Source organism: Protopterus annectens, chromosome 12.part0, assembly GCF_019279795.1.
Source record: "Protopterus annectens isolate FY-2018-M chromosome 12.part0, PAN1.0, whole genome shotgun sequence".
In the NCBI taxonomy this organism is placed as follows: Eukaryota; Metazoa; Chordata; order Ceratodontiformes; family Protopteridae; genus Protopterus; species Protopterus annectens.
The window spans coordinates 756288634-756360722 of NC_056746.1; positions in this window are offsets into that span (position 1 = coordinate 756288634).

Genomic DNA, 72089 nt, shown 5'->3' on the forward strand with positions numbered 1-72089 from the left:
CTCAGTGGAGGGTACACAACATCGATTGGACATACTAACATCCCAGGCTGCATCCTACATGGGATCTGACAAGGATTAGTAACACCATTGGGAACACCTTTCAATCATACTGAAACCACTGGCTGCACCCCAGTTGAGTGGACAACGGCAACTGGTATACCCTTGCATAGAGGTGGTTCATCTACTGACCAAGAGAATGATAGATCTCTTTGTCTGAGTATCCATATCTGTATGCCCATAGTGGCAATAATCATGGAGCTGATCTGCGCACATATATGTGATATATACACACTGTACATAGTTTGGATGTGTTACAGGGGGAGCATGACTGCTACACACAGTGGACATTTCCGAGGCAGTCACTAAAGACCTGGGTGAGGGGAAATCAGGGCATATGACAACCCTGGACTTAGAAAAGCTGTCTGACTATATCCTCCACTCAGGTATCATTTACAAAGCACTCCCTCAGGCATCCATGGTACTGACATTGCAGGGGTCACTAAGTGGTCCATTGATGGCACACATATGCAACATAGGGACATCTGACTCTAATAGCTGATCTGTAAGCAGCAGTGTTCAACAGGGCTCAGTCCTGGGTCCTGTACTGCTTGGAATCCATTGCCTCACAGCAAGACGTTGTCCCGTTCGATTCTCAGCTAGAGCGTCTACTGTGGAGACATGCATGAATGGGGTACCTTCGTTGAAGGTTGTGCGTTAGGGCCAGCAACTCAGCATGTAAAAATCAACTGCCAATCATTAGCGAACCGGAGTTCCGCTGTGGCAACCCCTAACTGGGAAAAGCCAAAAGACACAACAACAAGCGAGTACTGAATGTCTGTGGCTAAGAATGTTGGCTGATGCCTGCAAATTGTGAGCACCCATAGGGTCTGTGAGTTGTGTCAATATCCTGCAAGAGGGCATTGATGAAGAAATGCCTGTTGACATACTAATGCCCATAAACCCCATGCAAATATATATGTACCTATGTACCTGGTAAGTAGCACATCAATCGCAACATGTGATGCACATACTCAGGGGTGAAAGAAATGGGCACACAGACTTGGCCACACAGGATTACACCTAATGTGCCTGAAATCACCATGTTTCCACAGTGATATGGCAGGAATCGTATGTCATAGCTGAGGGCACAGTCACCCGTAAGTGACATGCTCATAACCTTCATGTACTCTTTCCTCAGCAAGCCAATACCTGAGTGCAATAGCCATTTGGTAATGTACCTTTTCCTGCAGTACTGGCAAATGCACACAACAGTATGGTCCCTCACAAGGGAACTTCACATCTTCAGTATTTGTTCAATGGGGTTCATTTGAAATGAGTGTCATTGCAGTGTTGGCATATAAAGTACTCACAGGTGAACTCTGCCTTGCATATGGGGCTATGTGTGACCCTGCTTGATTGTAAATGCTGCATATCTTTAGGTAGCACAGTAGATGGATTAATCACTCTAAGAACATTACCCTACTATTTCACATTAGTAATACATGCTGGTGGGAGAAATTTGTCTAGCAGACTTTAATACATCTTTGAAGCAGAACCCTGGCTAATGGTACACCAAGCTCCTCAGTGCACCTCAGCACATGCCATCTGTATGTAACCGTCATTTCACCACAGGGCTTCTGCCTGTGTCCCTCTTGGATTGGGGCAATATCTGCTGATCATGCAAATAAGGGTAGAAAGTAGTCTAGGATTGTGAAGGCTGTATGGCCATTATGCTAGTGAAGTTCAAATGTGCTATGGTTCCATAAGTTGATGTAAAATGCTCTAACAGCCACACACCACACACAAACATGGCTACATTGAGGATAGCACCACTTCCAATTATTGCTTGCAGGACATGGTATGGCACACACATAGTGCAAGCTGGCTGAAAATATTGTTTTCCTAGGGAAAAAATTTAGTTGTCCGTTTCTGTTGCTTCGGTATTTTAAGTGCTGTGGTGGAAAGTTAAGGGTCAGGTTCAGGTAAATGTGCGATTGTGTGGATGTGAGGGTTAGGGCGGGTTAGGTGTGTTAGGGTTAGGGCACAGGTTAAGTATGTGTGCAATTGTGTTATCATGAGGATTAGGGCGGGTTAGGTGAGTTAGGATTAGGACACGGGTTAGGTATGTGTGCGACTGTGTGGATGTGAGGGTTAGGGTGGGGTAGGTGAGTTAGGGTTAGGGCGCGAGTGAGGTGACTGTGCGATAGTGACGGACCTTAGGGTTAAGGTGGGGTTAAGGTAAGTGGATAGTTAGTGGTGTATGTATAGTTTAGTGTAGGGTTAGGTGTTAGAGTTTAGGTGTATGTGTGTGGATTGCTGTTTGTTTGGTATGCTTGTGTTGTGCGTATGTATTTTGGAACAGCAAATTTTTTACCTGGGAAAAAATTCACTGTTCTGAATGTTCGATGTTTTAAAATTTCAATTCATAGGGTTCGATATTAGAACACTTGACATTTTGAATGTTCGGTGTTCTAATATAGACCCACAGTACGTATCACATTTGCCACAGTTGATGTCTGTTTTGTATGTGATTGCAGGCAAACTACTTGTGGATTACACAAACTAGGCTTGTGTTGAAAAGCATCTGTGCCCTGCAGAGAAATATTGCTTTGTACTGTTATCTGCATCTAGTATCCTAGCAGTCATATAACTGTTATATCCTAAAACAAGTGCTAACATGGGTCCTGCAAGGGGGAAGTAAAGGATATGGTATTGCGGAGTTTAGTATGGGTACAGTATCATATCATATCCTTTACTTCCCTTTTAGACCCATGTTAGCACTTGTCTTTGTGTACACACGGGTAGGGTGTTACGTGACTATTTACAAATTACCTTAAAAGCGTTGTCATTTACTGGTGGGGCATTGTATTGTATTGTCGGGGACGTAAACATCGCATAGATGTCATGTCGATGTTTTGAACGGTCGATCCTTTCGTTTCGGAGAAGTGACTTTCGTTCTTTTGAAATGTCGATGGAATGATATGAATCCATATATATATATATATATATATATATATATATATATATATATATATATATATATATATATATATATATATATATATATATATATATATCTATATATATATATATATATATATATATATATATATATATATATATATATATATATATATATATATATATATATATATATATATATATATATATATATATATAGACACACACACACACACACACACACACACATATACATATATCTATCTATATATCTATATATATATTTATTTATTTATTTATGGGAATATTTTTAAATTTCAAAATCCCAAAAACTCGAACCTCAAAATCCCGATGTTCACAATGTCGAAGTTTTAGAATCTCAAAATGAAAAATAAAAAACACCTAAAAGAAGAAAACCTCAGAAATCATGTTTTTGCAGGGGGCAAGCCCTCCTGCACACCCCATGTGGGGGGCTTTGCCCCCACACCCCATGCTACTTAAATATACCAACTCTGAGATTGCACTATAGTGAAGAGAATGTAAAGTTCCCATTCCACACTATACTGCGATCTCCATTGATACAGTTAGAGATTCCAAAACTTCGAACTTCTGAACATCGGGATTTAGAGGTTCACATTTTTAGGATTTCAAAATTTAAAAGTAGACCTATATATATGTGCGTGTGTGTGTGTGTGTGTGTGTGTGTGTGTGTGTGTGTGTGTGTGTGTGTGTGTGTAGATATATATATATATATATATATATATATATATATATATATATATGTGTAAGTTCCCGTTCCACACTATACTGCGATCTCCATTGATACAGTTAGAGATTCCAAAACTTTGAACTTCTGAACATCGGGATTTAGAGGTTCGCATTTTTAGGATTTCAAAATTTAAAAGTAGACCTATATATATGTGTGTGTGTGTGTGTGTGTGTGTGTGTGTGTGTGTGTGTGTGTGTGTGTGTAGATATATATATATATATATATATATATATATATATATATATATATATATATATATATATATATATATATATATATATATATATATATATATATATATATATATATAGATACATATATGTATTTGAAAATACATAGATAGATATGCTATGTACATGACAGAGAAATAGTGACAGGCGGATATGTATACAGCTATGTATTTATGCATGTATAGACATATGTATCTATACATAATAGGTCATTCTGATGACAGGGCAACAGAATTGCGCTCATTTTAACTGTGTATGGGCATGCTCAGTGGGACTGTCAGTACTTATAAACTGACTCCAGCCCACACCTACCTGTACTCCAGTCTGGGATTTTCTCTGTTACAGACAATGACATCTGTCCCTGTTTTGCAGTACTGCACTTCATTCAAAATGTCCGTGGCATTCTCCAGCTGTCTGATGTAATTAATATGTGACAGAGGTTCATAATGTTACACCACACACACAGACTGACAGTCTGAGAAAACACCAACATAATAATTATACTTCCAAATTTGAATCATCAACACCATCTCCCATGCTAACTTCCCTTGTCCACTGAGCCACACAAGCTGCCAGGCAGAGAGGAGACATTCATCACATAATCAACAGCATACCTATGTACATTGTTATTCTTGCATTACGTGAGACATACAATGTGAGATCAGTTTCTTTGTTACTACCCTGAGATTGCCTGGGCTGCTAATATACCATTGATGACTTACTGCTAAAGCAGTTATATGGGAAAACTGCTGTGTTGGGTGTGAGGGAGCAACATCACATGTTCTGCTGGGATGGACAGTAGTCAGAATATCACAGGACCCCATTGTTTAATATCTCCCTTGACTGATATAGTGAATATTCCAACCATGTGGCCTAGTAAATATTAAGGAACACATACAAGTGGACTTGGTATCTGCATTCCCATGTGGATGTTACTTTTCCCCAAATAACCCACTATATTTACTGGCATAAATGCAGAAGATCCATGCATGCAATACAGTATTATAGTAATCCTTACAAGTAGTGTGTAGGTTAGAGATTACCTTGTGAATGTAGCAGTTGACACAACTCTAGTTCAGGGCTGACTCTGTGTGATGCAACCAGTACAGGTTGTGTCAGTTGCTTGGCATCATTTCTAATATATGCATGTCAGTAGGAGTAAGATGTCAGTTCCTAGGGCACTAGGTTGTCAGTGAATGTGCTAAGCTTTATCTCTTAGCCCAAGCCAGGGTGTACTGGGCACATCTACATCTGTCTACAGGGACATCATCAGGGTGTTCCTCTTCCGAGTCCTCCTGTGAGTGTGGATGTGGTAACCTAGGCACTGGGGGGGGGGTCTGTGTATCCCTTCCCTTTGCTGTTCCTGCTGCAGCTGTTTCCAGAGGATCGTATCATGTAGCATAGCACATACTGTGAACATATGTGCACATGTGGCTGGAGAGTACTGCAGGGCTCCACCAGATATATCAAGATACCGAAACTGTGACTTCAGAAGCCTAAACACATGCTCTATGATGTTTCTAGTTTGTGTGTGTGTGTGTGTGTGTGTGTGTGTGTGTGTGTGTGTGTGTGTGTGTGTGTGTGTGTGTGTGCTTCATTATGGCATTCTTCTGTGGGTGTGTGTGCATTTCTGATGGGTGTCGTGCATAGCCAGCATCCCCCAGTAAATGTCCATTTGGGATGTCCCTCCTAGCAAACATCTGGTACATCTGTGATGCATGCCAGATATGAGAGTCGAGATAACTGCCAGGGCTACTACCAGCACTCACATTCATGATAATCCCTGGACATTGCACATGACTTGGCAGTGGATGGTGTGCTACCCCCTGCAGTTGACGTAGATTCTACCCTCCTCACAAGGTGGTGCCTTGATGTGTGCATAAGTGCAGTCTATGGCACTGAGTACTTCAGGGTAGTATGCTACATGGTAGAAGTGTTGCATATTGACGGCCCTCACCTTAGCGGTGAGGGGAAAAGAAATTTGCTCACTGTCATGTGGTAGCACGGCAAACAGGAACTGGTGGAGTACCCTCTATGGTGATGCCTCTGAGACCCCCCATCATGCCCCCAGTTGGTCTTTGGAAAGTACTTGTAGCTAGTATCCTAAGGGATATACATACCTTTGTTTCTGTTTGGATGGGTTCCCCTCTGTTGCCTCTGGGTCTGAGTTGAAGGCAGCAGAGCTCAGTAAGTTCCTGAAATATGTCCCTGTCCACCCTGTAATGCTCAACAATCTCCAGCTCATGTAGCTCCTGGAATGTTACCCAGGGCCTGAACACTCTTATCCTTCTCTGTCTAGGCTTATTGTCAGCAGCACCAGCAACATTGACGTCAGCATCTAGCACATACAGATGTAGCAGACCTGTAGCAGCCCCAGCATTATCTCAGTTAAAATTTCCAAGTTTCTACTCCAATGGTCCAGAGTATTGGGGGAAAATCAGAATGTAGAGTGTATGCATAGTTTATAAAGCCCTGCTGTTGGTGCAGAATGTGTGATTGACTAACTATGATGCATTCCACCTGCTTAGAATATGATTAGCATCATTTAATGGCCTTGTTTTAGCTTAAGCAAGGGTCAAAAGTAATTGAATACATTTTTGTTTTCTGTGAGGCTCAGCACTGCGGTGCACTGTGCAAACGCACACCAAAGGTAAATAGAGCTTAGAAGTTAGTGGACACACCCTCCTGAAAGGACACACTCAGCCAGGAAGCACACCACACAAACATGTGCAGCTAAGCTGAACAGTGCTTAGAAGTCAGTGGACACCCCCCCGATGTCAGCTATATCCTGTATAAACAGCAATATGGGTCTAAGCCTACATGAAGGGATATGCGGACATGATTACTCCTTTCTGCTATTCAGTAACTCCACCTCATATGCATAGGTATTCATGATCACAGCCTGGAAACTGCACACTTCATAGCCCTGCCACATTAGCAAAAGCACCACTCCACCATTGTAGAGACTCCATGCAAGGTCCTGTAATACATCTGTCACATAATATTGTTTTTTTTTCCAATTTTTTTTTTCTATAAAGCATGTTTACATACTGCAGCATGCCATGCAAACATGCCCAGATTATTAAAAAAATAAATAAATAATTTAACTTATTTCCTTTAATTTTTCCAACATACAGGATGATAGTTTGGCTCATAAGTATATGTGGTATGACATTTCTGTCCATATATCTACATTTTTACAACCCCGTTTGTCTGTCTACACTCCTGTACATGGAATTTTGCCATGTACATTATGGCACTGACACTGGGTCTGAAGAGATGCCTATCTGCTTGCTGGATCATTCTATCTGCCTCATTTGTATGATATTCACTTGCTTATGAGGTGATCTGCATGCCACAGAAGTTTCCATGTTGGCACATGTATGCCCAGCAGTGCTTACTGAATCTAAAAATGTTCACTCCCATGTAAGCAGTGTGGGAAAAAAATGTATAGGCTTTATTAAATTAACCCCAGTATTTTTAGCAAATGAAGAAAGATAGCAAACAGAGGATCTATGGGGAGAAAAGATAATCTGGAATATGGTAAATGATAGATGTTCTGGAATAGCCATATTCTGTAGAAATACAGTAATGATATTAGCTGTTCCTTTAGCAAACATGGGAAGATTAACCATTATAGATTTAAAATGGAAAGAACAGGTATATATAATTAATAAATAAGTCTCCCAGAGACTTCCCCTACTCTGTAACAAACTACCTATCTATATCAAACAAAGCTCCTCATTAGCACTCTTCAAGAAAAATCTTGATGATTGGATGGGAAATAGGAAATTCACCCCAGGGATCACTTCTGTGGCTCTGCTCAACAGGGCCACAGGAAAATAATTTTCTTGGGTGGCGAAAGCCAGGGTACCTTTTTGGCTAGGCTTATATAGGTCCTAGGGCCAACAGCCTAGTACCAACCTATGAACCTATAACACTGTATGCTTATACTAATTGTAAAGAAAGGGAAGGCTTATTTAGACTATATAGTGATTAATATGAATATAATACCAAGAGATTTTAATTGTGATTTAAGAGGCAAGCATAAAAAGAAAGGAAATGATATAAGAAAAATATTAATAGTTTTAAGCTGTGGTAAGTTAAAATTCTGGGACAAAAATTCATGGACCTAAAAAGGGGATAAGTATAGAACTGAAATAGATTATTTTATAGTATCAGAAGATTTAGTTATAGGAAAAGGGGGGGTAGTTGAAACAGGATTTTCTGAGCATTGTGTAATATGGCTAGATATAAAGGAAAACAAAGAATATATAAAATAGGCAAATGAATAAAAAGGATAAATGAGAAACATGGAATGAAGAAGGAAAGAGATTAGCAGTACGACTGTGGAAAAATCATATTACAGTGAGAACATTTGCCTGAATGGCAGATGATATTTAAGTAAAAAGTATAAAAATGTTTTTTTTACACTGGCAATACGATGTGAGAAAAGTAGAGAAATTAAAATATAAAAGAATGTATGATGCATTGAAAGATTTAGAACATTAATAGAAAGTCAATCACCAGAGCTGTGGATGAAGGTAAGGTGGTTCATACAGTCTACTTTGATCTGGCTAAGGCCTTTGATACCATTCCCCACTCAGGAATCATAGAAAAACTTACTAAGCTAGGCATCAACTCCTATATCACTAGGTGGGTTGCAAATTGGCTCACAGATAGAACCCACAGTGTGAAAGTAACTGACTCCAAAGTCAGGCTGCTAACCAGTCATGAGTGGAGTCCCACAGGGTTTGGTCCTGAGTCCTCTCCTGTTTGGTATCTACCTCTCTGAAGTCCAAGTAAACACAAAGGAACTCTGGCTGACAAAGTTCACAGATGATTGCAAGTTGGGAGCTATTATTAACTCCCCAAGTGATGTTGACATCCTACAGAAAGGCCTCAATGAGACCAACAACTGGGGTCAGAACCACAGCCTTAAGCTCAATGCCAAAAAATGTGTCTTCATCCCCTTTGGGAAAAACCCAGTTCCCTTGAATTACCACATTGATGGTAGTCCACTGAACACAGAAGGTGTTAAAAGAGATCTGGGAACACAGGTTGACAGCAACTTCTCTTCTGACCACCACGTTGCCACTGTGGTCAGAAAGTCCTTCTATGTGGCACATCTCATTACTAAGGGTTTTACATCCAGGAAGAAAGAGGTCATTGTCTCCCTCTACTCTTCCCTCATTAGGCCAATCATCGAGTACATTGCCTCATTTGGCATGTACCTCATTAGACACCTGCAACAACTGGAGAGGCTGCAAAAGTACCTCACGAAGAGGATCCTAGGCTTTAAACATTTGTCCTATATGGACAGATTAAAAAAAACTCCAACTATTCTTTGTCTCATATCGCCTACTTAGAGGCAATCTTTGCTTGACTTACAAAGCCATGTCTGACTGAGCTCTGTTAGAAATGCTACATCTAAAGAAATCCCAATTTCTCCACACCACACGCTCCAGAGACCTCAACCATATTACCACAATCAACAGAACATGCTGGAGGGACAGGTTCATAACCCAGAGCCTGCCTATGCTATGGAATAGACTTCCCATACATGTCAAGCAGAGCAACTCACTGACCGCCTTCAAGAGAAATGTTGATGAGTGGATGGGAAATAGAAAATTCACCCCGGGGGATCACTCCAGTGGCTCTACTCGACAGAGGCACTAGGAACTAAGGTTGGGTGGCACGATGCCAGGGTAATCCTATGGGCTAGGCTTGTAAAGGCTCCAGGGCCATTAACCTAGTACACACCTATGAACCTATGAACCTATGAAAGTACTTTGACAAAGAAAAAGAATTATATGAAAGAAATCAAGAAAAATACAGGAATTGTTATATAAGCAAATATATTTTTTACAAGGAAGAAGAGAAGAAGTATTGAGTTACTTTAGAAAATTAATAAATGGAGATGGTAGAGTAATGACAGAAATAAAAAAAATATAGGAGAAATAGAAAGAACTCAGGAAAATATTATGAATAGTGAAGTACAACATGTACAAGAAATCTTTAAAGAAAAAAGAGGGTAGTGAAAAACGTGGAAAGTAAAAAGTTAACAGAATAAAGAGTTGTAAAAGCAGATTTCTTTTAATGAGCTAGATAAAGTATTAGGACAAGTAAATATAGATGTGGCTGCAGGATCAGATGGAATAGGGATGGAAATATATAAAACTTTAAGGGACTGGCAAAAATATATATAAATTGTGTTAATATAAGTATAATAAATTTTGTGGCATGGTAATAATGTTACCAGGAAAAAATATTTTTGTAGAAAATAAAAATTGATGATATAGAAAAAAATAGAAAACTATGGCATACAAATATAATGATAAAACAGTACTATGTAAACCATGGGAAAATCTAACAGGTGAAAAAATTAAAGATATAAAATAAGAAGCAAATGGTGTAATCAGAAAGTAAAATGTGGATTCAAAGATGGCCGCCGTTCTTTAAACACTGCAAAACTACAGCTCTCCAGATATCAGAAACAAAAATCAACCCTGTGGATATATCACAAGATTTTATATGCTAATTGGCAGCAATAACTAAAGTACTAACATCTATCTTCGCTTCTGAGAAGGAAAAATAGAGAAAAAATATTTTCTAACACCAGGATTGGAATTGATGGTCAGCCTGACTCTGAACAGAGCAACAAACAAAGGAAATACATATCTCTCAGCTGAAACCTTACATCTGGTATAAATACGTTTACAGTGTATCAAAATGTCAAAAGAAGACAAAACTATGGAAATCACAACTTCTAAAACTAAACTATCTGCCTTGCAATCTCTGGAAAAAGAAGCTTTTTTTTAAAAGACAGAAAACAGTTACACAGGAATAACAAGCAAACCAGACCAACCGGTCAGCATGGAGGAAATTAAATCAGCACTGCTACCTATTCAAGAAGCCTTAAAAGATTTATCAACACAAATGCTTACGTTTAGTGCCACATGTAATCAGATTTTGGAAAGGATGGATAAATCAGAAACGAGAATAGCTGAAAGTAAGGATAAAATAATTATGCTTACGAAAAAAACAGACTCTCATGATGCAGATATCCAAACCATGCAAAATAAAATTTTAGACCTGGAGGCAAGATCCAGACGTAATAATATAATAATCAGAGGAATTCCAGAAACAATTCAGTACAATGATCTGAATGCTACCATAATGCAAATACTCGAAACACTGTTCAAGGACTCTGATAGTGTTAAACAGATTGTTATAGAAAGAGCACATAGAGCTATCAGAGAATCATTTGCTTCAAATGCATCTAGACCAGTCTACATCAAAATTCTGAATTATCAAGATGCTAGCAAAATACTGCTAACTATTAAAAAGAATGGTGGATCTATCATCTGGCAAAATAACAAAATTTCCATGACACAGGACTTATCAATACAAATAAGACAATCCAGACAAATGCTAGCTCCTTACTGCAAGTTTTTGATTGAAAAAACATCAGATTTCAAATGAAGTATCCAAATACTTTAATTTTCACAGTGGATGGTATTAAATATTCAATAAACACTAAAAAAGAAGCAAAACCTACCTTTTTGAAGCTTTTCAAAGCACTGCCACCTTCAGAAGTTTGATCAAAGCATCCAGGTCTTCTTTCAACACCAGACAGAATGGGACTCCATAACTACGATGATCTGAGGCTTTATAACTCTTTGTTTGTTCTTTTTTTTTCTACCAGGCCCTGGGAAACTTGTGATTACATCCTTATCTTGAAATTCCAGCATATCCACAATGTTTTTCCGAAGATTTATGGCTCCTACGAATGTAAACAAGCCACGAGGTAACAGGAAGTCTATTGGAGGATGCAGGGGGACTGATTTCAACGTAGCGCAGCCAGGAGTTCCATCCACGAAATGGTTCCCGCATCGCGAATTCGAAATGAAGAAAACAAGCTCAGCAAGCAGGAAGGACTATAGAGAAGCTCTAGAAACTGTTTGGAATTAAAAATGAAGCTTTCTGGACTTATTTGGAGGGTAAATGGCTTTTGTATGGTATAAGGAAATGTACAGCTGCACAGGTAGGAAATGCTATTGTAATGGGTTGGTTAAAATAGAAGGGTATTGCATTGTATAGTGTTAAAATCTGGTAAATATGTTTTTATTTCTCTTTTTTTTCTTTTCATTAGATAGGGTTTTTTTTCTTTTGTTCTTCCACTTTTAATTAGGAAAGTGTACGTGTATGCTCTGTTCATTAAAATAACAGGATGATGTTAGTATAATAAATGTTATGAAAGACTGTGAACTTGAAATGTTTAAAATGTTACAGTTAGGTTGTCCTTCTCTTTAGTATTTTTAAATATATTTTATAGGGATACAATTATTTAGTCAAATGCTTTGTGTAGTACAGTTGTTATTGTTACTTAGAGTATGTTACAAGCTTTAGCAGACTGTTACCTTTGGAGAAGGACAACTACCTAAAATAGTTAGAACATTTAAACAAAAATAACTTTAGGACTGTATTGTTATGTTTAACAACTGTTTTCTTTCTCTGGAATTAATATTAATAGGATATATGACAAGAAGTTAAAATGTATTATTCTCATTGCTGATTATGAATATTGTGAGCTATTAGTTAAACTGGATTTTCACACAACAATTAGTAAATGTGTTTGACTATATTAAGTATGTCCAGAACTGTAGTTAGGTAATTAGTAGTGTTTATTAGGGAATGCTTGGATTAAGCTTTGTAGATTTAGAGATAGTGGTTGTAGGTTTTTTGCATAAGGTTTTTGGGTTAATTTGTAGAGTTAGAAATTTAGATAAACAGAGATATTCAAAGGATGTGAAAAACATATGTACATCCTGGTCCAGAGGAATAGTGGATAAGCACTGGGTAGGGATGGGATGTCAGATTTGCTTCCAAATAATCTATGGTATGTTAATACACTGTAATCTAAGGTTGTCTCTCAATAGTAGGAATAGGACTACATTTTTGAAGAGCTACAGATGTGGATAATAGAATCTTGGAATGTTAAAGGACTCCAGAACATGAAAAAAAGGAAGCTATTTTTACATTTGTTTTTCCAGTCAAAAGCAGACTTTATTTCATTGCAGGAAACTCATTTGGCTAATGATCAGTGGGATATACTGAAGAATAAGAAATGGATTAGGGAGATAGTGGTGGCGGAAGGGACAACGAACAGTGCAGGAGTGGCAATTATAATTAAAAACAGATGCCAAGAAAAAATATTAGATGTCAAAATAGACAAAGAGGGAAGGTGGTGTTTAGTGGTTCTGATATCTAAGTTCTATGATAAACCTATATTACTCATGAATATATATGCCCCCTCTACTAATCAGCACCATTTTATAACTTCACTTTACTCCATTTTACAACAATATAATAACTGTTATATATTAATGGGAGGTGACTGGAATTTGTATCAAGATCCCAAGTTGGACAAATTTGGTTCATCCAAAGCTTTTAATAAACAGGCAATGATAGCATTGAAGGAATTTAAAACTGATTTTAAACTATACGACCCATTTATACATACACACACACAAAAGAAAGCAGAGAATTTTACTTTTTACTCAAGCTGCCATAAAATGTGGTCGAGAATTGATTTTTTTTTTATTTTGGAAGTACTGATATCTGTTGACCCATGTGTTTCTACTCAAGCCAGACAATTATCGGACCACTCAAAGATCACATTAACACTCAACAATAATAATATGACTAATAGGAGACTTCGAGGATACAATTGGTCTTTAAATCCATATTTACTAAGGAAAGAGGACATATTGAAAGTAGTTAAAGAGACACTTGAACAGTTACTTCATAACTTTCTTAACAACAGACATCCAGTTGATATAGAATGGGCTACAACCAAAGCCCAAATAAGAGGGATTTTTCTTCAGAAAGCTACTCACTATAAAAAAATGCAAAATAAGGAACTATTAGACTTGGAAAACAAAATTAAGTCACTAGACCAGGAGTTAATGAGGAACTATAATAAACAAACAGAAATAGACTTATTAAAGTGTCAAAAAGAACTGTTTTTACTACACAATAGTAAACTGTCATTTTATGAACAGAGAAATTTAGTGAAATACGCGAATCATATTCAGACTCCCTCAAAAGCATTAGCACGTATTATTAACCAAGCGAAATCAACATTATTAATATCAGAAATAAACTATAATAATAGAATATATACTAATAAGGCAAATATCATGAATACTTTTGAAAAAATATTTAATCAGGTATATGGTGATCAACAGACAATTTTGCCAGCTAAAGTTAGGAAAGATTTCTTGCAGAAGATCATATTCCCGAATATTGATAATGAGTCCCATAGGGATTTAATTAAACCAATTTCAGCAGAGGAGGTAGCAGAGATAATTAAAAAGCTGAGACCACATAAAGCCCCAGGCCCGGATGGATTGACCGCTGAATTTTATAAAACTTTTAATGAGATTCTGAGTAAAATACTTTCACAGACATTTAATTATATAATTCAAAATAAAATCAATGATCCTCACTTTAATGCTTCTAAGACTATTTTGATACCGAAAGAAAAAAGTGACGCTAAAAACCCAGATAATTACAGACCCATTTCACTATTGAACATAGACATGAAAATTATGACATCCATCCTGGCAAATAGACTGAAAAAGGTCACAAACTTATTAATATCAGAGCAACAGGCGGGATTTATGGATGGGAGACAGACCACTGATAATACATTAACGCTTCACACATTAATTTCATACACCAAGTATAAAAATCTCAATATTTATGCACTCATAATTGACGCACAGAAAGCATTTGACAGAGTTAACTTGGTATACCTATTTGATATGTTATCATACTTTAATTTACCTTCGGATTTCATTCTAACATTAAGGAAAATATATAATAACGCATACACAAATATATTTATCAATCAAGAATGCTCTAAAAGAATACAAATTAAAAATGGTACCTGACAAGGGTGCCCATTATCTCCTATTTTGTTTAATCTTTATCTGGAACCATTATTTTTACACATTAAACAAAATGTTTTTTACAATCCTCCAACACTATATGGTATGAAAATAAATATGGCTGCTTTTGAGCGATTTAAATATATATTGTACCACACCAGTGTCAGACACCGAGAAAATATTAAAAGCAATAGAAGACTTTGAGAAAATCTCTAATTATAAACTGAATTTTAAGAACTCCAAAATATTCCCATTAAAGACTCTTACACCTTTTTCATTGCTACCATTGATAGGACAAGTAGTGATGGAAGAAAAAACAAAATATCTGGGTATTGTATTTTCAACTGATATTAAAGATTTTTTTATAAACAATGTTAAGTCAACTTGGGATCAGATAACATTGGATTTGAAAAGATGGAGTAAACTGAAACTACCAATGATGGCAAGAACTGCAATTATCAAAATGAATGTTCTTCCCAGAATATTATATATACTTAGAGCTACACAACTTAAAATCACGAGGAAATTGTTTAAACAGCTTCATATAGGACTAGGGAGATTTCTTTGGGAACCTAGGAAAACGAGGATAACATATGAGAAACTGATGGCTCCAAAGAATAGAGGAGGTTTAGATTTACCAGATTTTGAAACTTATTACTTGATAATTAATGCCAACAGAATCTTAAGGGTGATTCACTTTGATAGAGACAGTCTGAAATGGGCGCCAAAATGGCTGGCCTTAACCTACAGACATGTAACTAAAGTGGGAATTAACTGTAAAGCTCTACCTTTTTGAATAGAGGAACAATCAGTAAATATGACTTAATGGAACATATTAAAAGTTATGTAACTTCAATTCAAAATCTTTTTACCTCATTAAACCTATTAAAATATATGATGGTGTTTCAACCATTTCACAAGAACCCAAATTTAGTAATTGGGAATAAGTTGATAGACTTACAAAAATTCCCCCTAATAAAGGATTTAATTGTATTGGATCTCTACCCCTTTCTTGGGGTATCAGTTCACAATATTTTGAAAGAGAAAAGTCTTCCTAATTCCTATTTAATTATCATGAGACAACTTAAAGATCTGGCTATAAATTATTTTAATAATCTTGATTTTAATGAAGAGAAATTAAGTATATGTCGTAATCTGTGGGAAGCTCTGATACAAGATAAAAAATATATAACTACTTCATATAAACTGATAAAAGAGATGAAATACAATAAACATATTCTCTTATCAAATTATTGGAGGTAAAAATTAATATTAGTTGACGACAGCAAGATCTTGGAAGCATTTAATCTAACATTAAAGTCTGTGTCCCTTCAGAAATTACTATTCACACAATTGATGATATTTAACAATGCCTACTATACCCGTCTTATTCTTCATAAATTTGACACAAAGAACTCGCCTAAATGTCCATATTGCACAGACCAGACAGCTGACTTGTTTCACATGTTTTGGAGTTGCAAATGCATTTTTAAACTTTGGAATTCATTAAAACTTCAATTACAGAAAATGGGATACCAACATTCAACACTCTCTTGGGAATTTATGATCCTACATATTCCTCCAGATAATTTAGATAAATCAAAAACGATCATAATCACGAATATTTGTTTATTAATGAAACTATATATAGCTTCAAACTGGTTGAACCCGACTCAGACATCTTGGGAAAATTTTAGAATATTAGCAATTAGACACATATTAGCACATAAATTGTTAATCAATGACCATAAGAAAAGCATAAATAATATAAAAATATGGGAGCAAATCTTCAATATTGTGTTGGCCTAGGGGTTCTTATCCACTATTACTCAGGACACATATTTATAAGACTGATTCAATTTTGGATTTGACATAGATCGTAATAATAATACAGACTGTTGACTTTTTCATGTTGTATTTCTTTTTTAATAATTTGTATTAATATATAATGCTTATGTAACTTTTGGAAGCAATCATGTATATATTGTATATATTTATAATGTGTAGTTATGTAATTGATAAACAATAAAAAACGGATTATTGAAAAAAAAAAGAAAGTAAACTGTCAAGATTTTTGAGGAGACTAGCAATAGATAAATTACCAGAAAATGGAACTATGCCATATAAAATTAAAAGTGATAGAATGTGTTTACATTATCAAGAAAAAGAAACAGTGGAACATGTGATTTTAAAATGTAAAAGAGTAATAGAGTTATGGGGAAAACTATGTAAAGAAGATTTTTTGAAGATGTAAACAAAATGGATAAAAGAAATATGGATATGATTGAATATGGATATGATAACAATATAGGTAAAGAATATGTTAAAAGAATAGATAAAAACTTCTATGTAATATGAGTTATATGGAATGAAGGAATAAATGAAATGATGCTTAATGATAAATGGATTTTACCAACAATGTTAAGTAACATCAGAAGTTGGTTACAGAAAAAGGAGTGTGAGTCTAACAGGGATGAAAATTTAGTATGATTGTAAAGGAGATTATGAATATGTGTAAATATATAAGTATATATGTATATTTGTACATTTTTATATTTGTAAACATGTTGTAAATAAGTGATTTGTTGTATATATAAATAAAGAACCCAACTCTTTTTAATAGGTGCTGTGGGATCTTTTACTTCTTTTATATCTGCCACCAACTCAAGTAGGTGGGGCTTTGATTTAAGACCACAAAACATAGCACTGAATTCATTAATGTGTGGCAAATGTAAAATACAAAGTGTTACAGTGGGAAAACCTTCTGTTTGTCAGTGGCTACTTGACTGACACTCAGACAATGAATATCTTGTAATGACAAGTAGACAAACAAAAGAATCAAAGAGTTGAGTGCTGTGTTTTTGACATTCTGCCCCACTTTTCTCAGTGTGAGCTCAGAGTTGTTTTATATAGAGAGATTATGGGACTTGTCCCCATGTTAGGGTGCAAGGGGAATTGCTCACCTGCAAAAATAAAATGTTGTGTTTTACAATCTTAGTGTTGCTGTTTAAGTACTGACCTCCCAAGGTTTTACATGTTTTAGGGTGGAATAATCGCATATCATTTAAATTAAACATGAGTATTCATTGTAAACCCATTGCAGTGATCTCCATACTGGAAGATCCGAAGGTTGTTTGTTTTGCACCCCCCACCCCATGAATAGATTGATTTCCAATACTGACATTGTAATGCAGAAGAAAGGGGTGCTACAGTCCAGAGAATGCCATCTTTCAGATAAGATGTTAACTCATTCCCTCCAGTACAGCTCTTTTGATTATGTACCTTTAACTCCTTGTGGGTGTGGCTTGAGTCTTTAAAAAATAAAGTTATCACCTTACAATTCTAACAAATACTCATTGACATAGGTCAAATATCAATACAATTATGTTTGCCATCATGTATGCTTCAAGATAAAATATTCTAATACCTCGTATAGGGCATGGTTTTGGAATTATTAATGCAAATATGAACAAGCAATATTTGACACCTAGAGGAGCAGTAGGAGGTAACTGCAGATGCACCTTGAGGTGTCACTCGGATGTAACAAACCGTATGAAAATTCTGAACATTTACATTGATTCTTTACTAGAAAAATCATACCAAGGTATTCAGAAAGAACCCCAGCACTTGCATTAAGGGCTGCAGTAAAAAGGTCCTGCTTCTGAGATGTGCTATTTTTCGACTGAAGAAAGATCTCATTATTAGTTAATTTCATGTTTCTGAACCCCTTTTAAATAGAGATAGTCATTTCCTGTGGTAGTTAACACTGCTGGCTGATGCAGCAAGGTGTCAGAAGCATCCCCTATTCACTTTCCCACATACATTTACACACACACACACACACACACACACACACACACACACACACACACACACACACATATATACACACAGACCACATGTCCCATACTTGTCCCGATGTATCCTTTCATGTCGGCCCTGTTCTTGTAAATTACAAATGTTTGAACTCAGTCAGTAATGTTAGACATTGGAGTTTCATACTATTTACTGTGCACCGCATTGCTTGACCTATTGCACTTTGCACATTATGATGAACAACATTTAATAAATTGTCCCTGGTGTCCTTTTGTGTTCTTCTTGACCCATATCATGTTTAAGAACCATTCAAGCATGGGAATGCAGAATCATCTCTGGTGGGGAATGTGACCATTCCCCAACCACATCAAGTATTATTGCCATTAATTCATGAGCATGCAGAGATTATCCCTAGTGGTTAGTGTCCCTCAACCAACCCAGTCAAGTATTAGCATAATTAAGGCATCAGCATGTAGAGTAATCCCTGGTGGTTAGTACCCTCAACCAACCCAGTCAAGCATTAGTGTAATTAAGGCATAAGCATATAGACTAATCCCTTGTGGTTAGTGTCCCCCACCCAACCCAGTCAAGCATTAGTGTAATTAGGGCATAAGCATATAGGCTAATCTCTTGTGGTTAGTGTCCCCCACCCAACCCAGTCAAGCATTAGTGTAATTAAGGCATAAGCAAATAGACTAATCCCTTGTGGTTAGTGTCCCTCACCCAAGCCAGGCAAGTATTAGTGTGATTAAGGCATGAGCATGCAGAGTAATCCCTGGTGGTCAGTGTCCCCTGCCCAGCTATGTCAAGTATTACTGCATTTAATTAAGCCATGAACGTGTAGAGTAATCCATGGTGGTTAGCCTCCCCTGCCTGGCCAGATCAAGTATTAGTCTAATTAATGCATGAGCATGTAGCATAATCCCTGATGACTTGTGTTTCCCCTGACACAATGCTACTGGTTTTGCACATTAGTCCAGGGTAGTGTGGAAGTATGACAATCCCCCCCAACCAAGACTAAGCAATGCACTAACTAAGAAAAACACACACACACACACACACACACACACACACACACACACACACACACGCACACACACACACACACGCACGCACGCACGCACACACACACACACACACACACACACACACACACACACACACACACACACACACACACACACACAGAGCCCTCTCACCCAATCACACTCACATACATACCCACCCATTCACCCACACACACTTAAACCTACCCCATACTTTAACTAACGCCCACCTACTGAGACCCTGTAACTTCACAGGGAGACACACAATCACACCATACATTCACACATACAGCCATAAACATAGACACAATGCAGACACTTCTTAATGTTTCCTGACTGCTAAACTCTCCATCACTTACTATTACCACAACTGGTGAATTCAAGCTTTTTAACTAGGTTTATTAACAGGAGAGGGCTGGGCAGGCCATGCTAATTTGTGCAGCTGAGTGATTCTTTGAAGCACTCTGCAATGTAAATGCCTTACAGCAGGTAGTTCCGGGGGAGAGGACATGGTTAATTAGCATATGTCTCTTCCCTGGAATGCCTCATTATCATTCAGCATGACTAATGAGACAGCCCATCAGGGTGCTGAATATTTTTGTGCTAAAGGACCATGGTAGGGGGGTCTCTGTATGCATAAAGCACATTGAGAAATATATACACTGTGTACGCCTCGCAGCAATCTTTCTGAAATCAGCCTATAGTGTGTCTTACCATCACAGATGTCCTCTGCCTTGTCTACCTGTCAATGTCTGATCAAATTTTAATTGAAATATTATACTTAAAAAGCACCACTGTTGGAGCTAGCTCAAAACTACAAAAAATAATTCTAAAAATCCATAATCAATAATATTTAACCTTAACAAGCATTTTACAAACTTTTGCAAGCTTATGGTATGAACTTTCTTACACTTCGAAAGTCAGTCATTAGCTTCCTTCAAATATAGTCATGAGACCTACATATGAAATAAAAACATGTCAGTATTAGATTACAACAGTCAAAGCCAGCTGGTCATGCATTTGACAGCTGATTCTATGAATAACAGATGACAAAGTGAAAATGCTCTTCTTAATGGAAATTTATGCATTTATAGAACTGTGCTTCCACTTGTAATTAAAGGATAATTCAGTTTATAAAGTGTTGGTGACAAATCAAATGGCAGTAGCCAGCAAATTATTTATTTATTTATTTATTTATTTACTTTAGTTTGATAACCAGGGAAGTGCACCGGGCCACAGTTTTCAGTGGAGGCCTACGGAGAAAAGCTCCAATGAAGTTACAGAGAAACAATATATACAGTCAAATTTTAAGAGACTGTACAGTGTACAATAAAATAAATTCACAGAGAAATACAGCATACAATATAATAAAATTATATTTTTCATACAGACAGGTGATAATACATGTGATTTTTTATTTTTTTTTGCAAGTCAGGAAATTAGGAAAGCACAACAGTGGTCATTGGATTAGAAAGGGTCAGTTAATATTCCAATCCCACTAAAAAGGGGTAGTGTTAAAGACTGCTGAAATTATTGAACAGCTGAACTTTTTGTTTCACGTGTTAGCTATCAATATATGGATTGAAAACTACCAGATATGCAAGCTGTGTCTAAAAGTTCAGAGGCACCAGAAATCACACTGCTAACATCCACTGGATAATAGAGAACACAAGGGATTTCAGACAAATATTCACTTCTGCTTCAGCAACTCTAAAACCATTGACTGTATGGTTGATAAAAAACAAAACAACAACAAAAAAAAATGTGTTGTGTTGTTAGATACAGGGTTGCATTATTTGCTTTCTGGGGAATCTGTATGCAGAACAAAAAACAGCAGTTGTCACTAAATATGAAATAACCTCAAAACTAGGAAAGATCGGGAGTGCAACAAGCCTGTATATTGTCACCATGTGAATTTAATTTGTGTGTTGAATATGTGGTACAAAATACTGGGTTAGGCAAATTAGATGCTGGAATCAAAGTAGTCGAGAGAAATGTTAATGGCCTCAGATACGCAAATTATATAACTTTTAACAGCTGAAGGTGAAGAATAATCCTGTTAATGAAAGTGACAATAGAAAGCACAAAAGCTGATTTGCTGTTCAACAAACGACTAAACTTATGTCATCATCTTGTATCACTTATTTCATAGGTATAGAAGTTTATACAATGACAAATTCTATTTCCTAGCCTCAAAAATCTCTGCAGATAGTAACTACAGTCAGAAAATTAAAAGGTACTTCTAGGAAGAAAAGCTATCGTAAATCTGGAAGAGATTGAAGAGCAAAAAGCAAAGGCATCACTTTTTCAATAAAACCTCTATAATATTTTCACAGTAATAACATATTGCTGTGAGAGTTGCACTGCAAGAAAGGCTTCATACCAAAAACTGATGCTTGTGAATTGCAGTATTGGGAAAAACTTTTGAGAATCCAGATTGTTCACAGATTCCTTTGGATGGAGGTATTTTACTGGGAGAGTTAAGTGGTAGGAAGAAGCCCAAATGTGAGACATCACTGCCAGAAGATACCAGATTACCTTTAGAGGGGAAGCTAGGGACGGTCTCAAAGAGTTAAGACAGATTCAACTGTCAGACCTTAGTTTACAAAACATTATGAAATTAGTCAAGGTAGCTTCTCAGCCTCAAAGCTGGGGAGGACTCTATGTAATGGGCAAAGTCTTACTATAATAAGAACAGACTCCTGAAGGAGTGGGAGAACTGATACATCAGCTTGTAGTACCAAATAAGTTTCACAGCCCTCACGCTAAAGGATAACACTGCTCAAGATGCAGAATCCTTTACAATTGTACTCTATGAGCACCTACAAGGATGCATGGATCTTGCCATCCCAAGCAAAACCAAGACTCCCTCCCCTAAGAGAAGGAAACCAGTTTGATGGACCCCTGCCATAAACAGGTTATACAACAGAAGGAGGAAACCAGTTCAGAAAAAAAAAGCAAATCCCAAGAAGGAAAGACATCCCTGATCAGTATCAGTAAGAAACTAAGGTCCCTCATAAAATCATCCAAGGCTAACTTCGAAAGAAAAATAGCCAAGGATTTGAAAGATAACCACAAAGCCTTCTTTAGCTATGTCAAGAATCTAAGTGGCAACTCACAGATATGCTCTGAGCTAGTGCAAAATAGCACAAAATATACTGAACCTACTGATATTGCCAATATCCTGGCAGATATATTCAGTGCAAACTTCACCCCCCTCTCACCCCCAAAAGGGCCCACAACAATACCGAAAAAGTGCAGTGTCCTGCAAATCACAGACACACAGGTGAAAACAGCCCTTTCAAAATCCAAAAACACAGCATCAATGGGGCCAGATGGTGTCCAAGGCTGTGTCTTGCACGAACTACAGAACTAACTAACCCCCCCACCTAAAAACGCTGCTCAACCTCAGCCTGTCCACAGGCTACGTGCCCATAGAATGGCACACAGCAATGGTTATTCCTCTCCACAAAGGAGGGGCCACAACTGACCCTGGTAACTATCGCCCCATAAGCCTGACTAGCCTGGTCTGCAAGGCTATGGAGTGCATTATCATGGAACTCATTAACAAAGCCATTGGGAACCTCCAAACACTTAACCTGACCCAGTTCAGCTTTGTTAAGGGCAGATCATGACTACTAAACCTGGCTGACTTCTTCAAGACAGTTACCAATGCCATAGATGAGGGAAAGGTGGTTCACACAGCCTTCCTTGATGTCGCCAAGGCGTTCCACACCATTCCTCACTCCGGTATTATAGAAAAACTCAACAGCCTGAACATAAACCCCTATGTCACAAGATGGGTTGCCAACTGGCTTACAGACAGAACTCACACGGTAAGAATAGCGGGCTCTAGGTCTGACTCTAAACCAGTCACAAGTGGTGTCCCACAAGGCTTGGTTCTGGGACACCTACTGTTCGGCATATATTTCTCAGAAGTGCAGGCAAACACAGGAGGACTATAGCTAACCAAGTTCGCCGATGACTGCAAACTGGGAGCCATAACTGACTCTCTGGCTGACATGGACATAAAAAGGCCGTACTGAGACAGACACCTGGTGTCAAAGTCATGGCCTCAAGCTAAACGCCAAAAAATGCATAGTCATCCCATTTGGGAAAAACAAAACACCCACAAATTACCACATAGGCAGCAGCCCCCTTAATACAGAAGAGGTAATAAGAGATCTGGAGACCCAGGTAGATAATAATCTCTCCTTTGACCATCATATTGCCAAAGTAGTTACGAAATCCTTCTATGTGGCCCATCTAATTACTAAAAGGTTTGCATCTAGAAATAAAGAGGTTATAGTGCCCCTCTACTCGTCACCCATTTGGTATGTACCTCACCCAGCACCTGCAGCTGCTGGAGAGACCCCAAAAGTACTTTACCAAGGGGATCAAGGGTCTCCAGCATATGTCATATGCAGCCAGACTGAAAAAGCTCCAGTTCTATTCAGTAGCATACCGCCTGCTCAGAGGTGATCTGTGCCTTACGTACAAGGCCATGTCCAATTCAGAATTAATGGACATGCTCCACCTCAAAAAATCCAAATCCATCAGAGCCATGAGAGCTAAAGATCTAAACCTTAGCACAAATATGAATAGGACATGCTGGAGGGACAGATTCATAACCCAGAGGCTTCCCGCACTCTGGAACAGGATACCTGTCCATGTTAGGCAGAGCCCCTCACTGACTCTCTTCAAGAGAAATCTGGATGAATGGATGGGTGATTGTAGATTTACCCCGAGGGTCATCTCTGTGTCATTGCTAGATAGAGGCACAGTAAACTAAATTTAATTTAAATTGTACACTTTTGTATCATTACATGGGGTGGCGAAAGCCACATACACTTTGGCTAGGCTTATAAATGCCCTAGGGCAGATAGCCTAGTACTATACTATGAACTATGAACTATGAACTCATCAGATCTATCATAGAGTACAATGCCCCATTTGGGATGTACCTCACAAGACACTTCCAACAGCTTGAAAGACCACAAAAGCACATCACCAAGAGGATTACTAACCTCAAACATATGTCCTAAGCAGCCCGACTGAAAAAACTCCGGCTGTACCCAGTGGCATATCGCTTACTCAGAGGTGATCTCTGCCTGACTTACAAAGCCATGTCTAACTCAGAATTGATGGACATTGATGGACATGCTACACCTAAAGAAATCCAAGTCACTGCGAGCCACAAGCTCTAGTGAGCTAAACCTCACCACAACAATAAATAGAACATGCTGGAGGGATAGATTCCTGTCACAGAGACTCCCCATGCTTTGGAACAAAATTCCTAACTACATTACGCAGAGCCCCTCACTAACACTCTTCAAGAGAAGCCTTGACGAGTGGATGGGTAACAGAAAATACACCCCTGGGATCACTTCATTGGTTCTGCTTGACAGAGGCTCAGTTAATTAATCAATGGGGCAGCGAAAGCTGACACACTCTGGCTAGGCTTATAAATGCCCTCAGGTAGATAGCCTAGCACCTACCTATGGACCTATGAACCTATAAGTGCCCAATTCTGGTTATAAACCATGATATTCCATTTTCAGGCCATATGGGCATAAAGTGTACAAGAAGAAGAAAACTTATGCAGAATATTTCTATTGGACAACTATCACAAGAGATGGGCAAGATACTGCAAGATATGTAAGCAGTGTCAGAACGTCTAAAGGTGCTTTGATGTATTTGCCTATTAATGAGGAATCATTTCAGATGTTGCTATGGACACTGTGGGGTCTCCTTGTACCTCAAGTTCCACAGAAAAGAGGCATGTCCTGGTGGTGGTGTACTAGGCCACTAGATATCCTGAGTTGGTAGTTCTGTCATTTGCTGAGCAGAGATGGGGAAATGATCTGTCAGATATTTTCAGCAGCATAGGTTTCCCATGAAAAAACTGATAGGTAAAGGTGGCAATTTTATCAGACCAACTGGCCTGTTTGTGGAAGTGTTGTGTAAATCTGTTAAAAACTATCCTCCACCATCCACAGACCAATGGTCTGGTGGAACAGGTTACACTAAAGACCATGATGAAGGAATTCACAGATCAATTAAGACAGAAATGAGAGCAGTACCTGCCCCATCTCATTTTTGCTTATACAGAGCTGCCCCACAGTTTCATAGAATTTTCACCCTTTGAGTTGCTGCATAGTTACAGAAGGACAGAAGGAGGGGGGACCTTGAGTTCAATTTCTGATGAGTGAGAGGGTAAATGTCATTTCCACAAGGAAGCTGTGGTTTGAATATGCCCTAAATATCAGAGCCAAGCTTTTGAATCTGAATATAATAGCACAGGTGCTACAGCTGCAAAATGTCTGCCAGGAATGGACAACCAAGGTCAGAGAGGATTCCGTTGGGTAGAAAGTGATGGTGCCTATACCTGACACAACAAACTGCAGACAGTGTGGGATGGTCCTATCACTTTTGGAAGAAAGGCAAGTGATGTTAATTACATGGTAGAGATGTCAGGCAGGAGGCAGAAGCACAAAATGTACCATGTTATCATGATGAAACCCTATCATGGTAGAGAAGCACTGCTACTCAGTATCTGCAGACAGTTACATAGGAATCAGAGGGAGAATCTTGTGGTGAACCTCTGTGAAGCTCAGTCTGACATCTCAGTGGATAGGATAACCTTTTTTACTGCAGCTATTTCTTATCCATGCTCAGGAGATCTGGTCAGTACAGTATAGAAGTTTGGGGACATATTTACCTTAGAGCCACACTGTACACAATCTGTTGGAACACATGTAGTTCTACAGTCCCAGTGGCCCATCAAGTAGGCCCTTTTTATTGTAACTGTATGAGTTAAATTGGCCCTCAGAGAGGAAATTCAAGAGATGTTGGCTGTAAGAGGGATCTTTTCTGAAATAAGAATTAATGCAGGCTATGTACAAGGCCCCAGTGACACAGGTACAAATAGTTTTCAGACCCATAAAGGGATTTGTAGTAGGAATGGGTGTGCATCAGGGTTCAGCTCGGTGCCCACTGCTGCTCATACTGATGATGGACTACATTAGCAGATAGGTCAGAGGGAACAGATCAACAAAGCTGCCATATGCAGATGATATGGCATTACAAACAGACTTTAAACAAGAAATTCAACAAATGATTGGTGAACGGAATGAAAAACTGAAGGCGCAGTGGATGACACTAACTATAGACAAGCAAGTTGCCATGGCAGCAAAAATTGATATAGGATGGAAAAGAGTAGAACAGGCTAAAAGTTTCAATTATCTCATATGGGTGGTTGAGGAGAAGGGAAGCCTGAATGAGGAGGACAAAGCTAGAATCAGAAGAATTGCAGCCAACTGACAAGAATTTCAGATGTAGTGTGTGACAGAAGAATGACAAAAGAAGATGTAATGTAAGGTGTAAAAAGTTGGTGCAACCAGGATTACTGCATCATATAAAAACCTGGGCAGTGAAGGCAGAGCAGTTGAGTAAGTTTAGGTGATGGAGAAGAACCGCTTGAGACAGTTGGTAAGATGCACACTGTGGCACAGATGAAGAAATGAGAAACAAATAGAAGTAAAATACCTCCAGTTGCACAGGTCAAACAAAAGAGATTACCATGGTTTGGGCACATGTACAGGAAAGAAGAAGATAATCTGATGAAGAATACTTGGGACAGACAGGAAAAAGTAGGAGGAAATAAGGGCATCCATCAGTGAGATGGATGGATCGTAAGACAGAAGATCTCCGACAGTCAGGCATGAGTGTCAAAGAAGGTAGGAGAGTGCCAATCAAGAAAGATGGCAACAGTTGGTGCAATACCCTGACCCCACATAGAAAATGGGGAAAAGTGGGTTGATGATGAATCAAGAAAATGTAATTTTTTGTGTACTTTTATATTATACTGTAAGATTAAAGAGCACATCACCTGCCAGTTGTAATTGGACAGCACTTTAATGTAACCATGGATTAGATAATAGAATTCCTGCTGTCTGGCCATGGCTTCTAAAAGCATAGCAATGCGATCAGATAATAGATGGAAGAATTTCACTTACCTGAAATGTTGTGTTCTGGTGTTTCCAACACCCTTCCAAGTTGGCTTTTATATATTATGTGCCAGAGCATGGATCTGCTGGTAGACTAGACTATATTTTAGCCATCATCTATTAAACAATATTAAAGCATTCAAGATCATGTCTAGAATGGTTTCAGATCATTGTTTGGTAGTTCTAGAATATGAGAGGTACATTTGCACCTCCCCCACCAACATAGTAAGGCTAGAGTAGACCTATCATTGTTGAACAATCCAAATAGACAAACAAAATCAAAGAAATTGGTTAAATTGTAAGGATCAAGGCAGAAAATTATGGGAAAACTTGGGCACTTTTTAGATTGTGTTGTGGCTTATGTACAGCATGTAAAATGTGTGCTAGAGATGCCTTAGTTTGTAAAATAAAGGACATGAAGAGAAAGCTAGTTCAACTCACTAATATGTGTAAACAAACACAATGTAAGGATCAGATCTTTACAAAGAAATCTGCAGACTGAAAGAAGAAGCAAGGAATGCACACTACACTGAATGATACTACTGTGGGAACAGGATAAATCATTGTACTGGGCAAAACCAGTTCATTACCTAAAGCTCTTGACATATAGCTTATGGGAGAGGAGCTATTGTAAGTTTTTCTGGGACAGAGGAATAGGCAGGGGATATAGACATGCTTGGCAAAGGTATAAATGTGGCCTTGCAGGATTTTAATAAAGAATTATATTAACCAGGTTGTGTGTTTGAAGCAAGTAGATGGCAGAATTTGCCAGTTACAGACATGATCAGTTTGGTAGGTTTAAATGTCCCATTTACTGTCACCATGATAAAGGAGGAAATAGACTCAATAAAATCTGGGAAAGTGATGCGACAGGATGGCCTCACAGTGGATATCTAAAGACAATAGATACCACCCTACCCAAGGATTGTTTAATGTGAGCTTAGAAAAAGTTAAGCTCCCAGATTGTGCTGGGGTTGTGGCTGTTATCACACTCCTGGAAGAAGGGACAGACCCTCCATACCCTGAAAGCTACCAACCAATATGAGTGATGCCAGTTGAGATTGAGATTCTAGCAAAGGTATTAGCCTCTTGGCTAAGAAAAATCCTTCATTTGTTAGTAGTCAACACACTGAGATCCAGCGGAAACAACGGGGTTTACATTTAGTTCGATTAGCTTATCAATAATGCCAGAATGTGGGATGGTATTAAAAGATTCAGGCAGGTGCAGATCTGGAGTAAGAACCAATATGTCTAAATCTAATACATCAGTGACTAGCTCAACGAGGCTCCACTAGGTTTTTAACAAACTCAAACTGCCTTGGATCCTGGGCTTGTAAAATTCCTCTGTTATTGTTAATAAGTTCCATAATCATGAGTTCCATTGCTTAGTTGATAAGGCTAGTCAGTCTTATACATCAATAGTTTCCTAGATCAGTAGTCTACTCCCCCTTGTATAGTGGATGACTACTAGTGTTTTCCATTTCTCCTGCATGAATCCAATGGAGAAGCTGAAACTGAATAGGCGTAGTAGTGAGTCTATCAAACCGTGTCTGTTGCTGACAAGAAGACAGTCTGATACACTATTAGAAGCCATGGAGCTAGTGATTTTGGTCTCAGAGAGAGCATTTGGGACTTGCTCAGAGATGATCACAGTGGGTGGGGGTATGTGTCCTAATAAAGCGGGAAACATTAGGAGGAAATAGGGGAGATAAGTTAGAGCTGAATTTTTCCACTGATATGTTGGTTATGTCATCAGGAGATGAGTAAATATTAGTTATTTGTTAGCTCAGAGCATTAGCGGACATTAAGCCTTTTGTTTCTCACATAACTGAAGAAAGCTTTGTTGCTGTTCATATAAGCCTAGCCAAAAAGGTTCCCTGGCTTTCGCTACCCAAGAAAATTATTTTCCTGTGCCCATGTCAAGCAGTGCCACAGAAGTGATCCACGGGGTGAATTTTCTATTTCCCATCCAGTTGTCAAGATTTTTCTTAAAGAGGGCCAATGGGGAGATTTGCTTGACATGAATGGGTAGTTTGTTCCAGAGTATGGGAAGTCTCTGAGACAGGAATCTATCCCTCCAGCATGTTTTGTTTATTGTGGTGGCAAGGTTTAGGTCCCTGGAGCATGCAGTTCAGAGAGATTGGGATTTCTTTAAGTGTAACATGCCCACCAATTCTGGAGTTGACATAGCTTTGTATATTAGGCAGCTATCACCTCTGAGTAGGCGATATGTGACAGAGTAGAGCTGGAGGTTTTTGAGATGGTCTGTGTATGGCATCTGTTTGAAGCCATAATCCTCTTTGTGAGGTATTTCTGTGGCCTTTCCAATTGCTGTAGGTGTCTTGTGAGATACACGCCAAAAAGGGCATTGTACTCTATAATGGGTCTGATGAGGGATGGGTAGAGAGGAACAATGACCTCCTTTTTTCTAGAGGAGAACCCTTTGTGATGAGGTGTGCCACATAGAAGGATTTCCTGACTAGTGTGGCGATGTGGTTATCAAAGGAGAGACTACTGTCCACCTGTGTCCCAAGATGTTTTATCACACTTTTAGTGTTTAGTGAGCTACCACCTATGTGGTAGTTCATCGGTACTGAGTTTTTCCCAAAGGGGATGACAATGCATTTCTTGACATTGCGCTTGAGGCCATGACTTTGACATCAAGCATCTGTCTCTGTGAGGCCCTTTTGTAGAATGTCTACATCATTAGGTGATTCTATTATGGCTCCCAGTTTGCAGTCATCTGCGGAATTTGTTAGCCAAAGATCTTCTGTGTTGGCCTGAACTTCAGAGAAGTAGATGCCAAACAGGAGAGGATCCAGGACCGAACCCCGTGGTACTCCACTCGTCACTGGTCTGAAGTCAGACTTGGAGTTGGCTATTTTTACTGTGTAGGTTCTGTCAGTGAACCAGTTGGCCACCCATCTTGTGACATAGGGATTTATGCCCAGTTTAGTGAGTTTATCTATAATTTCAGAGTAGGGGATGGTATCAAAAGCCTTGGCGAGGTCAAGATAGGCTGTGTGCACTACCTTGCCCTCATCTACGGCTCTAGTGACTGCTTCAAAGAAGTCAATCAGGTTTAGTAGACATGATCTACCTTTTACAATTACAAACTGAGTGGGCTCCAGGGTTTGGAGGTTACCTATGCCTTTATTTATAAGCTTCAAGATGATATGTTCTATGGCCTTGCAGACCAGGCTCATCAGGCAAATGGGGCGGTAGTTTATGGGGTCCATGGTGGCACCCCATTTGTGGAGTGGGATAACTGTCACTGTGCCCCATTCAGTAGGTACATAGCCTGAGGTGAGGCTATGATTGAACATGGTACTTAGGTGGGGTGCCAGTTAGTTCTGTAGTTCATGCAGTATGCAGCCTGGGATGTTGTCTGGTCCCATGGATGCTGAGTTCTTGGCTTTGGAGAGTGTGGTCTTTACTTGTTCATCCGTGACTACAGGGCTTTGCATACTTCAGGTTCTAAGATGGGCCCTTTGGAAGGTGAGAGGTGGGTAAAGTTAGCACTGAACCTATCTTTACCCCCCTCTCACCCTCCAAAGTAAAGGTGGCAATCATCAATTCATAATTACTTTTGAAGGATTTGATTTTGTTTTTGATTTTTTTGTTGATCTTTTTGAGTTCATCTCTAGATAATAGGGCATTAAGTTTGATTTTCTAGGTTATGAGTTTCTTGCGCTTATTGTATAGTGAATTTATACTAGGGTTCTATCATAGGGATTTATTCTTGAATTTGGAATTGGGTTTATGTCTTATAGGGGCTGAGGCCTCAATGCAGGCTTTGAAATGGGCATTGAAGTTATCTGCAATATGTAAGAAGGGGTCACTGAGGAGAAAAGGATGCTTATTTTTCAGGAAGTCATTAGCTAAGTGGACTAGGTTTGCCTTAGAGTTGGTAAAGACAGAAGGATTTTAGTGATTATCATCGAAAGGTGGTAATATTTGACCAGTGAAGTGGTAACTGTAGGTGTTAAACATAAGGTTGCTGTATTGGTGAGAACCAGGTCCAATATTTTTGAACCCCTTGTTGAGATGTGAACCATAAAGTATTTAAATGCTGAAACATACTCATAAAATATTATAAACAATAACATCAAAATAAATGTATGAAAAACATACAAAGAATGCCCAGCTTTAATGTTATTTTGATCTTAAACATCACTGACTTCATTTTGATACACAAGTCAAAGAAGAAATTTCATTTAACTCTTATCAAGTTTCAGCATTAGTTTTTAGTTGCAAAAACAGTTGTCTGATTTCTAGCCACTCACACCATGTTGTCCCATGTTGTCTCTCAGGGAATTAAGGATACTTTTTCTAAGATCTGAAGTAAGAAGTTGTAATCAAAACACTGGTAAATATGCTTAGATAATGTATTATTTAGATTTTGCCTTTTAATATCATAGGTATGTTCATGTTTAACCACAGTTGCCCGAGGGATTCTTTATATTCAGTAATCTGCTGCCACGGTCGCCCAAGACTCTTTGCATGTCTTCCAGAGCTAAAAATATATATATTTTTAATTCTTGCAGGAAACAGAATATTTGCAGTGAGCATTATTTTCATTTTTCCTCAGAATGTCATAACTGTGTTCATAAATCTGTTAGGAACCTCACAGTCTTCCCTACATAAAATAATTTTTCAGGTTGTGCACTTTGCAAGATAAGCCACTCCTGCCGACCAAGAGTTATAGTATTTAGTAGTTGTAAAGGTAAAAATAAATATTATTTAAAGTGACAGCGTCAATATTAAAAAAATAGTCACATTGATTATAACACCTACATTTATGTGTTCCTTTTTGGTGATGCTCCTTGATGCATCCACTTTGGTGGCTTTACAGGGTTGGTTCAAGCTTATTATCAATGTTGAAACAACATGGGAAGTTCCGTGGCAAGCAAATTACTTCATAAGCAGGTGAATCTCATGCAAATGAGGTAGGTAGAGTGATGCAGCAAGCAGATAGGCAACTCTACAGACCTCGTGTCAGTGTTTGTAGTGTACACGGAAAAATTCCATGTACAGGCATGTAGAGAGATGAAAGGGGCTGTAAAAATGTAGATAGGGGGACAGAAATGGCATACCACATACAGATATGAGTGAAACTATCCTCTGTGTGTCTGAAAATTAAAGGAAATAATTCAAACTACATTTATTTTTTTTAATAATCTGGGCATGTTTGCGTAGTGCTTTATAAAAAAAAAAATGGAAAAAACAAAATCAATATTATGTGACAGAAATGTATTACAGGACCCTGCATCCCCACCCCCTATCTCCAACGGTGCATTGGTGCTGTTGCAAATGTGGGAGGGCTTTGAAGTATGTAGTTTCCAGGCTGTGAGCATGGATCCCTATGCAAATAAAGTGTAGTTAGTGAATAGCATAAAGGGGTAATCGTGTCTGCATATCCTCTCCATGTAAGCAGAGTTGGTGTTTGCAAGGGAAGGTAGTTGACATCAGGGGAGAGTGTGCCCAATAACCTCTAAGCTTATTTCAGCTTAGTTTTGCCTGTTTGTGTGGTGAGCTGTCGTATAGAGCATGTCCTTTCAGAGGGTGTGTGCACTGACTGATAAGCTTTGTTTACTTACGGGGCACATGTTTCCATGGCACACTGCAGTGCTGAGTGTATCTAAACCCAATGACATATTAATTAGTTTTGATCCCTGTTTAACTTAAACTAGGGCCATTAAATGATGTTAGTGATATACTAGGCAGGTCCAAAGCATCATAGGTAGCCAATCACAGAGTCAGCACCTACAGCAGATCACTATAAAGTAAATTTTAACTGAAAGAATGCTAGGTGTTGCTGCAGGTCTGCTACATATGTATGTGCTGCATGCTGAAGTCAATGCTGCTGGTGCTGCTGACAGTAGGCCTAGACAGAGAAGAATAGTGTTCAGCCCCAGGGTAACATTCCAGGAGCTACATGAGCTGGAGATTGTAGAGCGCTATAGGGTGGACAGGGACATACTACAAGAACTCACTGAGCTCTGCCGCCCTCAAATCTGACCCAGAGCCAACAAAGGGGAACCCATCCCAGTGGAAACAAAGGTATGTGTAGCCTTTAGGATGCTAGCTACATGTACCTTCCAAAGACCAACTGGGGACATGATGGGAGTCTCACAGGCATCAGCATACAGGGTACTTCACCAGTGACTGTATGCCAAGCTACCACATGCCATTGAGCACATTTCTTTTCCCCTCACCACTGAGGCGAGGACCAGCAATATGCAACATTTCTACTGTGTAGCACACTACCCTGAGGTAGTGGGTGCCATAGATTGCACTCATGTACACATCAAGTCACCACCCAGTGAGGAGGGTAAAATCTATGTCAACCACAAGGGGTACCACTCCATCAGCTGCCAGGACATATGCAATGTCCAGGAGATTATCATGAATGTGTGTGCTGGCAGCCCTGGCAGTTATCACGACTCCATCACAGCTGTACCAGATGTTTGCTACGGGGACATCCCACAAGGCCATTTACTAGGGGGATACTGGTGCTGCACTTGAACCATGGATGATGACACCCATCAGAAATGCACACACACCCATGGAACAATGCCATAATGAGACACACATACAAACTAGGAACATCATAGAGCATGTGTTTGGGCTTCTGAAGTCACAGTTCCGGAGCATTGATGTATCTGGTGAAGCTTTGCAGTACATTTCAGCCACATGTGCACAGATATTCACAGTATGTGCCATGCTACACAATATGATCCTGCAGAAACTGCTGCAACAAGATCAGCAAAAGGAAGGGATACATAGCCCCCTACCACTGCCTAGGTTATCACAGCCACAGTCACAGGAGGACTTGGAGGAGGAACCTCCTGATGATGTCCCTGTAGGCAGTTGTAGGCATGCCTTGTTTTTTTCTAAGACACAATGCAACCTGTACCTATCCATGTATTGGCTGTGTACTGCTTGCATCACACAGAGTCAGCCCTGAACTACAGTGCTGTCAACTGCTGCACTTGGAAGGTAAGTCTCTAACCTACACACTACTTGTCAGGATTAATATACTACAGTATCATATGTATGGATTTGCTGCATTTATGCAAGGAAATATAGTAGACTATTTTAACAGCTGTAACATCCACATGGGACTACATGGGACTACAGATACTCAGTCCTATAGTATGTGTCCCCTAATAATCACTAGGCCTCATGGTTGGAATATTCACTACATCAGTTAAGGGAGATGTTAAACAGTGGGGTTATATGATATTTGGACTGCTATCTATCCAGGAGATCAAGTGCTGTTGTTCCCTCACCCCAACACAGCAGTGTTCTCATATAACTGCCTTAACAGTAATTCAGCAATGATATATCAGCAGACTAGGCAATCTCAAGGTGGTAACATAGTCCTCTAACACACATTGTATGTCCAACATAAAGCAGAAATAACAATGTACATATTTATGCTATTGAATGTGTGATGAATGACTCCTCTCTGTCTGGCAGCCTGTGTGCCTCAGTGGATTAGGGAAGTTGGCTTGGGTGATGGTGTTGATGGTTCTAATCTGGAAGTATTTACATATTTTGTCCATGAGGTATTATTATGTTGGTGTTTTCACATATTGTCATTCTCTATGTAGTGTAACATTATGAACCTCAATCAGTGGACATTTTGAGTGAAGTGTAGTACTGCAGAAGCAGGGACAGATGTCAGTGTCTGTAACATACCTCTCAGCCTCGTAGTGCAAGAAATCTGGACAAAGGCTGACAAAATGGGGAGAAAAAGGCCCACAAATAGGGGCATATTTTAAATACCGTTCTCATAAACTTAAAAAGTTGCTAGATTAACAGGGTTTGTTTCAACAGACATTTTTCTGAAGGATTTGAAGTCAGAAACTCAAATGTTTGTCATTGTTTAGTGACTTCAGTCCTCAGTTCATCCAAATGATTTGCAAGAAAACCACACATTTTATGAGGAACAGACCAAAAATATGAGGTAGAACTCTGGACATTCTGCAAAACTCAGGACAGTTGAAAGGTATGGTCTGTAACACACAAACACCTGGACTGGAGTGCAGGTTGGTGTGGTCTAGAGTCACTTTATAATTACTGACAGTCGCACAGGACATGCCCAAAAACTTAGTTAAAATGAATGCAATTCTGTTGCCCTGTCACCAGAATGACCTGTTATGTATATACAGACATATACGTATACATATCCGTCTGTCACTATCTCTCTCTCTCTCTCACATACATAATATATCTATCACTATGTAGTGTCAAATATATATATATACCGATAAATATATATATATATATATATATATATATATATATATATATATATATAAATATATATATATATATATATATATATATATATATATATCACAATGATACATAGACTCTTCCCATTTATCTAAACGACACATATACATATCAAACACACACATAGCTATGTTTATATATATATCACTGTTAATTACATAAATATGTGTGTGGATGTCTGTATAGTCTTACATACCTCGATAATGGTGAGTAAATCTGCACTATCACACATCTGTACTGTTGCTCAAAGGATGCAAACTAAGGGTGCAGCAGTACTTAAGCCACTTATCTACAGAGCCCTGTGCCTGGTGGATGTCACCGCATAGAGAGACACAGGTGAGGATGTGGTGTAATGTATAATGTTGTCAACACACGCATGGGCAGGGCACATTGTTCCTACCCACATGTATGCCTATCTAACTGCAAGTAGCCACATATGGCCATACTCAAACAAAAACAGGCAAACAAACTGAATAAATGAAAAGTGCTGGCAGGCAGTTTATCACAGGCACAAATCACTCCAGTGATGATAAAACCACAAATATTTTAATGGTAAATTCCACAAATGAACAAGTCTAAATGTGAGCCCTTTCGTTAAACAAGTGTTAACTTCATCAGACACCATTAAAATGCAAGACAACCATTATATACATGTAACAACACTTTAACTGGGTATGAAAAAGGGAGGGAAGCTATCTAAGCAACACTAAGAAAAAACATTAATTAACCTTAGTGACTGAATCACAGTTAAAACTAATACAACTTAAATACAACTGAGGCTTTGTGATTAAAAGTTACTAGTCACATACTTATATCATAAGAAGTTATAAATAGACATAAATAGGAAAAAGGAAGCAAAAAGTTAAAACCAAGTCATTTTAAATTCACATATTAAATATTCACATGATATAAAAACATTTCCAAAAGCTCAAAGCATACAAAAGTGCTTGTACTTAAAAAATTGTTTTAGGATAATTTATTCATTTCTAGGGCTTTTAATTTCAACATAGGTGAGATAGACATCCTGTCATTTATTCTAAGTCATCTGTCAGCCTGTATTAAAATTTGCCACCTTAACTCTTTTAACTCTAACTGGAGTCCCCAGGGCTTTTTTCACTTATGCCTACGTGGTCAATTGCCATAAATGTAAAATTGTGGCCAGTATTGTCTTGGGTATGCCTCGCTAACGCATTATTAATATTATTCTTTCTTATGCATAGTTGTGTTCATAGATTCTGATATTAAATTTCCTTTCTGTTTTGCCTACATAAAACGATATGCATTGGTCACATGTGGCTATGTAGACCACAGCCTTGGAGTGGCAATTGTATTTACCTTTTACACAGTGGTCTATACCATTAACTATAAATTTGATACCCGATTTCACCTTGTGGCACCAATTACAAGACTCACATTTATACATCCCTACACGTCCTGTTATAGTGTTGTTAAAACCTTTCAAGTTTGAGCCCCTTCTGTATGTAACTTTTAATCACAATGTCTCAGTTGTATTTAAGTTGTATTAGTTTTAACTGTGATTCAGTCACTGAGGCTAATTAACGTTCTTTCTCAGTGTTGCTTAGCTAGCTCCCCTCCCTTTTTCTTACCCAGTTAAAGTGTTTTTACATGTATATAATGGTTGTCTTGCATTTTAATGGTGTCTGATGAAGTTAACACTTGTTTAACGAAAGCGCTCACCTTTATACATGTTAATTTGTGGATTTTACCATTAAAATATTTGTGGTTTTATCATCACTGGAGTGATTTGTGCCTGTGATATTTTGCCTGCCAGCACTTTTCATTTATTCAGTTTGTTTGCCTGTTTTTTTTTTTTTTTTTGAGTTTCTTTATGGCTTCTGGCAGCATGAAGTTATCTGGCACACCAACAACTAATAAGGAGCATGAGGGAAACTACTCAGAGATTGGGCAGCTTATGGCTCTCATTTTACAACTAACCCAGAGGATGGATTGCTTTATGAACATGGGGAACTGAACAGTTCCACTTCTGCTCTTACATGCTCTAATCAGCATGGGGAGGCTAGCGAGCATGCTACCAACTTTCAAACTACACCTTTATGCCTCATTTCCGGTTCACAGGAAGGGGAACTAAGACAGGAAGGCGCAAAGCATTTGTGCATGTCGGACATGAGATTTTCTGATAGCAGCAACTCTCAGAATGTTGCAGGAAGAAATGGGCTAACAGACACTTTTAACAAAGACATTCCTCAGTTAGAAGAGTGGCTGTGGAATGGGATTTCGTTCATCAGAAGCATTGAGCAAAATAGCCCTTCCTTGGAAGGTAAGCTGACAGATTTTGATGTCAAGTTATCATGATGTAAGAAGCTTCAACTAGAAAATGCCTCCCTAAGGGAATGCACAAGATTAAAAGTGGGTCCCAAAGGTTTAAGGGTCTGACATTTTCCTTCTGGTTTACAGCATGACTCTGCTTTGTATAATGAACTAGTAAACTTATTTGATAAATGTGAGCTCGATCTTCTAGAGCTTTTAATCAAACACAATAACAGTGAACTTGAATTATTTAAAGACCTAGCAACTTTAGACTCTGCCATCTGTTAAGACCATGAATACAGTAATATGATGTTTGAGCACTTCAGGATTTATACTACAATAGACCAGCACATTACAAAACGTAAAACTGGCAAACTGAACAAGCTGCATAGGGATGTTCAGGACTATGTTAATGGTATGGCTTACCCTAAACCTCCTGGTTCATATAAGAAGTTTAAAGCCCCACAAGGAGAAAGTAACAAACAATTACCACATCCTTCCGAAGTAACTAGGAATGATGAATGCAGGTTTGAAGAGACTGATGATGTGATTTTAAATTATGATGCTGATTTCCCAGAATGCAGCAGGAGTGAAAGAATCAGGAACAAAAGCCATTACAACAAAAGGCAACAACCACAGGGGGGCTACCAACCACAGTTTTTTCAGGGGGCCAGGCCAAAGAACAGGAACTGGAGAGTTTAGCTCCTATATCAGGCCCTAGTGGTCACCATGTTTATGTCACTGATTTTTTTACTAATGAAAGTCCCTGAACATCAGTGGACTGTGTTCAGGAAGCAGGCACCTTTCAGTGGTCTTTAACCACCAGAAAGACTTTTCAGTATATAATTATTCTACTTTATGTATTAATGAAACCACAGCTGATTTACTGTCAAAAGGAATGAGTTTTGTACCAGCCAGAAGATTCAATGTTTTAGATACGATGTTAGATCTGAAACTTTATTTAAGAAAGTTGAATTTGAATTTACTATATGGTACTACCTCTCAAACCAATGTAAATGAAGGCAATATTTTTAAGATTAGTTCTACTTACAACCCCCCTTTGCACCCGGAACTGGCAATGTATGAAAAAGTTTGTGAACGAGATCTGTATAACTTAAACAAGAATAAGTACAGGCCAGTCCAAACACTTCACAATATGAATTAAAGTGAACATGCTTGTTTATTAGTACTACAAGAACATGATGTATTGCTCAGGCTGTGTATTGTATTTCATTACTGAAACTAAGTGGAAATTCCTTAAGATTCCAAGAGCAGGATAAGTTATTTCTTATACTTATTTCACTGAACTGCACTTCTGAAACACTTATAATTGTGCTATACAGTTGATCTACTACATTTTTCAATGTTATAAAGCTTTTTTATTGTTTCACTGCATTTATGTACTGTTTTATACTGTTTTAAATATATTTTTCATTGTTAGATACTGTTTCATTACTCTAATTGCATGTTTACTGAATTACTTAACTGTAAACTGCTTTTTCATACTGAGAGTTGTATTTTCTGTGTGTGAGTGCTCTATCTGAGCTTTTCTGTGCATTTTTGATTTTTTGAGGTTTCTGTGTTCTACAGCTAGGAACTGTAATAGTGTGCATTACTATAATTGTCTGTTTACAGTTAAAAGTATTCTCTAGAGTCTGCTTGCTCCTTGATATGTTTAAAACTTTCATTTATTGGCTACAGATAGGAAATGTAATTTTTCCCACTCACCCTCCTTAGTGTTGTGGTGTTCTTATACTTGGTGGCTTTGCAATTGCCCACCCATACTGTATATTTGATCTGTGACACTCCTCCCAGTCTAGTGTCATTAGTTCATTCAATCTAATAGAGAACATTTGTGAAGGCCAACCCACTCAGATTCTTAACATTGAATTAACTTCTGTTCCAGCTTTCTCCATTTCCACTTTTATTGAAAAAAAAATTCTAAGCTTGCTTTCCCCCTTTCCTGTGGCAGGTCTTGTTCAGATACGGATTTGCTGTGCCCAGGACTGTTTGTGAGCTCCTGAGCACCCCCCCCCACTTAACTAGGGTTAAACTATTCCTGGCTCCATAAAGTCTGCTCTTCAAATTTTCCCTTCCAACTAGCCAGCTTTTTAGTTTTAGCACTCAGATTTGTTTCTTTGAGCTCAGCACTTGTTCAGAACTCATTCTAAGCACTAAATAAGTTACAAATTACTACATCATTCAACCTTCCTCACTTGTCTAGAGGAAAACAGTTTTTAGTACTTAATAAATAAGCACCTATTCAGGCGTGTCTAAAGGTCAGCTTCCGGTGTTTTCCCCTGTCTACCTGATGAATCTGGGCATCTTGGGACAATGCAGCAATAGCCTCATGTACACAGACAACCCTCTCCTCCTACCACCCAACGCTACGACCTGTGAGAGATGCACTTATATAGCCAAACTGGAAGCAAATCTCTCTTCACCGAAGACTGGACTAGACAGTCAAGAGGAGAAGATAAACACCTGCACTGCACAACACTCATCACATAGTCCCTCAATACCTACATCACCAAAACAGACACACAGAAGCACAAAACACACACCTACATTCGCGGAGGCTTTCAGTAAAAATCTGCCCAAACAACCAAGACCTCCAAAGCAGAAATGCAAGCAACCTCCACCCCCCAAACACAACCCAAATGACACATAGCCCACATACTCAGTGTGCCACTCAACTACAGCCCATAAGGCATAACCTACCCAACACTCTAGTCATAGGTGACTCTATAGTCAGGCACACTGATGTTCCACTCACCAGGCTAAACAAGGAAAAAGTTACTGTCAGCTGCCTGTCGGGTGCCAGGATCCACCATATAATGCACGCACTCAGGTCACTCCACAACAAGTACAAATATGATTCTGTCATTGCCCATGTTGGTGTGAATGACCTGAGACGTACCTCCCTGGACTACATGAAAAGAGACATGGAGTAGCTCTGTGATCTTGTAGCCCAGGCAGGTATGACCCTAGCCCTGAGTAGCATCTTGCCATCACCCAGAATGATACCACAGTACAAGGACAAATTATTGACTTTAACAATTGGCTAAGCTTCTGGTGTCATTCTAAGGGAATCCAGTCTCTGTCTGCCTGGGATGACATGATTGACAGACCATGCTGCTTTGTCAAAGATGGCCTGCACCTGTCGCCCTTGGGATTCTGGATACTGGCAAAGGCTCTTGCCACCCCTATAGTGCCTTTTTTAGGCAAGGTTCAAATGACAAATTCACCACCATAACAGGTACAAGCAAGCAAAGTCTGAGGGTAATGCTAATCAATGCTAGAAGTCTAAACCTGAAAATGCACTCACTCGAGAGACTCTTCCTTAAAATGGAGAACACTGACATCTGTGCAGTGACAGAGACCTGGTTCAAAGCTCCAGAGAGCACCCCTGCATTACCAGGCTATAATTCATACCACTCCTTTCAGCCACCAAACCTGGACTGAAACATTAAAGGTGGGGGCGTGTCCATATTCATTAAGGATATCCACACCTCCAAGCTAGTCGCTCAGCATAATGCATCTGAGATTATCCAAGTTCTGGGCAAAACCGCAATCCAGATTGTAGCTTGCTACAGATCCCCCACCATGCCCCAGGATTCCCACTCCTTTTTTCTTGATACACTGGAAAATATTAAGGTAACCCCCGACACTCTAATAATGGGTGATTGCAACTACCCTACCATTAACTGAGAAAACTACTCATGTACCAACTCTTTTGCTCAACATTTTCTGGAAATCATCAATTCCAATGCTTGGATCAACTTATCCACACCCCCACCAGGGGCAGCAGTATCCTAGACCTGGTCATCACCAACATGGGTGACCGGTGTTCCACACCAGAGGTCAGCTCCTCGTTGGTCAGATCTGACCACAAGCTAATCACCCTAGACATCCACATCCTGCTCCCACCCCTGATTAGGAAAACAACCATAAAAAATTTCTCCAAAGCCAACTTCACGCTTCTTAAGACAGAAGTGGCAAACTTCACAACACCCATGCAGATGGACAATAGAGGTACGACTGCTGAATCCTACACAAATGCACTTTATAAACACTTACATGAGTGCATGGATCGTGCTATCTCTAACAGAACCAAGATGCTATCCTCCAAAAAAAGGAAGCCAATATGGTAGTCTTCTGCCATAAACAAACTCTACAACAGAAGAAAGAAACTGTTGCAAAAAAGAGTAAAATCTCAAGATTGGAGGAACTCCCTTGTCAGCCTCAGTAAGAAGCTGAGATCCCTCATAAAATCCTCCAAAGCTAGTTATGAAAACAAAATCACCACTGATTCTAAAGACAACCAAAAAGCATTCTATAGCTATGTCAAGAATCTCAATGTCAAGAATCTCAATGGCAACACTCAGATCTGCTCTGTGTTGCAGCACAATGACACTAAATATACAGAACCAACTGATATTGCCAACATCCTGGCAGATAGGTTCAGTGCTAACTTTACCCCCCTCTCACTCCCTAAAGGGCCCATCTTTATACCAGAAGAATGCAAAGTTCCTGTAATCATGGCTGCACAGGTAAAAACCTCACTCTCCAAAGCCAAAAACACAGCATCCATGGGACCTGACAACATCCCAGGCTGCCTTCTACATGAACTACAGAATGAACTGGCACCCCACCTAAGTACCATGTTCAGTCATAGCCTCACCTCAGGCTTTGTGCCCTTTGAATGGCACACTGTGATGGTTATCCTAGTCCACAAAGGGGGGGGCCACAACAGACCCCAGGAACTATCACCCCATTAGCCTGACGAGCCTGGTCTGCAAGGCCATGGAACGTATCATCATGGAACTCATAAACAAAGACATCGGAGATCTCTAAACTCTGGATCCCACACAGTTCAGGTTTGTAAAATGCAGATTATGTCTCCTAGACCTGATAGACTTCCTTGAAGTAGTCACCAAAGCCATAGATGGGGGTAAGGTGGTTCACACAGCCTCTCTAGATCTCGCCAAGGCGTTCGATACCATATCCCATTCTGGAATTATAGATAAACTCACTAAACTAGGTATAAATCCCTATGTCACAAATTGGGTTGTCAACTGGCTTACTGACAGAACCCACACTGTGAAAGTAGCAGACTCCAAATCAAATTTCAGACCAGTGACAAGTGGAGTACCACAGGGTTCAGTCCTGGGTCCTCTCCTGTTTGGTATCTACGTTTCTGAAGTACAGGCTAACACAGAAGGTCTTTGGCTAACTAAATTCACAGATGACTGCAAACTAGGAACCATAATTGAAACTCCTAATGATGTGGACATCCTGCCAAAGGACCTCACTGAGACAGATACCTGGTGTCAAAGCCATGGTCTCAAGCTCAATGCCAAAAAGTGCATTGTCATCCAATTTGGTAAAAACTCTGTACCCATGAACTACCACATAGGTGGTAGTCTACTTAACACCGAAAATGTGATGAGACCTTGGGACACAGGTGGACAGTAGTCTCTCCTTTGATAATCACATCACCACAGTGGTCAGGAAATCCTTCTACATGGCACACCTCATCACAAAAGGTTTCTCATCCAGAAAAAAATAGGTCATTGTTCCCCTCTACTCATCACTCATTAGACCCATTATAGAGTACAACGGCCCTTTTGGTATGTACCTCACAAGACATCTACAGCAACTGGAAAGGCCACAAAAATACCTCACAAAGAGGATTACTGGCCTCAGATGCCTTACGCTAACCGTTTCCTTACATAATTACCTTAACATAATTAGCCCAAGGATCCCAGTATTTTTTCATTTTCCCAAAATCCACAAGAGCCTCTCAGATCCACCTATGAGGCCCTTAGTGGACAGAAGACACTCCATTACCGCTGCCTGTGCCCAATTTTTAGACCATGAGCTGAAGAAAATATTGTGTAATGAAAGTCAAATTTGCAAAGACTCCTGGGCTTTTTTAGAACAGGTAAATAAAATTGGTTATGACACAGGAGACATCATGGTAACAACAAATGTAAAAGACTTGTATACGGTCATCCCACAAGAAACTGGTCTTGAGTGGGTAGGTGACTTATTGTTGTCATATAAAGTCAATCAGAAGAAGATTAATCTAATTTTGTAATTATTAGAAATTGTTTTAAGAAACAACTACTTCTCCTTCAATGGCAGGTATAGGTTAATTAATGTTCTTTCTCAGTGTTGCTTAGCTAGCTCCCATCTATTTTTTACCCAGTTAGAGTTTTTTACATGCATATAATGGTTGTCTTGCATTTTAGTGGTGTCTGATGAAGTTAACACTTGTTTAACGAAAACGCTTACATTTATACTAGTTAATTTGTGGATTTTACCATTAAAATATGGCCATACTGGTAACTGTAGGTTCATAGGTTCATAGGTATGTACTAGGCTAATGGCCCTGGAGCCTATATAAGCCTAGCCCAAGAAGATTCCCTGGCATCATGCCACCCATAGTTAGTTCCCAGTGCCCCTGTCAAGCAAGACCACTGAAGTGATCCCCGGGGTATTGCCCATCCACTTGTCAAGATTTCTCTTAAAGAAGGCCAATGAAGTGCTCTGCTTGATGTGAATGGGAAGTTTGTTCCAGAGTATGGGAAGTCTTTGGGTTAGGAACCTGTCCCTCTAGCATGTTCTGTTTATTGTGGTAATGAGGTTTAGGTCCCTGAAGCATGTGACACGGAAGGATTAGGATTTCTTTAGGTGTAGCATATCTAGCAGCTCTGGGTCAGACGTGGCTTTGTAGGTCAATTAGAGATTGCCTCTATATAGGTGATAAGAAACAGAGTATAGCTAGAATTTTTTGAGTCTGTCAATGTAGGGCATGTGTCTAAGGCCTAAGATCCTCTTACTGAGGTATTTTTGTGGCCTTTACAGTTGTTGTAGGTGTCTAGTGAGGTACATACCAAATGAGGTGTTGTATTCTATAATAGGTCTAATGAGGGACGAGTAGAGAGGGATCATGACCACTTTCTTCCTGGATGAGAAACCGTGTGTAATGAGATGTGCCACATAGAAGGTCTTTCTGACTACAGTGGCAATGTGGTTATCAAAGGAAAGGTTGCTGTCAACCTGTGTCCCCAGGTCTCTTATCACACCTTGGGTGTTTAGTGGACTACCGCCTATGTGGTAGTTCATGGGCACCAAATTTTTCATAAAGGGAATGACACTGCACTTTTTGGCATTGAGCTTAAGGCCATGGTTCTGGCACCAGTCATCGGTATCAGTGAGGTCTTATTCTAAAATGTTTACATCAGTTGGAGAATCAGTAATGGCTCCCAGTTTGCAATCATCTGCAAACTTGGTCAGCCAGAGTCCCTTTGTGTTGGCTTGAACTTCAGAGAAGTAGATGCCAAACAGGAGAGGATCTAGGACCGATCCCTGTGGGACACCACTTGTAACTGGTTGGTAGTCAGATTTGGAGTCCATTACTTTCACAGTGTGGGTTCTACCAGTAAGCTAGTTGGCAAACCATCTTATGACATAGGGGCTTATGCCTAGTTTAGTGAGTCTATCTATGATTCCTGAGTGAGGGATGGTGTCAAAGGCCTTGGCAAGATCTAGGTAGGCTGTGTGAACTACCTTGCCCTCATAGACAGCTCTAGTGATAGACTCAAAGAAGTCCATCAGGTTGAACAGGCATGGTCTAACTTTCACAAACCCAAACTGCATGGGGTCCAGGTTTGGAAACTCCCTATGTCCTTATTTATAAGGTCCATGATGATGCGCTCCATAGCCTTACATATCAGACTCAACAGGCTAATGGGGGGGTATTTCCCAGGGTCTGTAGTCAATCCTCCTTTGTGGAGTGGGATGACCATAGCAGTGCACCATTCAGTAAAAACAAAGCCTGAAATGAGGCTGTGATTGAACAGAGTACTCAGGTGTGGTGCCAGTTCACTTTGTAATTCATCTAGAACACAGCCAGGGATATTATCAGATCCTATGGAAGCTGTATTCTTGGCTTTGGACAGTACGGTTTTTACCTATGTAGCCATGATAATAGGGACTTGGCATTCCTCAGGAATTGTAATAGGCTCTTTAGGGGGTGAAAGGGGGGTAAAGTTAGCACTGAACCTGTCAGACAATATATTGGCAATATCAGTTGGTTCTGTATATGTTCATAAGTTCATAGGTTCATAGGTTTATACTAGGCTGTCTGCCCTAAGGCATTTATAAGCCTAGCCCAGAGTTTTGTGGCATACGCCACCCCTTATGTTAAAAATATAGTGCCCATTAGTTTGTTTTGCCTCTGTCCAGCAGTGACACATGGATGATTCCTGGGGTAAACCTACGATCTCCCATCCACCAGTCAAGATTTCTCTTGAACAGAGCCAGCGAGGTGCTCTGCCTCACATGGACCGGGATTTTATTCCACAGCATAGGGAGTCTCTGGGTGATAAATCTATCCCTCCAGCACATCCTATTTATATCCGTGCTAAGGTTTAAGTCACTTGCTCTAGTGGTTCTGGTGGATTTGGATTTTCTGAGGTGGAGCATGTCCATTAATTTCGGGTTGGTCATGGCCTTGTATGTCAGGCACAGGTCACCTCTGAGCAGGCGGTATGCAACTGAATAGAGCTGGAGTTTCTTCAATCTGGCAGCATATGACAGATTTTGGAGTCCCTTTATTCTTTTGGTGAGGAACTTTTGGGGTCTCTCCAATTGCTGCAGGTGTCGGATGAGATACATCCCGAAAGGGGCATTGTACTCGATCATTGGTCTGATAAGTGAAGGGTACAGGGGAACAATGACCTCACTTGATCTGGATGTGAAACCCTTCATGATCAGGTGGGCAATGTAGAATGTCTTTATAACCACTTTAGCAACGTGAATGTCAAAAGAAAGGCCACAGTCAACCTGGGTCCCCAGGTCCCTGATGACCTCTTCTGTGCTTAGTGGATTGCCACCTATATGGTAGCTTGGAGTTACCTTGTTTTTCCCGAAGGGTATGACTATACATTTTTTGGCGTTTAACTTCAGGCCATGGCTCTGGCACCAGCCATCAGTTTCCGTGAGACCCCTCTGGAGGATATCTGTGTCGGATGTACTTTCCACTATGGCACCCAGTTTGCAGTCATCTGCAAACTTTGTCAGCCATAGTCCTCCTATGTTTGCCTGTACTTCTGAGAAGTAGATGCCGAACAACAGGGGGCCAAGGACTGAGCCCTGTGGGACACCACTTGTGACCGGCTTGGAATCCGACATGGCGCCAGCAACTCTAACCCTGTGGGTTCTGTCCTTTAGCCAGTTTGCAACCCATCTTGTGACATATGGGTTTACATTTAAGCTGGTAAGTTTCTCTATAATACCCAAGTGGGGTATTGTGTCGAAGCTTTTGCAAGGTCAAGGTAGGCTGTATGGACTGCCTTTCCCTCGTCAATGGCCTTGGTGACTGTTTCAAAGAAGTTGACCAAGTTCAAGAGGCATGATCTGCCCTTGACAAAGCCAAACTGGGTTGGGTCCAATGTCTGCAAGTCCCCTATGTCCTTGTTTATGAGATCCATTATGATCCTCTCCATAGCTTTGCAGACCAGGCTTGTTAAACTTATGGGGCGGTAATTACCAGGGTCTGTAGAGGCACCGCCTTTGTAGAGTGGGACCACAGTTGCCGTACGCCACTCCATGGGCACGTATCCTGTGGTAAGGCTAAGATTAAACAGAAGCCTTATGTGCGGGTTTAGTTCCTCATTGAGTTCATGTAGCACACAGCCTGGGACACCATCCGGTCCCATTGATGCTGTGTTTTTAGCTTTAGAGAGGGCAGCTTTCACCTGCGCATTTGAGATGTCTGGGAGGCTACACTCCGCTGGGATAGTTATCTCTCCTTTTGGGGGGGAGAGGGGGGTGAAGTTTGCACTGAACCTGTCTGCCAGTATGTTGGCAATGTCTGTGGGTTCAGTGATTTTTGTATCATTTTGGACTAATTCTGAGCAAATCTGGGAGTTTCCACCCAGGTTTCTAACATAGCTGAAGAAGGCCTTATGATTGTCTTTTGAATCTATGGCAATTTTTCTCTCAAAGTTGGCCTTGGATGATTTTATGAGTGCCCGTATTTTTTTACTAATAATGATCAAGGGTGTCTTCCCTTTTATGGATTTTGTTCTATCATGTAATAGATTTCTCCTCTTATTGTAAAGTTTGTTTATGGCTGGGGTCCACCAGACTGGACGCTTGCCCTTGGTGGAAAGAGTCTTGGTTTTATTAGGGATTGCCTGATCCATGCAGTCCTGGAGGTGTTCGTAGAAGGCATTTGTAAGGGCTTCCGCAGCTTGGGTTGTGGTTTCCACTGGCTTGGGGGCCTTGAAGGATACCACACCAGTCTTGAGTAGTGTGAAGTTTGCTTTAGAGAAGTTCTTCACTGTGGTCTTTTTTGTTTGGGGTGGGGGCGGGATGTGGATTTCCAGTGAGATTAGTTTATGGTCTGATTTCACCAATGAGGGATATACTTCCGGTGTGGAGCATTTTGTCCCCATGTTTGTGATGATGAGATCTAATATATTTTCTCCTCTTGTGGGAACAGTGACTAGTTGTTCCATGGCATTTGAATTTATGAACTCCAGGAACCTTTGGGCTAGAAAGTTTGGGCTTGAGTAGTGTTCCCAGTCAATATTTGGGTAGTTGAAGTCTCCCAATATAATGGTGTTTGGAGATACATTTATACCCTCCAATGTTTTCAGGAAGGCTGTGTGGGGTTCCTGAGTTTGAGAGGGTGGCCTGTAGCATGCTACAAATTGTAGAGCAGTTTTGCCTATGGTTAATTGCACCTGGATGGTTTCCGATGCTTCGTGTGTTGCCACCAACCTGGAGGTGTGGGTGTCCTTGATGAATATGGATATACCCCCTCCTTTTGTGGTGTGGTCCGGGTTTTGGGGCCGGAATGCATGATATGAGGTAAAACCTGCTAGTGCCAGGGTGCTCTCAGGAGCCTTGAACCAGGTTTCAGTCACAGCGCAGACATCAATGTTCTCCATACTGAGAAGGGCCTCGAGTGCGTGCATTTTGAGATTTAGACTTCTGGCATTGAGCAGCATTACCCTTAGTTTCTTCCCGTTTTTGTTTTCTAGGGTGGTAGGTTTAGAATTTGAGCCTTGCCTAAAAAAGGCACTATGGGGGTGGCAAGAGCCTTGGCCAATATCCGGAATCCCAGGGGTGACAGGTGCAAGCCATCCCTTGCAAAGCAGCGTGGCTTGTCAAGCATGTCATCCCAGGCAGACAGACACTGGATCCCATTTGAATGACACCAGAAATTAAGCCAATTGTTAAAGCTGATCATCTTGTCTCTATATTGTGGCATCATTCTTGGTGAAGGAAGGATACTGCTCAGGGTCAGGGTCATACCTGCCTGGGCTACATAATCAGACAGCTCCTCTATGTCTCTTTTCATGTAGTCCAGGGAGGTACGTCTCAGGTCGTTCACACCAGCATGGACAATGACTTGTCTCTATATTGTGGCATCATTCTTGGTGAAGGGAGGATACTGCTCAGGGTCAGGGTCATACCTGCCTGGGCTACATAATCAGAGAGCTCCTCTATGTCTCTTTTCATGTAGTCCAGGGAGGTACGTCTCAGGTCGTTCACACCAGCATGGACAATGACTGTGTCATACTTGTACTTGCCGTGGAGTGACCTGAGTGCTTGTGTTATGTGGCGGATTCTAGCACCCGATAGGCAGCTTACTGTGACCCTCTCCTTGTTCAGCCTGGTGAGTGGGACGTCAGTGTGTCTGACTATGGAGTCACCAATGACAAGTATGTTTGGTGTTGTATTTGGCCTTAAGGGCTGTGACTGCTTTGCACACTGATTTTGTTGTTTATGTTTTGTTTGTGGGGTGTCTTGACTTTGTAGTTGTTTGGGTGTCTGCTTTGGAGGCGTCTGCTGTTTAGGTAAATTTTTACTCAGTGCCTCCGAGTATGTCTTAGTGTGTTTATGTGTTTGATTCAGTGGTGTGGTTGCATTATGTGAGACTGGTTTTGTGGTGTGTGTAGTTGCCTTCTCCTCCTGCCTGGTCTTGCCAGTCCTGAGTTGAGAGAGCTCAGCCTCCAGTTTGGCTAAATAGCTGCATCTCTCGCAAGTGTTTGTGTTATGTGGGAGGAGGAGAGGGTTGTCTGTGTACATGAGGCAATTGTAACATTGCCTCAAAATTCCCAGATTCACCAACTGGGCAGGAGAGGACGCCAGCATCTGACCCTTCGACATGCTAGAAATAATTATGAGTTTGGTATGAGACAGAAAAATAGAGGGCTTTAGCAAGTAAGTGGGTACTCCTGGGGGGTTTTGCAAGTGAGGGATTTGTATGATATAGGAGTGCTTGACCTGCAAAGAAAAATGCTTATAAGACAAGGGATATGCTTTTAAGACAAGTGCTGAGCTTCTTTTTCTTTTTTTTGAGAAGAAAAAGCTATTAGGAACAAGTGCTGCACTTTTTAGTGACTCTGTAAACTGTTTAGGTTACTAATAGGGCAGTTATAAGGGAAAAAATGAAGAACAGACTTTATGGAGCCAGAAAAAGTTTAACCTTGTTAAACCAGCGCTGCCCGATGCTGCTCTAGTGGCAACTCCGCGCTAAATCGCGCTAAAGCGTGCTTTATAGCAGGGGGCTGGAAAAGGCAGGAAATGACCAAAAATGGCCAATGAATTACAAGTTACTGTCTTAAACCACTCCTCTGAGGACAAACAGGCAGCTCAGTACTCCCCACTCCCACTGGTGAGTAAAGAAACTTCCCTCTGACCAAACAAGAAAATGGAGGAACACAGAAAATACAAATACAAAGCCCAGGGATCAGCAAAATCTGATCACTGGAACAACTAGCTAGGAAAGTTAGGAAAGCAGAAGTATTTTTTTGTTTTTTTTTTCAAGTTTTTTTACACAGACAGACAGAAAATACAGTAAATGCTTGGTTTTTCGACTAAATGCTATCAAAGGCTAGTACACTTGAGTGTATTAGCCTGTAGGTTAACTTATAAGCAAAACTTAAGCTAAGAAGTGCAGTCAACAAATTAAGCTTATAAAAACAGAGAAAACAGGTAATATCACAATAATATAGGCAGAAACAGTGGTCAAAATGCACAAAAGGTCGAAAAAAGCAATAAAAATGTTTAAAAAATACTTAGAATCAGGAAAGTCGCTTTTTCTGCTCTCTGCTGCTCTAGGAACTCTGCAGGGGACCACGAGGAGCTATGCTGATATTCCCATTGTGCTGTAACTCTGAGCAGATCTGAGTATTGCCATGTAGATTCTTGAAATAACTATAGAATGCCTTGTGGTTGTCTTTGGAATCTGCAGCAATTTTGTTTTTGTAGTTAGCTTTAGAAGATTTGATGATGGATTTCATTTTTTTGCTGAGGCTGACGAGGGAGTTTTTCCAGTATTGGGATTTTACACTTTTCTGCAACAGATTTTTCCTTCTGTTGTAGAGCTTGTTTATGGTGTGCGATCACCAAATTGGCTTCCAATTTTTGGAGGAGAGCATCTTGGTTCTGTTTTGTATGGCCCATTCCATGCACTTGTGTATGTGCTCATACAGTGCATTGGTGTATAATTCAGTCAGGCACCTATTTTCCATTTGCATGGGTGTCATGAAGCTAGCCACCTCTGTTTTTAGAAAACCAAAACTGGCTTTGGAGCAGTTTTTTACATTGGTTTCCTTTAGGGAGGGTGAGAGTGGGATGTGGATATCCATGGTGATTAGCTTGTGGTCAGATCTGACCAGGGAGGAGTTGATTACTGGTGTAGAGCAACAATCACCCATGCTAGTAATGACCAGGTAAATGATGTTTCTACCCCTGCTGAGGGTAAGAATGAGCTGGTCCAGGGCATTGGAATTAATGAATTCCAGAAAACATTGAGCAAGTGTGTTGGTACATGAGTAATTTTCCCAGTTAATAGAGGGGTAGTTAAAGTCTCCCAGTATAAGGGTATTGGGTTGCACTCTAATATTTCCAGTGTGTTTAGGAATGTGGAGTGGGAGTCTTGGGACATGGTGGGAGATCTATAGCAGGCTACAACCTGGATTGCAGTTTTAACCAGTGTGAGTTGTACTTGAAGTATCTCATATGTGTTATGTTAGGCTACTAGTCTGGAGGTGTGCATATCCTTTATGAATATGAGAGCACTGATAAACCAGTGAAAGAAAAACAAGTAATCTGAACTGGCTGAGATAAATTTATTGCTTCCAAGTTCAAAAAGTAAAAGGTAATACCCAAAATAAAAATAAAAACGAATGCAAAACACAATACAGGTAAGCGCTTTTGTTTGGCTATGCCAAACTTTTTCAAACCAAAAAAAAAAAAAGTTTGGCACAGCCAAATGAAAGCGCTTACCTGGATTGTGTTTTGCATTTGTTTGTATTTTTATTTTAGGTATTACCTTTTACGTTTTGAACTTGGAAGCAATAAATGTATCTCAGCCAGTTTGGATTACTTGTTTTTCGGTCCTTTATGAATATGTAGACACCACTGCCTTTAATGCTTCGGTCCAGGTTTAGGAGCTGAAAGGTGTGGTAATAAGCTCTCCAGAGCCTTGAACCAGGTATTGGTCACTGCACAGATGCCGATGTTCTCCATTTTAAGGAGTGCTTCGAGCAAGTGCATTTTGAGATTTAGACTTCGAGCGTTGAGCAGCACTACCCTCAAATTTTGTTTGTTTGTAACTGTTATGGTGGCAATTCTGTCTTCAGGACATTGCCTAAAAAACGGCACTATAGGGTTGTCAAGATCCTTGGCCAGTATCCAGAATCCCTGGGTGACAGGTGCAGGCCATCTCTGGTGAAGCATCGAGGTCTGTCGATCATGTCATCCCAGGCAGATAGATACTGGATCCCCTTAGAGTGACACCAGAAACTTAACCAATTGTTGAAGTCAATCATTTTCTGCTTTTACTGTGGTATCATTCTGGGTGACGGTAGGATGCTACTCAGAGCTAGGGTCATACCTGCCTGGGCTACAAGATCCAAGAACTCCTCTATTTCTCTTTTCATGTAGTCCAGGGAGGTACGTCTCAGGTCATTCACAACAACATGGACAATGACAGAGTCATATTTGTACCTGTTGCAGAGTGACCTAAGTGCATGCGTTATGTGGCAGATCCCTGCACCTGACAGGCAGCTGACCGTAACTTTCTCCTTATTCATCCTATCCAACAAATCACTGAAGCCTCCACGATAAATTGGTAGCAACAAATTTTATTGTAAGAACGAAACAAGCGCTTTCACGCACCTAACAAGTGCGCTTCATCAGGTTACAATGTTTAGAAATAAATATTACTCTTATATAGTTGTGGCATACGCCCTAATTAGCAGCATTTTTGGCGGCTAAAAACAATCTATCAATTTGAAAAATCACTCAATTTCATTAGTACATAAAGCCGCAGTTCATAAAAAATGTTTCATATAAAATCTAGATGCAATTTATAACGTCTTTCCACTGCTCTAAAAATATTAAAATGTAATAAAAGTATATACAATAAGGTTTCCTTCCAATCATCAATGTCTATACATGAATGAAAATTAATATATCCATATTATGTACATATAATTCCTATCATTTCTAATTAAGAAATTATATATACATATCTTTAATAAGACATAATATGTTACATTTATAATATCATATATTCTAAATGGCATTTCATACTATAATTGTTTAAGAACTGCCAGTATATAAAACAAGTGATGACAAAAAAGTGTATAAAGGATAAAAGCGAGTCAGAAGTAAGGAAGAAAAAAGGATGAAATACATAAAAGAGAAGGAAAAAAGTGGTATGGGAAAAGGCAACAAAACAGTGACAAGGAAAGAAAGAAAAGGTAATGGAAAATAAGGGAAGGGAGAAGGGAAATGGGAAGAAGGGAAAGGGGGGGGGAGGAGGGAGGGGGGATCTTATTCATCCTAGTGAATGGGACATCAGTATGCCTTACTATTGAGTCACCTATAACTAGTGTATTGGGTAAGTTATTTTTCCTTATGGGCTTTGGCTGAGTGACACACTGTTTATGTGAGTTATGTGTCTCATGGTTTGTGCTGGGATGTGGTGGTTATTTGTGTTTCTGACTCAGAGGTCTCTGTTGTCTGGGCAGATTTTATTGAAACCCTCTGCAAAAGTAGGTGTGTATTTTGTGTTCCTATGTTAGGGCTGTGGGGGTGTATGTTCTGGAGGGCTATGTGTTGAATGTGGTGTGGTGCAGGTGTTAACCTTCTCCTTTTGACTGGCTAATTCAGTCTTGGCTGTAGAGTGCTTGGCTTCCAGTTTGGCTATATATGTACATCTCTCACAAGTCATAGTGTTGGGAGGTAAGAAGAGAGGGTTGTCTGTGTACATGATGCAGTTGCTATATTGCCACAGGATGCCCAAGTTCACCAGGTTGACAGGAGAAAGCACAGAGAACTGACCTTTAGACATGCCTGGATATGAGCTCAATATATTAATGATTGAAGCCTTTTACAGGAAAAATGTCACTCAAAATGTCTGAGTCTGTACAGAGCACTGCCAAACACTTGAGGGGAAACTAATACATAGACCTTGAAAAATTAAAGATGGAGTATTTAGGCAGATATTCTGAAGTAAAGAAGAAATCAAGCAGAACTTACTGAAAATAAATAATTAGCTTGTCAAGAATGATAAAAAGAGGGGAGTCACATGAATGGCTACTCCCTGGCTACTACTAATGCTGGTCTCAGCACAGCTTCACACTGTTGGGATACAATACTCCTTTGCTTCTTCTCTCACCATAAGCAAAATGTTAGCACCAATCCCAAGAAGAGAAGCAGGCCACAGCCTGTTTGGTGAACCATAGTCTTGTCCTAGATGATGCAAGGGTCTGCAGCCTTGTAGCCTTTTTCCTGGTAGATGCCTCGAATAGCAACCAGACCAGTCAGGTACATTAAGCACAGGCACTCACTGTACACATATAGTTAGGATAATAACAGTTATCCCACTGCTAGGCTGCTAGAAGCAGATAACAGTATGAAGCAATATCACTTTGTAGGTCACATATGCTGTTCAGCACAAGCCTAGTTTGTGCAATGCACAAGTACAGTGCCTGCAGTCCTGTACAACAGACTCAACCTGTGGTGCAGAGTACTGTGATCTATAGTGAATAATACTAGATAAGTAGGGGTTGTAATCTCACTGCAGGCTACTTGGTGTGTGTGTGTGTGTGTGTGTGTGTGTGTGTGTGTGTGTGTGTGTGTGTGTGTGTGTGTGTGTATCCCCTGCAGAACAAGAGACATGCACTCATGGGCTATCTGCCTGCAATGGTTATGAATTTTACTTTTAACTTGCTGTTGGCCTCCAAACTGCCTTCTTCTACAAGGCCTGATTATATCATCCATCTTAAGACTACCAACTGACAAAGTAGTATCAGACTTAACTAGTGGTTCCTGTGATAAGTACTGTGATCTATAGGGAATAAAACTACATAGGTAGGGGTTCTAATTTCACTGCAGGCTACTTGGTACATGTGTGTGTGTGTGTGTGTGTGTGTGTGTGTGTGTGTGTGTGTGTGTGTGTGTGTGTGTGTGTGTGAGAGAGAATGTGTTTCACCCCCTGCAGAACAACAAACATACCCTCATGGGCTATCTACCTGTAATAGTTATGAACATTTTGGCCCTGTAGATTGCTGCTAGCCACCAAACTGCCCTCTTGTACAAGGTCTGATGATGTCATCCACCTTAAGACTACCAGATGACAATGTAGGATCAGACTTAAGGTGTGGCATGCACAATAAATACTGTGATCTATAGTGTCTAAGACTAGATAGGTAGGAGTTCTAATCTCTCTCTATATGCTACTTGGTGTGTATGTATATCCAGATGGCATAAATATGATCACCTTGGTAACCTAGAAATTCATTTTTCAGTATTCTGTTTGTAGCATGTGATGTGGCCTCCTAAAGGTCTGACCACAACAAGGCCTGCTGATGTCATCAAGCATATGTCCTGAACTGATAGTACCAGCAGACATGAGGTGTGTTGCAGGCATTATGTACTGTGATCTGTAGTGTGTACTATTACATAGGTTAGTGTTCATAACTACATACAACCAACTTGCACTACATGTGTGCCTTGGCATGTCCTGTCCACAGTGATTGGAAGTGGTGCTAGCCTCAATGTAGCCATGTTTGTGTGTGAGCCCGTTAAGCATTTCGCATCATGTTATGGAACCGTAGGACATTTTAACTTCACTAGCATAATGGCCATACAGCCCTCACAATCATAGAAGTCTTTATACCCATAGTTACAGGATCAGCACATATTGTTCCAGTCCAAGAGGGACACAGACAGACTCCCTGTATTGAGATGATGGTCATCCAGTCAGTCATACAGATGGCATGTGATGAGGTGCATTGAGATATTTTGTATGCCATTAGGCAGGTTTCTGTTTCAAGGGTGTGTGCAAGTCTGCTAGACAAATCCCTCCCACAAGCATGTAGTACTAACGTCACATACAAGGTCAATGTCCTTACAGTGAGTTATCCATCTACTATACCACCTACAGATAGTCAGCATATGCAATCAAGCAGGGTCACACATAGCCCCATATGCAAGCCACTCATCACCTCTGAGTAGTCTATATGCCACAGGTAACAATGACCCTCATTGCCGACGATCCACATTGAACACATACTGAAGACGTGAAGTGTCCTTGTGAGGGACCATACTGTTGTGTGCAATTGCCAGTACTGCTTGGAAAGATACAGCACCAAATGGCCATTGCATCAGATATTGGCATGCTGAGGGAAGAGTACTTGGAGATTATGAATATGTCACTTATAAGTGACTGTGGCCTGAACTATGGCATATGATTCCTGCCATATCACTTAGAGATATTGTGATCTGAGACACATTAGATGAAAACCTGTGTAGTCAGGTCTATGTGCCCACTTTGTTCACCCCTGAGCATGTACATCACATGTTGCGACTGATGTGCTACTTACCAGGTGCATAGGTCTTACTGATGGAAATCATACTACATATCTATTTGCATGGGGTTTATGGCTGTTAGTAAATCAACAGGCATGTGTTTGAAATACCCTCTTGTAGGATAGTGACATACCACAGAGATGCTATGAGTGCTCACAATTTGCAGGCATCAGCCAACATTGTTAACCACACTCAGTCAGTAGTCACATGCATTGTGGTTGAATGGATTCCAAGTAGTAGAGGACCCAGGACTGTGCCCCGGTGAGCACTGCTGCTGACAAATCAGCTATTGGAGGTGGGTGTCCCTATGTTGCATATGTATGCCAGCAATGAACCACTTAGCGACCCATACAATGAAAGAATTGTGGATGCCTAAGTGGGTGCTTTGTAAATGTAGCCTGAGCAGGAAGTATAGTCAGATGGATTGGCTCAGTCTATGGGGTTGTATGCCTTGATGTACCCTCACTCGGGTCCATGGTGACTGCCTCGGAAATGTCCACCACATGTAACAGTCATACTCCCCCTGTCACACATCCAAACTGTGTACAGTCAACTGTGTGTAGAACACATATATGTGTGCTGATTAGCTCTATAATGTTCGCCCCTATGGGCATACAGATAGGGATACTCAGACAAAGAGGTGTATAGTTATGTTGGTCAGTGGATGCACCACCTCTGTGCAAGGGTATAACATTTGCCGTTATCCACTCAGCTGGTGTTCAGCTTGTAGTGTCAGTATGATTCTAAGCGTTTCCATATGGTGTTAGTCATCCTTGTCAGATCACATGTTGGATATAGCCTGGAATGTTAGCATGTGCAATAGATGTGGTGTATCTTCCAATGAGAGGCCAGTTACTAACTGCTCTGTAAATATGGAAGTTATGGGACAGGTTGTAGGAATGTCATGTGTCACGTGGTGGGGAGAAGGGAGTGTAGTTGATGCAGACAGAGTGGGTGTACAGGTTAAGTATGAATACAGACCCATCATATGTGGCATCATGATGTATGACATCACTAACAATCTGGGCCTGTCCTTTGAGGTCACATACTTAACTACACTGTGTGTTGTGGTTCTGCTTTGTGTGGATGGCTATTTTTGCCACTTACCATGTCTTCACAACATCTCAACAACACTATGTGGTCCTTTTAGCTGAGGAGGTAGTGCCTCCATTTTAGGGGGGCACCCTCAGCCCAACTGTCACACAACTCTATCCACCTGTTATTGTACAGGCTGCTAATGGCAGTTGTCCACCAGTCAGGTTTGCTGAGCCATGATGAGCTTGTGTCCCTCATATCACATACAGCTGAGTTCATGCAGTTATAATGCTGGTGACATAATGCATAGAGCTCTGCATACTTGCCTGTCCCATCTAAAAGGGGAGGTGCAGTCATGCTATGTCAACCATCCCACAGGAGGTAATAAATGGCTGTCTTGACATATATGTATGTATTGTCTGCAAGGGGGGTACATACCGGTAGTTCGAAGGAGACTAATCTGGGGCCAAATCCCACCAGGGAGGACCTCACATTGTGGGGACTGTACAGGTCACCTATATTGGTAAACACATGATGCACTATGTTGGTTCCTCATGTGGGGATGTTACGGCACTGCTGCAAGACATTGTAAGTAAGGCGCTGGACCATCCTTTAGGCAAGTGAGCTGTAGCATGACTAAGCAACACAGTGTGTACATATTACACTTCCCTAACATGTTTGTCTGTACTCTGTATAGACACCTTGCATGACTCTCTTCATGCAACATGCCGGAAGTATTTATTTTATTTATTTATTTATTTATTTACTTATTTATTTACATTTGTTTACAGGGTAGTGTCCTACTAGGCAAGTAGCCCATTTTCAGCGGACACCCAGAGAGAAATGCTCCAAAGACAGATAAGCAAATATTGAGTTACATAGATGTTCATGAAAATTTCATTACATAAGTGTAAATTTAACAAAAACAGTGAAAAAGATAAAAAATAATACATCATAGGAACAAAACTGAAACATGTATAACACAAGAATCTTGATAACTGGGTGAAAATTGAGACAGACTTTCTTCTAGTTGTTGTGGGGAAGGGGCTGAGCAGATAAGAAATGTATCATCTGCATATTATATGACTGAGACAAGTTGAGTTGCTGTATTAAGGTTATTAGTAAAGATGATAAATAGCAGAGGGAAAAGTATTGAACCTTGGGGTACCCCTGTGGATACTGGGAGTAGTGAGGAGAGATTGTTCTCCCATTTAGTAGCCTGTTGACAGTTTGATTGCTAACTGTGAAACCATTTCAGGGATGCTGGACTGAGACTGAGTGCAGCAAGTTTGTCAAGTAATATTTGGTGGGAAATGGTGTCAAAAGCTTTTGACATGTCCAGGAAAATGAAGGATAACAATGCTGCATTTGTGCTATACTAGGGTGTAAAACCATGCTGGGTATTGGATAAGAGGTTATTTGTGGTAAAGTGGTTGTGAAGTTGTAGATGAATACATTTCTCTAGGATTTTGGCTATGGGTGGGAGGATAGCTATGGGGTGGCAGTCTGAGATTTCTCTAGAGGGAACACCCTTGTGCCCTTGTGAAGGGGGATAATGTGAGTAGAGGCACACATTGTTCTGAGATGGAATGACTGATTAGTATAGAGATAGGATAGGCAATGGATGCAGCTTCTATTTTTAGGAATTCATTTATTAGTTGATTGGCTGCTGAGCAGGGTTTTAGTTTGCTTAGGAGCTTTTTAATGGAAGAAATTTGAATAGGTCTAAAGGAGAAGGAGTTTGTAGTACTAGAGGCAGAGGAGGGGAGTGTGAGAGGTAGTTGTTTGTGGTTATTAACGAGGCAGGATATGGAGTTGATGAAGTTAGAGTTAAACTGTGAAGCTAAGGGTTCAAAGGTATTGGATGTGGATGTCGTGGGGGTGGATGATTTACCAGGGTTGAGCAGGAAGTTGATTGATTGCAAGAATTTTTGTGGGTTGTGAAGGAACTTTTGTTGGGAGGTTTGGATGTAGTTTTTTTGTCATTGTGGATACTTTTCCTGTTTTGGTTTCTTAGTTGCTAATAAGTGGTGAGGTTGGATTTGTTTTTGGTGGCTGGGTATAGGGCTCTGGCTCTTTGTCTAATCAGTTGTTTAGTGTCAAAAGAAAGAAATTGTAATTGTTTGGATTTGGTGTGTATTTTTCTGGTGGGGGCTAGGCTGTTTTTTCAAGAAATGTGTTGCTAATAAATTCTACTGCAAGCTCAAGATTTAGGTTATGCAATGGTGACCAATCACAACATTTTAGCAGTAGATTAAAGAGGTTAGGGGAGAAATGCTTCTTACTACGGATTTATTTGAAGGGAATTTAAGATTAAGTTTGAATTATTTTTCTATGCAGAAATGTAGGGGCATGGTCACTAAGGTTGATAGGTAGGCAGCCGGCTTGGACACTTGGCTTGTACCTGCAATACTTAATTTCACAGAGGACAACTAGCATGTAGTGCCAAGCAGTGTCCTCAGATCTCTGGGTCATGTCACCTGAAATGCCATAACAGGAGTTAGCATGGATAGAAGCACTGACACTGTCGTACACCTACTGACACTGGACCACTTACTGACTGTAACCAGCAGAGACCATTGACTGTTACACTATGCAATGGATGTCAGAGATATGTCTCACTCCACCAACCATTGCCTGACAAGGTATATGACAATATTAGGCCAGCAGGCCCTGCTGGAAACTGTATAATTCATGTACAGTGTTATGTCATCTGGTGGATAGGCAAGTGTCTGACATTCATACTCTGGAAAGATAGCATTGGGAGACTTATGCTGCAATAACGCCAGTCACCAGTGGAGTTCACCATCCTCCATTACTGGAGTACTCCAGCTACCTATTCACTCTCTGTAGTCACAGCCACTGTCAGTGACCTCTGACTAAGTACATTAGCAGGTGAGTGCATATTGGGAGCTGTCACAGAATCCCACACAGAACCAACAGTTATCCAGGATGGCCCAAGACACAGTCAGTTGTTCTCTGAGCCACTGACAAAGACTAACTGCCAATGACTGCACAATAATATCCAGTGGGAAATCATCCACCCCTGAAACATATTGTAGTCTCCGCACACCTCACACAGTTGAGCAATTACACATGGAGTTATGGACACATAGAGTAATGCAGCCTTGGACTCTCACTAGTCGGTAAGATGTGGGGATGCATTCACTGTTGTACAACTTATACTGACAGGTTTGGGATGTAAATTCAAGACTGTCACTGCTATACTGAATGTGGCAGACATCACACCTATCATTGTGTCCATTGGCACCCTTGCTATGTCACTACACACTTCATGGTACATAAATACACAGTGTGGATAATATGTCATGACTGTACATTTGTAGTCTGTCTCCTAAATGCTTTGTAGGGGATGTATATACCACCATACAGGGAGGTCCTGGATCCCAATGTGTACCTCCTACGTATCCATGGCAGGACTAACACATGTCTCACCTGTTCTACACACCTACAGCATCACTGTGGTATACATGGTACATGCTGGAGAGATAGGTATGTAACAGAGACACTACAGCCTACATGAAACAGACCCCCCCATGCATGTGAAGCACATGTCTGCTGTGACACAGCATGTGCAGATTACAAAATGGGATGCAGAACATGGCAATCATAGCAAGTGTCAGGCAACTGCCTGTACTGGACATGGGATATTTGTATATAGGTCATCTCCATCACCACAGCTTGTAGTTGTGTGAGTTCACAAAACCCTGATGACACTTATCAAGGGTAGCAGACCTGTTCACAGATTAGGGATGCACAAGTAAGCTGGATGCTGCCATTGTCCATGTTAGTTTGTTATGCACATATGAACCTCTGGAGCCATGCACTTATAGTGCTGTACCTTGCTGAAGACATATTTCTGCTGTGCTGACATGTCATCCTGTGCAGCTTTATTGCCACTGTGTATCCATAGGTTATCTCAACAGACTCCTGAAACAGAAACAGAAACAGGTCCATGACACACCTGTCATTGTGTAACTATACAACCATTACAACATCATACAACATAAGGTACACAAAAGTATGTGGCATACTCATGACAAATGCCAGCATACAGTATCTGTCATTAACCACTACAAGTGGCATGGCAAAACAACACTGCATTACACAAGTACATGTTAACTAATATAGTCACCCTGTGCATCAGACACATAGCTTAATTTCCCTGTGTTGATGGATGACAGAGATGTAGCACAGGTATCAACACTTGCACAGGGTTTTGTGTGGGGGTGCATGAGGCCTAAGCTGCCCCTGACAGCATGTGGGTGAGTCAGGAAGGGGAGCAGGTAAGATGGACTATGGAAAGGTGCCATGTGTGTCTGTAGATGATCTGCATTTGACCGTGTGTGTGAGTGTGTGTGTGTGTGTGTGTGTGTACACAGTCAATCTCAGTACTTACCCTACATGTGTGTGTATTGGACAGCTTAGGGCAGTACATAGTAGAGTTAACAGTTCACCATCTCTGGCCATGAACATGGGAACTGGCTCTGCCAGGAGTTGCACATGCACCTCCATGCTCAAGGTCAGAAGCAGTGCTAGTACCTGATGGTGACTGCTGTCTGCTAGGACCATGCTCCTCACAGGAATGTCCAGGACCATGATACCATGGCCTGCCACATTGTGGTGTGGACAGCACACTACCCTCTGTATCTCTGGATGTACTGCAACTACAGAAGTGTGATTGGGCACAGCCACATGGACTCTCAGCAGATGGGGTTGCTGACCTATGTCCACGAGTCCGACGCTTGACTCCAACCACACGTTCTAGCACAGATGATGTGTGGTCCAAGATGTACAGTCTCTGCCCACCTTCTGTCCACTGCATCAGTGTACCAATCCAGGGTGTCCCCAGTACGGTGGAGGCAGTCATGGATGTTAGACTGTGCTGCATCCATAACCCTAAATATACATCCGATGTTCCATTCAGAGCATGCCTGTGCCTCCATGGTGGCCCGAAACATGCACCGAGTGACCTGTGATGTGAAACCTGCAACAGATGATGGACAAGCGGCAGGCCTCCTACAAACACCTCTGTCAATTTGCCTGTGTGGGATATCACCAGCTTTCTGGTTATGGCCAGTGTCTACACTCACTGGAGCCATAGTTGTCACACTTTCCTGTTCAATGTCCCCACCCTCTGACTGTCCAGTATCGGTTCCTCTGGGGACTGGGTATGTGTCAGCATACTGACTGTGTACGGTGACACTGGAGGTGGAAGAGGGATGTCTACCTCTGGGACAGCTTCAGCCCCTGACACCACTACTTGTGTCTCACTTTGGCCACTATCATCATTAGAGTCCGAAGAGACACTGACATTTGGCTGTGTAGGGACAGACACCCCCCCCCAGTCACCTGTGATAAGAAAGAAAAAAGTGTTTCATGAATACCTGCAGTATTGTGTACATAAAATTCACAAGTACTCATAATAACAAAGACCCACAAATGGATTAGCAGTTAAACATTTCTCTTCTTTGCTTTCATCCAAAAAAGATGTCCTCAGAACAAAATGCACATCCAAATAAAGACCTTTATAACAATCACTTCAAGTAAATCAAGTAAAAATTGAAAACTCGAATAATTAAAAATAAACCCAAAACAACAAAAAGTTTGCCTAGCACATGAAACAGAGACTTCCTTAGCAACCAGAAATCAGAAATATAAAAATACAGTAATTTATAGATTCATATAAGCGCTTTTGTTTTATGTGTAATACAACTTCATCAGACAAATTCATTTATACATGAACTCAAGCTTATATACGTACAGTAAAACATCATATGACCCAAAAAGAATGTAAAACATGTCATGTGATCCCATTCATAAAATCAGTCATGTGACCTCATTCATGAACCTAAGACAGCAAGAACCCTACCCCTAAACTATTACATCCTAACAGACAATACATAAATAATATACCTTGAGAGTGGAATGTTAGGGAAGGGACATAGGGGCATGTGAAGGAGGTAAGTTGGGTAGTTGAGGGTACATTTGCACACAGAAAAGACAGCAGACAGGGACAGTGTGTGACACATGATGGGGGTGAACACCTTGAATAGGGAGTGTGTTGTGGAATCCAAGTCCCATGTGCCTCCAGATGACAGCAGCATAACTCGCATCCTCACCCAGGGGACTGTCGGCACTGCTCATTCACTACCTTTGTGATGGTAGAGGTGGAGGCTAGGCACCAGGGTGAGGCTGCCCCACCAGGTCAGCTAGCATGACCTCAATCTGGCAGAGGTGACGGTCAAACCCACGGTAGACTATCCTACTCACCAAGACCGGAGCTCATCCCAGGTGACAAGTCCCTCTCAACCACCGCTCACGGGGGGGGGGAGCAAGCCCATACCATGGGGTGGTACTACATGATACCGCCGGTAGTGCAGAGGCAGCAGAAGGGGCACCACCAGTCTATGAAATGGCCGGCTGAAGCAATTAGGTAGATCATCCGAAACCGGCCTACCTTGACATGCTGTGGTAAATGAGGTGTAGCAATAAGTTAAGCTTAGTAATAACCAAACCATTGTTAGTATTAACAGAATGGAACATCATTTTAATTAATCCAAATACATATTAATGTATATTATGTGTAACACAACAGTAAATAACGTAGCAGTCAGTATGTTAACAGCATGCCAGTAAGAATTAAAGCGTAAGGCCAACAAAACAGTTAGTTTAACACAATATGTTAATATTGAATCATAACAACACATAACAATAACACATCACATGTTGCAAAAATATAGCTAGTTTATAAAAATATGTTAATATTAAATCATAATAATAAATAAATGAAGATAAGGGGTGGGGAGAGAGAAAGAGAAACAATCCATTACTGACAATGCAGACTATATCCCTGAAATCACTGATAATAAATACTCTGCAAGCATGTAGTGTCAGTCTTGAGTTCAGTGACTATAATTCTCCTACAGTGGATGTAGCATGTACATACCTCTGAAGCTGTTAGCATGGGTCAGTATGGGATGAGCAATGACAAATGCAGGTGCACAACTACACAGAAATCTTTCACCTAATGTGGACTACTATAACTACCAAGGTGCTCTGTAAGCAGATTTGGTTATACATTTCATTCCAGATAGTAATTTCTCTGATAATCCTGACAGATGGATTAGGCAGTTTTAATTACATTATGAGAAATCATGACACTTGGGAGGCATGTTTGTGTACAGTACATAAACTAGAAATCCGTCATGCTTTAGTTGGCAGGCATGGGAATAGAACCCAATAGCTGTGACTGCAAGGGACATCTGCAAAAAAATTAACATTGACTGTGGCACCTTAGTACAGACATGCAAGGAATACAGCCGTTCTGGGAATATGTAGACACATGTATTTAGGAATCAACAATGATGCTTAACACTTTATTGGTATTGCTGATAAGTGCCTGTAAAATGTTAGCACAATCATATCTTCTCATAACATGGGCTACCTCACCCATATACCTTTAGTACTTGGAGTGGGAGAAAAAAAGAAAGCATTATGTGACTGAATTCATTTTGCATTCTAGAACTATTACAATGCTATACTTGACTGCAGTGACAGTAGAACACACCTACATGGAATATAGCCATACTGCATTTATTAAAACAGATTTCTGTAGGAATTAACACTTTATTGGTATTGCAAAATGTCTGTGAAGTCTGCAGAATATATAACCATAGAGTGATCTACTTCACCCATATACCTTTATTACCTGATGTAGGAGAAACAGACAGCATTATGTGACCAATATTGGCCTCAAGACAACCTTGGACCATATTATGAGGTAAACAATGCAGTTTGCAGGCCATTAGTTTTGCATTCTACAGCTATTACAGTTTTACACTTGACTGCAGCAACCTGACCATAGACAAGCAATGCAAACAGCTCTACTGCAATGGTTATGAAAACACAATCCTCCTGTATACCATTCTGTTTACTGTTATTGGCATTGTTTATCACATTACAATTGTCATTGTTTATTTATTACACTACAGCTCTAATTGACCATCTATTGCACTACAGTTCTATTTCTCCATTTATTGCACTAGGGTTTTTATTGTGTATACTTTATTGCAGTAAATGCTTTACTCTTTCTTGCTTATTGTACTAAAGTTAGCAAAATAAATCCGTACATACCACACTTACAGTGTAACCTGGCCAGGCACCCAGCATGGGACTCAGCATTGTGAGTCTTCTCAGCTGCAGCTGTTGGGAGAGAAGCACACAAATACACACACCAGTTTTGAGACATTCAGCTTGCATATTGGTAAAACAGTGGAAAACATACTTACATATTTGTGGGGCATTCCCAGTTCTGGCTTCTTGGACCCAGGTGTCCAAAGTTCATCTCTTTCTCCTCTTCAGGTCATTATAATGGTGACAACACTGCTCATCTGTGTGGGGGATACCAGTAGCACTGCTGAGTTCCCTGGCCAACCAGTCCCAGTCCTCCACCTTACACTCTGAGCCCTGAAAACTGCCCTGCAGCAGCCTGGATTCATATTTTTTTACCAGGAGTCCAACAAAGACCTTGGACTCCTGAACATCTCCATCTCTGTGACCGAAAGTGTCCGCCTTCACCAGCACTGCCTGCCATATCACCAGTTGATTAGACTCCAAAGACTGTTGCTGAATTCCCACCTATTGCACCTAGTATAGGCTTTTTTCCCCTTCCCTTACACAACATTCAAAAAAGCGCTGCATTGCTTAGCAGCAAGTAAGCCAGCTAAGCAGAGCTAAACACTGTAAAAGCTCACAAACCGGGGTTTTTGCTGAGCTTAACACCACACAAACAGAAGTAGCTGTTAGCATGTTTAAGCAGTGTTCTGCACAGTGCAGCAGTGCCATATTTCACAAATGTGTTTTTAAAATGAAATATATATATAATAAATTAAATTACAGATATCTTGTCACTACTACAGGCTTGAACCCAAGACCTACTAAGCATTAAGCTGTATCTCTACCCATTTAGCTACTTGGATATTATGAAAACTAGTATACCTTCACATATACTACTGGGCTACTTGTTAGTGTTGCTAAACACCACAGCATGCAACACAAACATGCTTAAATAGACGCAGACATAAATATGTAATTACATCTGGTTTCTATTTTTAGATGTCTAGATGTCAGCTATGTATGTATGAATGCTGCTTGGCTCTGCGATGCTCTGCATAGTGCAAACAGCAATTAAAAATAAAACAGAAAAAAACACATTTAAAATAAAATATTACACATTTGAACCAATTCACAGCATTTCAACAGTAGTGAGGAGCAGTACAGAGAACCTCACCCTGTACACACCCACAACCACGAGTAGCCTCTACACTTCTCCCTACACTGATTTAATATCCCTGTTCCTATGCTGTCTCTCAGCAGCGCACCATCATTAATATATATGGAGCACTGCTGAGGGAGGACCATGGCCGTGTACATGGAAACATTCCATGTAGGCTCTACACAGTGCCTACATGGATTTTATTAACTCCTGGGGTTAGTTCTGTAATAGTATCAGTCACATTGGTATGTACAGTGGATACAAATGTGAAACCTCTCTCAAAGTGTTTAAAGAATGCACAGTAATAGACAGACAACTGCACCCAAACATGTTAAATCCATTCATGGTGAGTAGAAAATCATCTGTACTGAGCATGATGCCTCTACTGTTTAATGTGTTTATGCTCTTGTCTGGCCCCTTCCCTGAAACATATCTCCTATGAGGTGCCTATTTCATACCTGCCATTTGCTGTAAATTGTTCACTGGTTGCTGAGGTTCTGGTGTAGTCTGATGCCATTGGCTCAGTTCAGCACCCTCTGAGAATACTAGAAAGGGAGAAATTCTAAAGTTTTCCTAAATTCAATACTTTCAGTAGCCAAAGTAGGGCCCAATGTGGCTGGGGCTATTCTCAGATCTGGCCTGGAATCAATATGCAGTGAATGTTCAAAAGGTTTAACAGTGGGTGGGGGAATATGTCTTTTAAAGTTTTCCCTTTCTAATTTCTTAGATTTCCTGTCACCAATCATTTTGCATTGCTTTTCAGGTTTGTTAAAAATATCCATGTATTTTCTTTGTTCATGTCAAACAATAAATTGTTACTGATAGAAATACTGATGAAAGAAATATCATTGCATGTAGAGATTAGTCTCATAAGGTCGCATTTAATTTTATTACAACTTTGTGAAACAGGCTTCCTGTCTATGTGAAGAAGGCTCTTCCCTAGCCTTATTCAAGTGAAACCTGGACCAGTGAATGGGAAATCAGAAATACACCCCAAGTCTAGAACCTATGTCTCTAATGGACAGAAGCAGCTAATAAATCTTGCCCTGGCTTACATAATCTATCTCTATCTTTTCTCTACTGTTGTTCTTAGCATATAAATAACCTAAATTAGTTAATACTGTATAATACCTGCACTGTAAATGCATGTTAACCTACGTGTTCTAATGTATCTCATATTAATAATATTGTATTTTGGAGCTTTCCTCCCTGGTTCTCCGCTGAAAATGGGCTACCAGCCAAGTCAGACACTCCAGGTAAACAAATGTAAAATAATAATAATTACCTGTAAGGCATATACACTTGCAGAATACAATCGGGATGCTTTGCTAGGCTTATAAAGACTCCAGTGGTTGTTAACCTAGTATACATCTATGAACCTATGAACATAAGCAACTCACCACACAACTTATTTCCTGGCCTTAAGTCCATTGGAACATGTTAAAGTCTAATACATTCCTTATAATAACTGTTACCCATTTGTCAACTTCTATAGTTAAACTACTTTTTCTTCAAGTGTTGTAATTGTGAGGTAAATAAATCACTGATGCTGCTGGATGTGTTATCCGGAATAATTCTGGCACAAAATCATTCATCTAAGACAGGTGTCAGATCCAGACTGATGAATATTGCCAGTCTGTTGAAGCTCTTTGGACAGTCCATGGTTAGAAGCAGGAGGTTACTCTGAAGCATTTCTATCCTGCAGTGCTGTTTTTTTCTGGGTTGCATCCAATTCCATCATGTGGTACACTCATCAAAACAGCTGTTTTTCTGTCAGTATTTCTTGATGGTAGTAGTTCACAAACATTATCACTATCACTATGTGAGCCCAAATCATTCATACCTAGAGTCTGGTTGTTTTCTGGATGTTGTGAAGCATTTTTTGACTAGTAGTTGTACAAGCTGAGTAATGCCTCCCTTAAGGATTGAAAACTGAAGAAGAGACTCTACTGCCCACTACTTCTGACTGGCATTTGAAAAGTCTTGTGGTTATATAACGTTTCATAGTATATATATATATATAGAGAGAGAGAGAGAGAGAGGGATACTAGCTTTGATTTACTTTGTTCTGAAGAAATTTATCAAACAAGGCTATTAACAATTATACAATGACTAGCCATTAGCATTCAAAAAGTTGCACACCGATTGGTCAGCCCAACCAGCGTGCCCCGTGGTAAATTCCAGCATATAACAATGGAGAAAGATTGGTTGCATTGACTTTCTTCCATTGGTATATACTGTCACTTTTACTTTTTTTTTAAACAAAAATAAATAAATAAAATAAGAAATCCGGACAGTCCAGACATATTAGAGAGACATGACAGAGAAAATACTAGGAAAATCAGGTACATTATACAAAAGTAAAGAAATGTATCTGATTTTCTTTGTATTTCCTCCATTCTGTCTCTCTCCTACCTCTAAAGTGTCTGAAACCTTTTTTATTAAAAAAAAAAGGGAGCAATGGAGATCTTCCTTTCTCCATTACTTCCATTCCAAAGCACTGATGTACTGGGCAAGCATGGGAACGCAAGTCCGATATGCATGCATAGTACATCAGAATAGCAACGGGATATACAGCAGAAGCAGAAGAACACCACGGCGCTGTTATACAAAGACATTATTTAAGAAAAGTAAGTCATTTTTTTCTTAAATATTGTCATTGTATAATAGCAATAACTGACTCCATGGTATAATATATTGAAGATTACCCCATGGTTGGCTTTATTTAATCCCTCGGCCTTCACCCTCATGATTGAAATTACACCCACCTGTGGGTAAATCTTCAATATACCACATTGACATTATAGGTTATTGCTATATTAAAAAATATTCAAAAATGATTTACTGGTTCCCTTTGGGTGACTGTTGGATTGGCCGATGGACTTAAAGACCAGGAAATGCTAAGCTATTTTATTGCATTCTTTTTTGGTTACTTATTGTATCAATGTTCCTATTGCTAACAGGCTGGTATCAGACAGTAACGTAAACTGTGGATTCATGGCTAAATAAACTGGGAATAAACCATTATGTCTCATGCAGATTGCTGAGAAAAATCACTCTTCTCCTTAAAACTTCTTTTAGTGTGTGTGTGGGGAGCAGCACCCCATGCATCCCCCCAAACTTATATATACCAACTCTGAGACTGCTATTCCTTGGAGAAAAGAGAATATTCTGAGAAATGGCATCTCAGACTTGGGGCATATAAGTCAGATCTTCTGGCCATTCAGTCTCTGCATTTCAGGACTTACTGTAGTGGGTCCCAACATTTAAAATGAGAAAAGCTAAAGCTAAAACTCTAGTGGAGCTGTACTATTGCACTTTACCTCACTGCAGAGGACATGGAAAATGTTTGAACAGCATGCATGTGGTCACTCTTTGGTCTTTCATTGCAGCGACTGTAATGTGCACTATTGTAGCTCGAGGGACCTCTGCAAAACAGCTCTCTGTGGCATCCTTTAAAATACAAAAGAGAACAAAATGTTTGCTGAAGATATTCAGGGACTGCTGCACTGAAATGTAATACTGTTCCAACTCATACTATTTGATTTCATTAGTATTTGTTTAAGGCCTCTTCTTTACTATCGATATGCTTAAACATTTGATTAGAGAAGAACACAAATAAAGCATTAGATGAGATGTGTAAACTTGCAGAAGGACAAATTGCATCTTAACCATGAACCAGGAACATAATTTATTCTCTTCCCGTGTCAGTCAGGGTATTAATCTAATGTTGCATTCTTCATTGTTACTTGGAGTTCTAGAACTGAGTCGGACTTTTGCACTTCTCTTACATCCTCAGAGCCAAGACTACTTCCTTATTAAATACTTCATTCACTCAATTCATTTATAATGTTTGTATAAATTCTTGTGTTACTACCTGAATATATTCTTGTGTTAAAAGCTATAATTATAATGTCGATTTTCACCATAGTCTGTCAAGATCAGTGCAGTACCTGGTTAACAAACGAATAAAGTAGAAAGAAAATTATGTGATATTCTCTCAGCACATCAACATTTTCCCCACAGGATTGTAGCTGCAAAAGGTAACCTGTTACAAACTGTGATTTCTAATGAATGGAAAATGCCATCTGGAATGACTATATTGGTTTTAATAAGCTGCTTTGACTTGTCCGCCCATATGCACATTCAGGCTTAATATTTCATGTACTACTGCTACTCACTTTCCTTACATGCATATTTAATCACTGAAAAGAGCCTCAGCAGTGCTTAGTAGGATCCCCTACACATTCATTTTCTCAAAATGTTAAGAGACTCTGCAGTAGGGCTGGAGGCCTTACGTCACTCTCACAGATGTATAGTTTGCCTGCAGCTGAAGAAAGACAACATGCATACCTTGTCATGAAAGAAATTGATTCTGTCATGGTGTCGCTATATCTTGCTACTGAAATGAAGTGACAAGACATGCTGGGAGCAGAATTGATTAAAGATTGGCGAT